Here is a 71,453-nt window from a genome sequence, read left to right as displayed (position 1 = left end):
GGCCGGCCGGGAGGGGCCGAGCGGCTGGTGCCGGCCGGGGCAGCAGCGCTGGGGAGGCCCCAGTTCGTTCGAAGGAAGGCTGGTGCTGGCGGGGGGATAGCGGCGTGGGGGGATAGCGGCGTGCGGGGTTGCTGCGTGAGAAGGAGCGGGCAGCTGATGTTCGTGGCGCTTCCTTGGCGGGTTGGCCTGCGGGGTATCAAAGAGCGCGTTCGCCCTGTTTGGGTCCAGACTGTTGGGGGCGGGTGGGAAGCCTCGAAAAGTTTTATTTCTAAAAGCTGCCCATTTTTACTGTCTGCGCACATAGGCTGTAGGTTTTAAAGTGAGCTCCCGTTTAACCAGAGCGGCTGCCTTGCTGGACATGAGAACTCTCTTCTCGTGACGTGAATAGTATTTCCCCAACATGTTAGTCTTGTGTATGTATTTGTAAGTTTAAAAGGATGTTCCTTTCTACCTTGGAGTGCTTCCAGCTCAACATCTTCTGTGAACAACTATTTGGTAGCCTCCCAGGAAAAAGAATCACAGAAAAGACTTTGTGTTTTGTTTTTACGACATCTCTGTATGTGTTTTAAATGTATCTGATTACAAACACAAGACTTAGTTCTGTGTACTCTCAGTCTGAAATTACTGTGTTCCAAAGTAAAAAACCAAACCTGTCCTGCCTGAAGAAAACTTTAGTAAAAAAAACCAACCTAAATAAAGTGTGCTCCTTTCTGTCTCCCTTCTACCTTAACATAAACCTAAAGAAAACTTTTATCTCATTTGGAGTAGTATTTTAATGTCCATACAGTTTTAGATGCATGCAGCAAGTACAGCTGCCTGTCTAGGCTCTTCAGCTGAAAGAATAGCTTTTTGAAGTATGTGGTATTTCCATGTGCTGGTGCAAGGGAATTTTTTTTTATGTAATCAGCTTCCTTTTTTTTTAATCACGTTACCTGAATATTGGTTTTGTTTTTGTGAAGATGGTAAGCCTATGCTGCGTCAGGGTGACACAGGAGACTGGATTGGCACATTTCTAGGTCATAAAGGTGCTGTTTGGGGTGCCACTTTGAACACGGATGCCACTAAAGCAGCTACAGCAGCAGCAGATTTTACAGCGTGAGTGATTGACTGTCTTTGAAGTCCGTATTTTGATTTTAGTCTCTTTGGTAACGTATAGCTGTAGTAAATGACCAATTCGTTTGGTTTTCTTTAGTAGTTGTCAGCTTATCTATGGCTAGCCAAACTAAAACCTGGACTTAGGTTCTTGAAAGCAGCTACGGTTAATTCTGTCACAGTGAACAACTTATGATTGCTTCCTGATAAATACACTTAATTACTGTACCGCTTTGCTAGAATAACATTTCTCTGCAGCTATAATCTCTGGCACTGTAGTTAGAGCAAAGTTGAAAGAGCAATTTTTGTTTTGCTTCTACAGGTTAGCATCTTTTTATTACAGGAAGACTCTTGTAAAAATTGTAGTGAATTATTTATTTGATTGTTCTTTATTGTTCATTTGTGCTGTTTGCAGCATGTATTGATATTTGGCAAATTGGATCCTGTTAGTAGAGGGCAATCTATTAATAAAGTTGCAGAGAAGAGCTTACTTTATCTTAAAACTGAAATGCTAATTAGTTCTCATTGTCATGAAGAAGATGATAAAGGAAAATGGCAGGATAGTACAAAAAAAGCTTTAGTAAAAACGTATAAAGTATTCTCATTGACTGAGTTATGACTTCTAAGAACGTAGCATTTATGAGACAATGTTATGATGGTGTCAGGAGAGATTGCTTACAAATGAATCTGACTGAGTTGACGTGTCGTGGTGTTACGAAAACATAAATGTTTTCTCTTGCTGTTTAGCAAAGTGTGGGATGCTGTGTCAGGCGATGAACTAATCACACTGGCTCACAAACACATTGTCAAAAGCGTGGATTTTACACAGGTATGGAAAACCTTTGTACCTTATTCACCAGGGAATTAAGCTCTTGAGTCTCTTTTGCTCTTAGTTACTTCTTTGCTTTTTGCATGTGTACCTCAACAGGCAAATAACCTAGCATATCACTTCCAGTTTTTAAGATTGTAGGTGAAATGTAGTAAGTGTGTTAGAGGCTGTCCGAGAGAGAGAAAGAACTGTTGTTTTAAGATTCATGGATGAAGGCTGGTATTTTGATTCAAAATAGAGTTGACCCTTTATAACTTCTGTTTCAGGATAGCAATTATCTGTTAACAGGTGGACAGGATAAACTGTTGCGTATCTACGACTTGAGCAAGCCAGAAGCTGGTGAGTCTGCTTTTAGAACTGATTCTTGGTTTTTTTGGAGTTAAGTAAAAGTTGTGAAGAGCTACTCTCTGTTATGAGTCACAAAAGATAAAATTGAGGCTTGTTTTACAAATGAATTGTCTAGAACCTTTTACTATAGTAAGATAAACTGTATTTTAAGTTTATGCAGTTACAAGTGAATTAATTTATCTATGATGGACTTCAAGGATAGCATGTTTCAATTCAATGCAGACTCGTTAGAAATAGGTAGAATTAATTAAAATTTAGTCATCTGAAAGAAAAGACTCCACATATTTAAGTGTGTTTAAATTCATGTTGATCCTGAACTACTGAGGATTGATATGAAGCTATAGTACCTTGATGTTAAACTAGCGAAGCTTTTAGATTTAGGCAATCAGATACCCAGTTTACATTTATCCTGTTCCTGGAATAAGATCTACAAATAAAGTCATAAGTGCTTGAAGTAATTTTGCAGTTTCTAGTAAAAGGAAATCCACATAGCTTAAGAAAGCTCCCAAAATGCTGCATGACACTATTTCAGTTTCTTACGTGTATTAAAATATCTGGCTTTATTTTAAGAACCTGATGTTGTCAGTGGACATACTTCTGGCATTAAAAAGGCTTTGTGGAGCAGTGATGACAAACAGATTCTTTCAGCTGATGATAAAACTGTCCGGTAAGAAAAAGTAACTTCCAATTTTCTAAGAAGCTCACTTATATGTACTGTCATAATCTATGTAAGAAGATAGTCATGTTTTTTGGTAAAGGCTATAAGTAACACAGGTTATTTGATCCTAGATTGTTACAGCTGCGTGCCTAATACAGTTCTGGCCTGCTGTTAGAGACATAACTTTTGTAATAATTCTAATGGACCCCATAAATGTGTCCTCCCTGATAAGAAGAGGCGGTCTTTGAGAACTGCATAGTAGAATAAATTTGTGCCTAATCCTAGACAAGATTAATTTATAGATGAGGCCTTGTGCATACGCAGTGTGCTGAGGTATTGCTGCGTTGGCTTCTGCAATCCAGCCTCGAAAGGTGCACAAGGTGTGGACTAGCCAGGCACTGGGATAAAGGGCTGGGAGGAGTATCTGGAAACAGAGCACTGGTGATAGACACGGCCCTCTCTCTCAGCCACTCTGACAAATCGAGTAGGCTTTAGCGTTTTAATAAGATGGCTCATCCAGTCACAGTTGGTTTGTTTACTTTATGTCCAGTTGGTAGGAGATGTGCTGAAATCTGGACAAGCCTGTCTTCTGGGAAGATGAATTGAGACAGACCCTTCCTTAAACTCTGCTGTCCAGAAAAGATGGGAGATGGGCCTAACTGCTTCCTCAGCTTTCTGGCTGATATGACCAGTGTCATCTCATGCCTAGCTGTCTCAACATTCTTATATTTGTGGCACAAAGGAGAGAGAAATAGAATGGTCTTTTCTGCTGTGTGGAAGGAAGGAAGGGAGGGTGAAGCCACTGGTGCAGTTTCCCTTTAGTGTCCTTGTCGGCTCTAGTTCTTTTCAGTTTCCTAGTGTTCAAGATAGGCAAGAGCATAGTCTTGTTTATTTTTTCTCTGAATTGTAGAAACAGAAATGTGGCAGTTGGCTAATGAATGAAGATTCTTACTTGTCATAGCAGAACAATTTTGTGTCTTTTCTATTTCTCCTTCACCCCTAAATAGAAAACTATGTTGTCTTAAATGAATCTCTCTTCTTTGTATAAATTGTCATTAGTACCTCTTTGCCTTGTGAAGAGACAGAGTGGAACCTTCAAGCCTTTCTTCTAGAAAGCTCTGTTGCTCCAGAGACTTACAACAAGATTTTTAATCTCTAAGAATCCTCGAGTAGTTAAACAGCCTGTGTACCATTTAATGTTGTTGCGTTAAGTTTCAAAAGTAGCAGTATTTTAAAATAAGCGTGTCTTAAAACTGCCTAGGTGAGAGTGAAGACAAGGATGCCACTGAAAATCTGAAGTACCTGTGGAATCAAACCACCAACTTTGTTAGGTGGCTTTTTTGATTCAAATCTTGCTGTGGATGAGAGGAGAGGATTGTTTGATTTGCTGAAGTAATCTGAGAGTCCTTTTTTTTTTTTTTTCCTCTTTGTTTCTTTTTAAGCCTCTGGGACCGGAGCACCATGACTGAGGTGAAGGCACTAAATGTTGCTATGTCGGTGAGCAGCATGGAGTATGTTCCAGAAGGGCAGATACTTGTGATAACCTATGGGAAGACTATTGCTTTTCACAGTGCAGAAACGTGAGTCCAAACCACAGAATTTTCACAGGTTGAGTTATGGGCTTGGTTGTGGGTAAAAACTGCCTGTACAAGGCCAAAGTCACCAAGTTGTCAGAGCTGGCATTAGCGGACATCTCTGCTTGCCATCTTGTTCGAGGCAGGGTGCCAAACAACTACGCTCTTCTAAAGTAGTGAACCCTAACTGTCTGTAAGATGCTAGGCTGTGAAGGTTTGGTGCCTTTTTCTTATTTCACAGTAATGGTAATTGTGGTTAAATGAGTTTCAGCCAGGGTTCAGTTAGGTGCTTTTCAGAGAACATATTTTTTTATACATCTCTGTGATGTCTTAAAAAGAAAGTTACACACTTGAATGTATTCCAGAAAGTAGTTCTGAATGTGTGAGCTTTTGTTTTGCTTATTCTGAACTCGTTTCTAACTTGGTGAGCATGATTTGCAAGTATTCAAACTTGTTTCAGAAACTGTGGGGAGGGTATTCTGTTTTTCTTAAAAGCAGTTGTGATTCATAGAATCACAGTTTCTTTGCTCTCAGGATCTTTTTTTTTAATGGACTTTTTTTTTTAACAAACTTTTCTCCCTTAGTCTAGAGCAGATTAAATCATTTGAAGCACCTGCTACAATCAATTCTGCATCACTTCACCCTGCGAAAGAATGTTTGGTTGCAGGTGGTGAAGATTTTAAACTCTATAAATATGACTATAATACGGGAGAAGAATTAGGTATGTTTGTCTTCCATAATCAAAAATGAGTTCTGAAATGAGTATTAGATTAATGAAATGATGGCTAAGAATGAAACTGTTGTACTCAAATAAGGTTTTACTATAGCATGCTGTGCAAGAGGATGAAAAGGTATACTGTCAGTTCAGCATTTTTTTTTCTATCTTGGTATAGCTGATGTGATTTTTCTAGAACTAACTACAGCCTCCATTAAACAGCTCTTTGCACTTATTTTAAAAACAAAGTTAGTCAATCTGTATTGCTGCAATAGCAAGCTGTTAACTTGAGTGTCCTGCTATAGCATTCATTAGATATGTCTAATAAGTTGCAGCTACTTGCTTTTAAGAATATGTGATATGTTTGTGTTCTTGTTAATGTTGGCCAAATATATTTCAAAAAAAGCGTACTTCTAGGTTTCTCCATTGATCCTGACCTTGTTTAACACTGGATATATGTAGAGTGATGGAAGGAACAGAGCGCATGTACTCCATGCTTCTGGCTTGCTTTGTAGTTTTGCCTAGAATAATTAAGCACCTGGGTTTTTGCAGTTAATAAAACATTAATATGCTACCTAAATTTAGAGATGGCCAAGATACCAATTAATAGAAGCTTTGTTCTGTGTCAGAAGTTAAATACTGAGGAAGTGCCCCCTGTTGGTATTTTTTTCCTTACTGTGATCAGCTTTTACTAATTAGTTTCAGTTGTTGACTGAAATTGGAAATTAATTGTCTTGATGTGTTCTTCTGCAGAATCTTACAAAGGACACTTCGGTCCAATTCACTGTGTGAGATTTAGCCCTGATGGAGAGTTATATGCAAGTGGCTCTGAGGATGGCACACTAAGGCTGTGGCAGACAACAGTAGGGAAAACCTATGGACTTTGGAAGTGTGTAGTTCCTGGTAAGTGTGTGCTTGGTCCTGGTGAAATTCAGCTGCTTTGTGTGTGCTTTTTAATGTCTGTCATAAGTGGTAAACATCATCTGAATTTCATACAGTAACTGTATTGTCTTCTGAGGGTGTCTCTATCAACTCCAGTCTGTTAGATTAAGGATTTACTGTTGTAGGTGTCATTTAAGCAGTTAACTTCAGATGTGTAAGCTTATGGAATGTGGAGACTTTAGGGATAATTAAGCAGTCTGATCTATTTTTGTTATAGAACAAGAAATAAGAAATGCCACTTTTATAAATCTTAAGGGTATAAGAATCTCTAGAAAAGTGTGAATGATAAGTTTATTTTATATTGTACTTCCATTCTGTAAATTTGGGAGGAGGGGCGGGAAGCAAGGTCTAGAAGACTGCAAGTATCCATTAATGGAATCGCTTACCCAACTCTTTCTCCTCAACACTAAATAAAGTGGAATTTTTTTTTTTTTTCAGTTAAGGTGAATGGGGGGAACTGAAGGTATTGACTGTTTGTTTGGTTTTTTTCCCCCCCCTCCTCTCTACAGAAGAGGAGAATGCAGAAGCAGCAAAAGCAAGGACCACCCTTCCAGGAACTGCAGAGGAGGAAATAGGTAATGCACTGAACTGCCAGCTTCAGCTCAGCTAGGTGTTGGAAGATCAGTCAAGGTGGTAGTAGCATTCCTTAGTATGCAAGAGTTAGTTTTCCCCAGGTACCTTCTGGCATTCGCCACTCTTCTCAAAAGAACTTTGAATGCGTTTTCCTGAAAATGACCATGTGGTAAGTGTCAGACTAGTGACTAGAGCTGTGCAAACTGAACAGATGGTGGTAGAGTAACTGGATCAAGTTAAATGGGAAGACAAACTGAACTGGTCTTTAAGCAATCCCTGCAGCATTTCTTTGGTTTATATATCTGAGGTGAAGTTAATACACTTTTTATTTAATTGCAGAAGATCTTGCCTCTGAAAACTCAGATTCAGTGTACAGCTCCACTCCTGAAGTTAAGGCCTGATTATTGCAACTGTTACGCAGCCTGTGGATACGAGACTAAATCAAGTGAACAGTGGTGAACAGCAGCCTTCCAGAGCGCGCTCTCTATGTAAGGCAGAGATGGGCAGTAATTGATGAGAATGCGGTGGAACTGGCTCGGTGTTGTCTGTAAGAGAACTGAGTATCCAAAAAAAAAAAACCCAAACCAGACAGACAAGTAGTAGAGTTTTGCTATCTTTTTAGCATAACTGCCTACTGTCTTTTCAGAGAAGTGTGCAAGCCAAGATCCAGTCTCCAACTTCAATTAGACTCATTGTAGTGTGTTTTCTTTATTATGGAGAAGCGATACAATGGCTTTTACTTTTCTTTTTATTGTTCTTGAAAGCTGGAAAATTCGGCTTTAGTTGAAAAGAAGGGGTTATGTACTTAAAAGTATTTGGTTCGGGATTTGTTTCATTGTACGCTGCTTCTGAATGTTTAACTGTTTTCAGTTGTCTAAATAAAATGCTTCTCAAAACTTGTATCTTAACTGTTGAGCCTTGGGTTCATGGCATGGAAAAGTGACCACGTTAATTACGTAATCCTTCCTAGTGTCTTGGTTCTGTACTATACAGAGGGAAAGCAATAAGAATGCTTTAGTATTGGTACAGAGGGTAGAAAATTCTTTGATCTGTAAGCTTTGTCTCTTTCACATTCAAACTTTAAAGAATAAAACGTGAGTCTCTCAAATCAAAACCAGTGAAAACTAAAATTAAAACATGCTGCCTGAAATACTTGGTTGTACATGAAAATCTCAGAGGTTGGCTACGAGTCTGTATAAAGCTTGGATTTAGTCCTCTAGACTGGATAAAAAGTTACTCTTTCAAGGTTACAAATCCATATTTTCTTCATTAAAGAAAGTATTGCCGTTCTTCCACTTGTCATTTCCTTTAATGTGATGCTGAAAAGTTTACATAATGCATTCTGTATTGGAATGGAGAAAAGTTACACAGAGGTAACTTATTCATACACCTCTTCATTTTTTTCATATTCATACTTGTCCTTACTGTTCTTTTGGATTTTTTCCCCAAAAGTACAGTAATGCTATCGGAGAGTTGGAGCTTAACATTTGAAAACTTAGCATATATATACATTGAAACATAGGCAATTCTATCTGAACATAAGAAAATACTTTTCCATTGTGAAGGTCAGTGAAACCGTGGAATGGGTTGCCTGGAAAGGTGGTGAAGTCTCCCTTGAAGATGCTCAAAACCCACCCTGCTGTACCTGAGCCTGCTTGAGCAGGTGGTTGGGCTCAAGTGGTTGGGAGGTCCCTTCCAGCTTCTGCTGTTGGGGTGAGGGAAGTAAGAAGGAATACAAAGAGTATTGTGAATTGTGGTTTCTCAGTGCAGTAGTAGTGATAAGGATATGATATTTCACAGACTTTATTCCAAAATTAGTGTTGCAGTTATCTGAATTTTACTCTAAAAGCAACTTTCATCCCTCTGATTTACAGCTAATTGTTTCAGCCTTAAATCGTTAATTCCATTAAGGTTTATGAGGGCTCCAACTGTAGTACATCAGCCTGGAACCTGTTCCATTTTACAAGCTGAAGGGTGTGTTTAAAACAGGAAACTTCTTGCAGGCTGTGGTCTTCATGCTGTATTTCAAGTAGGCTGTGTAGCGTTTCATAGAGACGGCTGGAATGATGTCCTCAAATTTCAGAGCTGTGACCCTTTGCTGCTTTACATGATGCTGTTGTGAGTTTGTGGTTTCTTTGCTAGCACTATTCTCATCTAAATGAGAATATTAATGTTTAGTACTTTTTTCATGTGAGCTTGTGTCATTACAACTCTGGAAAAAAGTGAAAGGCTGTGAATTTGCCAGTGGCTTTGTTACTGGACTTCCATTTTGCAGGTGTTAATAGGAAGCTTTACGAGGTTGGTAAGTTCATGGAGCTCATTGCGCACATGTCACACTAGTTTCCACTTGACGATTCAACTCGAAGAAATTGGAAGCTGCCTGGGCTCGTTATGGTCAAGACAGCAAGTCAGGGGTTATTCACCACTAAAGGAACAGGCTATTTTAGCAACCCCGTCACCAAACGGCAGTGGTTTCGTACCCTGTGTAGGCTGAGGGGCGGCGGTAGGCCTTGGTTGCCTCGTTACCGACAGCTCCGGTGTGGTGGGCTCGGTAGTAGCGCGATGGCGGCGGGAGAACACCGTACCCCGGCGGCTGGGGCAGGCACGCCGAGTCGGCCCGCCGAGCCCGCCCGCCGCCGCCGCTTCCTGCCCGCGCAGGGCGGGATCGGTGAGGCCGAAGTCTGCCCGCCCCGCCTGGGTCCGCCAGCAGGGGCGGAGAGCCGCCGGCAGCGCGGGCCATGGCGGGCCGGAACCCGGGCACCGAGCTGGGTAAGGGGCGGCGGCCCGCGGGAAGGGCCGGGGAGGCGGGCCCGGCCTCGGCTCCTCCGGGGAGAGCTGTTAGCTGCGGCGTGAGGGGCTCCCAGGGCGGCAAGCCGGGGAGCGCTGCTCGGGCAGGGCCGCCTGCCCTGGGAACGGGCGGAGAAGTGCCGGTGAGCGCCGGGCGGGTGAGGCGCCGGGTGGCTCCCGGCTGTGGGGCCGGCCTGCCCCCGCCCGGCCGCGCCTCCCCGCCACCCCCCGGCCCACTCACCCCAGCGTGTGCGAGCCAGGCTGCTGCTAAACCTTGTTTTTCTGAAAAGCCAAAATAGAGGCTTAAGGATTCCTTTAGATCCTTTAACGTACACTCGTGACGTGTTGTTGGGGCTGTGTCTTCACCCGGGAAGCCTGTAGAAGTTTTGTTTTCCCTTTGGTACTGCAGGTTGAACAGAACTCGAGGTTTGCCCATCACGTATGGCCTGGGCTCCGAGCAGGGTGCGGGGGAGGGGGGGTAGGACAGCTGGCCTGCAGGACTCGGCATCCCTAGTCCTGTCACAAAGCTGGGCCCGGTCCCCTCTTGCACACCTTTCTTGTTCTTACTGAATAAACCTCCCTTCCTTTCCCCCCAAAGTTTCAAAACACTTTTTACTAGTTGGATTTGTAAACTCAGGACTTTACTGCTACTTATTCTCCTTGTTACTTGTTCTCTGAAGACTGATAATAATTTTCCAGGTGTTTGCAGGTGGTCTCTGGGCCTGAAAGGTGGCTATGCCTCAGGTAAGGCAGAGAGCAGCCAAGAAAGGGTTTCTTTGCCTTTTCCAGGCTGGAGCTCCTCTTCTGCTGATTGCTGGGTCTGCAGAAGGAGAAATGGCTACAGCGTTTTGGTTTCTCCACCCAGCAAACCCCAATTGCAGTGGCAGAATGAATTAAGGTGATTAGCCTTTCTGCAGTCTGCCTCTAAGGTATAATTTGGTCAATACGAGTAGATGGACAATTAAGTGGAGGAGATACAGGGGTGGTGTCATGGAAAATGGGAAGCAAAGGACAGCTTTGCTGGTGTGGAACAGGGAGATTTCAAAGTTACATGAGCAGAGTTCAGGAGGCCACACTGTACAGTGTCACGTGGCCACTCTCTGTCTTTAACACAAGCATGGACGTTTTTACAGAGCTAATGTGCAGATTTAAATGATTAGCCTGTGGGCAACTGAAAGTTGACTCTGTCATTCTCTGAAATGGCTGAGGTGTTGTAACTCCTAAAAGTGAGCTGTTCGGTTGCTCTCTGAGGTGCTTGTCTGAGGGCTGCTTGCAGGGACAGGTGAGTTTTCAACTGTAGCCATCTGAACAGCATCTTTTTGCTGAAACAAACATGTTAGTAACATAGTGGCAAAACTTCAGCATTTGTTGGGAAAAAACCTAGCATGGAAGTTTGCAAATGTACTCCAGTTACTTTAAACTAGGTGTGTGTTTCTTACTGTAAATTTAATCTTAAAATTAATTGTCGGTATGTGTGGAGAGTCCAGAAACTTGAATGTGAAGTCAGTTCAGTTCCTATCATTCATCCTCCAACAGGACTTATGTGTAAGCAAGGCCATGCTGCCGAGTGGGAAATTATTGGAAGAGATGAGTGACCTCACTAACATTTGGCTGGATCTTGCTGTACAACCGTAGTCGAGGGAAAATGTTTCAATGTGCAGCTGACCAGCACAACATAACTGTTGATCTTTTGCACCCACTAAAACCGTCTTTGAGTATGTTCCAAATATTTTCTATAACTCTTTCTCCCCCTGTAAGTAGCCCTCCCCTGCCCAAGAGGCAAAGTCTACTAATGGTCAAAATTATTAACGGAGGGCACAGAGGGATGGATGTCTTCAGGGCTGCACCATGTGGCCTCTTCCAGCTGCAGCTGATTTACCTGGAAAGGCCACTGTCCTCAGCTTATCTGCAGGTACTTGTTGCTGTCCCTTCCCAGTGATCTTTGTTTAAAACTGTTGTGGCCAAAATGAGCTGGGCTAGATGTGCAGGGCAGGCATAGTAGGGGAACAGTGTGGCCACGACCATGTTTGTATTAAGCGGCAGCGTACCCGCTGTGGTTGTTTCTGACAGCTGCCCTATGCTGGCTGCTTTAAAATGAGAACTGAATCTCCCTAGCATTCGCTCTCCCACTAAGTGCACATCTGAAATATGTTAAGTGCTATATTTAAGTAAGTTGCTGTATCTTAAAGTGCTGTATCTTATCTGGTAGGAGTACTCAGAAAGGACACACTAAACCCTTGCCTTTATCCTTCGTGGTCACTAACACTACACACTGCTCCTGTGACTTAGGCAGTTTGGGTTTTGAAGGTTTTGCCAGCTTGTGCCAGCGGCTTTAACAGTAATTCAAATTATTTGCCCCGTATCTCACAGAGCATTCTGTAGGATTACAGTTTTCTAACAGTGACACCGAGTGGTAAAATATCTTTTACCTTAAAAGCATATTATTTGAGTCCTTTTCTCTTGTGTCTACTATTTATATTCCCGCTACCTAATATTATTTAAGCAGTAAATTTCTGATGCTGCCATTAGAGACCATCTATTTGTTTAGCAATGACAAGCCAAACTCTTTTGAAATCATGGCGTATAATGCTTTCCCATGTGATTTTTTCTTTTGGTGAAATAAATACACTTTTGTAAAAGCTCTTTCTTTCCTTTCTTTCCTTTCTTTCCTTTCTTTCCTTTCTTTCCTTTCTTTCCTTTCTTTCCTTTCTTTCCTTTCTTTCCTTTCTTTCCTTTCTTTCCTTTCTTTCCTTTCTTTCCTTTCTTTCCTTTCTTTCCTTTCTTTCCTTTCTTTCCTTTCTTTCCTTTCTTTCCTTTCTTTCCTTATCACTGTTCCTTGGTGTTTACTTGGAACAAAAACCAGGTACATATAACACAGATGAAAAGACAGTGATTTGTGTTAATGAATCAGAGGGTCACTAGTCTAACCCACTGATACATTCGTGATCAGAGAGTCGTGTAAAGAAGGTGGGTAAGGAATTTTACAGGTTTTGTCATTCCACAGGGACTGTTTGCAGAATCATTCTTGGGTGCTCTTGGGTACAGGGGCTGAAAGGAGTCTTTCCTGCTCTGCTCCCAAGGATGCTGGAGCATAATGGACCAGATGCTTCATGTTTTCCATGTTTCAGAAAAGCATCAGATGCACCTTTTTAATGCCACAATAGTGAAACACGTCAATGAGCATCTATTTTGTAGTGTAAGCTGGTAGCATACTCCTTTGGTTTAAGTGTTGGGATGCAGACGTCTGCCACATAGGTTTTCAGTTCCCTGCAGACGGAATTTTGATGCAACAACTTCAGAATTGTGGAGAAAGACAGACATTCAATAACCTTGGGTGAAGCCAGAAAATGGCAAGTAGAATGTTTAAAACCAAGCAGATAACACAGCTTGTTGGTGTGGAGCCTAAACTTGTGCCTAGATACAAGTCTTTCTTCGGTCCACTCAGTAGGGAGGTTGGAAGGGGGAATGGCTTGAATGAAAACAACAAAATGTAGCAAAGCAACAGGGGAGTTGATTGCCAGTCACATAGTTTTTATCATTTATTGTATTGGTAAAAGGGTAAATTGTGCCTGACCACCTAATTGCCTTCCATTGTAAAATCACTGGATATGTTGACAAGGGGAGAGCAGTGGATGTCATTTACTTCAACTTTAGCAAGGCTTTTGACACTGCCTTTTGCAATATTTTGTATCCAACTTGGGACATTTGCATGGTTGGATAACGAAATGATTAAAAACCTGGTTGGATGGTTGGGCTGAGAAGGTGATGGTCAATAGGTCGTACTCTGCTTTGAGGCTGGTGCCAAGTAGGGTCATGCAGGGGTGTAGCCTGAGACCCGTCCCCTTCAACATTGTTTTCAATGACCTGGAAGAAGTGGGGGACTGCTTGCTCATAGAGTTTGCAGATGAGACTATATTAGCCAGATCATTCAGAGGGACCCAGCTGGCTGGAGAAATGGGCCAGCAGGAGCCCAGTGACATTCAGCAGGGCCGAAGGCAGAGCCCTGCCCCAGGGAGGATGAGACCCGGCAGCCACACAGCCTGGGGCCTGCCTGCCGGGGAGCAGCTCTGCCAAAAGGCCCCCGTGCCTGGTGGGCAGCAAGCCGGGCACGAGCCAGCAGTGCCCCTGCAGCAGAGATGGCCAGCAGCCTGCCGGGCTGTACCAACGGGGACACGGCCAGTAGCTCGTGGGAAGAGAGGGATCATCCCCCCTGCTCAGCAGTTGTTAGACCATGCCTGGAAGACTGTGTTCAGGTTTTTTGTCTCCCAATAGAAGAAAGAGATTGATGAACTGTCACAAGTTCAGCACAGGGCCACCAACGTGGTCAGGGGCTGGAGCACCTGCCCTGTGAGGAGGTGATGAAGGACTTGGGCAGGTTCAGCCTGCAGAGAAAATGGTTTTGGGGGTCCTACCAGCAGCCTGCTCATCCCTACAGGGAGTGTATCAAGAAAGCAGAGCCAGGCTTCTCGTAGCATTGTGTGATGGGATGAAGCGAGACAGCAGGCTTGTCTTGAGACAGAGAAGTTCATACTGGATATAAGGAAAAACTTCTCCATGCAGGACAGTCAGGTGGTGGTTGTCAGTCAGGTTGCCCAGAGAGGCCATGCAGTCTCCATCACTGGACACTCTCAAAACCCAACTGAGTCAAGCCTTCAGCAGCCTGGTCTGACCTCAGAGCTGGCCCTGCTTTGCATGAACAATGTCATGGGCAAATGACCTCCAGAGATCTTCCATCCCAAATTACTCTATGATAATATATATTTTTTTAACCTATGTGTTTCTATGTATATGTGTGTGTATATATATACACACACCCCTATGTATTCTGAGTCGTAAATAATTGGTTAAAGCTGTTTTGCAAAGTATGTTCTTAGATTCTGAAAAAATAAAAAAATCTATCCATGTTGCTCAGCCCTTCTAGTTGAAGGGCCAGAAATATATTAATTATGTTTCAGTTGATATTTTTATAGTTGGTATTTCTGAGCCATTTACATGTGAGAGCTAGCCTGTTGGTAAGTGGCATTTAGATAATGAAGTGTTGCATCCCTTTTCAAGACAGTATAATTCTGTTCTAATATATTAATAGCTGGGTTTAGCCTGTACTGTGGCTCTGTTTCTTCACTGCTCCTTTCTAACACCTTTTGAATCTGCTGGACAGTTTTAATCAAGTTTGAAAGACAGGTAGATGTCTCAGAAATAAGTGAATCACTGGGTGGATTGACCAAATTAGTCCCTCTGTTGAGGGAAAGGCAGGCACAGCTCAGCAATTATATGACTTCCCATTACATCTTTTTTTGGGGGACTTTATGCAAGTAATAATGTCCTGTTTTACTCCATTGTCATAAGGACCATAACAGGACAGCTGGGTTATTGGGTTGAGGAGAGCTATCTGGAGCCAGGGAAGAAGAGAGGGAACAGCAGAGGACTTGGAGCTGTGAGAAACCAGGCTCCTATTGTTCTGCAGCTTGCTTTCTGAGGAAAGGCTTGTCAGCAGTTTTCAAAGTGCTTTGGAGGATACCGTGATCAATTTCATGTGATCCATGGTCAACATTGTGTGATTTCACAAATGTCACAGGATAGTAGAGCTGTTTTCTAGTTCAGGGTTTATGTCTTGATGTCCTGCTTTGAGTATCTGAATGCTGATGATTTGGAGACTGAAATTCTCTCGTATAAGGAGGACCCATTTGAAAATAAAATAGGTCCATAGCAAGAGTCACTATGGAAAAATAACTACAGTTTCTGTCTTGAAGGAACTGAATAACCCCCACACCTCTAAACAGCTTACATGGTAAGACAGCTGTAACAGGACCTGATCCTGAAGCTTTTTCTCTCTCTTCAGTGGCTTTGCTCGGCTATGCATGGCCAGCTGGGGTCAGCCTGTGTCCAGCTGAATACCTCATTTCTCCACTAGAGGTTCAGGACACAGTTTCACTTGCTTCTCCAGAAATAACAGCTTTCATCAGTTCCCTTACCCACTTTATCATGTGTTCACGATACGAGCAGGAGCACACATGCTGTTTCTGGCATAGAGGAGGAAATAACCAGTTGGGGGGGGCAGCTTCCTTTGGGGACAGTGCTGCCTTAAAATGCTTGTGAAACTACAGCCTCAGGCATTCTTGAGCTTTCTGTTTCACCATCTGAAGGGATGCCATCTACACATTTTTTTTTTAAAGCTTCTGAAAAGCTTAGTCTGTTTTATGAGGAATGTGTTAGCTATCTTGGATATTTATGTAATTATACTAATGAAGTGGGTTTATTTATTGTTTTCTAAGGAAATGCTTGGTATTTTTGGATTCGTGTTCTTCAAAGAGAGGAGGAGATGAATTTCCTGTTAAGATTTTTGAATATGATTTTTTCAAATGTCTTCAGAGGAAAAAGTAAACTTGAAGAGTGATTACAGAATATTGGCTAATTAGCTGTAGTGTAACTGCTTTAATTACTTTTATCCCTGAAGCCACATGACTGTGCAGATGACTAGCAGATGACTTATTCAAAAAAAAAAAAAAAGAGACATGTTCACACTGCAAGGTTAATAAGCCTAATTAAATATAGTTTTCCTTCGCCAGATACTAAATCATAAAGCTTGGGGGAGCGGGGGAGGGGGAGAATCCAAAGGCAGTCAGTTCTATTTAAAATAATGGTTTTATTCTGCTTTTTAATGCAAAAAAAAAAAAAAAAAAAAACCAAACCAAAACCAAACAAAACAAACCTGGAATTGTGAGTGATTTTTCTCAATAGAGACACTTAGATTTAAAGATTTGGTGAGACCTCACATGATAAACTTTGGAAGTCTATTTAGAGACAATTATGCTGAGACGTATTTGGTTTTGCTTGCCCACTGCTTTAATTAATGGAGAAGTGGGCTTGAATAAAAGGTTTGTGTTAGATAGAAGTCTCCATCTGCTGCTGCGAATTACCAGAACTTTTGTCCTTCCTTGCTATGCGATTTTTTTATTACACCATTTTATTTCCTGCGTAATGTCTCTCTCACATTAAGTTGTACAGACAGAACGGAGTTCCGATTGTTTTTTTAAAAAAAAATATTTTTTTTTAATGTGTTTGCCTGTACTGTGCTCAGTGGTTTGAAAAAGTACTTGGAGATACAAATTCTGTGGTCTTTCAAGGAAACTTGTGTCTCAAACAGGTTAGATATTACACCTTACTGAGTTTCCATGTGTCAGCTACCTTCATGACTTGTCTCGAGTTATTGAAAACAGAAAGTAAAATGTGTTACACAGTGAAAAGGGCTTAAGCCAATTAATTTCATCATATTTGCAAAGAACATGTGATCAGCTATTGCCGATCACCTGATACATGGTAACTTTCACAGGTGACTTTGGGCAAAGGAAAAGTAGTATTTCAAAGTAATATTTCACTCCCACTGTTCTTCCCCATCTTTTCTCCCGTTGATTACAAATTTACTTTTTTTCTTTTTTCTTTTTTTTTTTTTCTTTTCTCCAAATGGTATTGTACTCAACTGTTTCCTTTAAGCTAATCCAGTGTACAGTGCTCTACTTCCAGAAAAGATTACTTGGACCTTCTGCGAAGCTATGCTCAAAAGTCAGGTCAGGGCAGATACTATTGCTATATGTATGTTTCTACCAAAGTCCAGCACAAGGTGAATAAGACTGAATCCTCTCCAAATAATAAGTAATGAAGAGTTAAGCTGCTCATAAGGGAAATTTCTGTTCTTTGACTTAAGTTTTCATCTGAAACCTGAGTTTTCCATGTCTAACAAACTGGGCACTGTCTTCATATTCTTCCAAGCTCTTCTATAGAAGGCTGTAGTTTTTATAAGTCAATTATTTAGTTGGATTTCTTGCTTGTCTTTCATAATGTAGAAAGAATAGGTTAGAGTAACTGAAAGGATCCTTATTAGAGAATGAGAAGCCGAGTTCCTCATCTAAACTGCTTTCTTTGATTTTATCACATTTTCCAAAAGGGCTGAAAGGTCACCATGTACCCAGTAGGTTCAAAAGTTATCTTGACAAGTTGAATTATGATTAAATGATACATAGAATATTAGAATGGTTTGGGTTGGAAGGGACTTTAAAGATCATTTTTAAAGTCATCATCAACCCCCCTTCCACTAGACCAGGTTACTCAAAGCCCCATCCAACCTGGCTTTGGACACTTCCAGGGAAGAGGCATCCACAACATCTCTGGGCAACCTGTTCCAATGTCTCACTACCCTCATAGTAAAGAATTTCTTCCTAATATCTAATCTAAATCTACCCCCTTTCAGTGTGAAACCATTACCCCTCGTCCTATCACTACCCTTTTTGATCAAGAGTCCCTCCCCACCTTTCCTGCAGGCCCCCTTTAAGGACTGAAAGGCTGCTATAAGATCCCCCTGGAGCCTTCTTTTCTCCAGGCTGAACAACCCCAACTCTCTCAGCCTGTCCTCACAGGGGAGGTGCTCCTGCCCCCTGATCATCTCCGTGGCCCTCCTCTGGACCCGCTCAAGCAGGTCTATGTTTTTCTTATGTTGGGGGCCCCAGAGCTAAACATAATACTCCAGGCGGGGTCTCATGAGAGTGGAGTAGAGGGGAAGAATCACCTTCCTTGACCTGCTGGTCATGCTTCTTTTGATGCAGCCCGTGATAGGGTTGGCTTTCCAGACTGCACATGTACACTGCTGGGTCATGTTGAGCTTCTTGTCAACCAGCACCCCCAAGTCCTTTTCTGCAGGGCTGCTCTCGATCCACTCATCGGCCAGCCTGTCTCTGTGCTTGGGATTGCCCCAGCTCATGTGCAGGACCTTGCTCTTGGCCTTGTTGAACTTCATGAGGTTTGCACGGGCCCACGTCTCCAGCCTGTCAAGGTCCCTCTGGGTGGCCTCCCTTCCCTCCAGTGTGTCAATCGTACCACACAGCTTGGTGTCATTGGCAAACTGGCTGAGGGTGCGCTCAATCCCTCTGTCCATGTCGCTGACCAAGTTGTTAAATAGCACCAGTCCCAATACCACCCCCTGAGGAACACCACTTGTCACTGGTCTCCACTCGGACATTGAGCCATTAACCGTGACTCTTTGAGTGCAACCATTCAGCCAATTCCTGATCCACCGAGTGGTCCTTCAATCAAACCATGTCTCTCCAGTTTAGAGACAAGGATGTTGTGCAGGACAATGTCAAATGCTTTGCACAAGTCCAGGTAGATGACATTAGTTGCTCTTCCCTTATCCACGAGCACTGTAACTCCGTCATAGAAGGCCACCAAATTTGTCAGGCACAACATGCCCTTAGTGAAGCCACATTGGCTGTCACTGATCACCTCCTTATTTTTCATGTGCCTTAGCATAGTTTCCAGGAGAATCTGCTCCATATTCTTGCCAGGCACAGAGGTGAGACCGACTGGCCTGTAATTCCATGGATCTTCCGTTTTTCCCCTTTTAAAATATGGGGGTTATGTTTCCCTTTTGCTGGTCAGTGGGAACGTCACCAGACTGCCACGACTTCTAAAATACGATGGATAGTGGCTTAGCCACTTCATCTGCCAGTTCCCTCAGGACCTGCAGATGCATCTCATTAGGTCTCATGGACTTGTGCACCTTCAGGTTCCTTAGATGGTCTTGAACCTGATCTTCTCCTACAGTGGGCAGTTCTTCATTCTGCCAGCTGCTGCCTTTGCCTTCTGTGGCTTGGGTGGTGTGGCTGGAGCACTTGCCAGTGAAGACTGAGGCAAAAAAGTAATTGAGTAACTTGTCCTTCTCCATTTCCTGGCTAACCAGGTCTCCCATTTCCTTCTAGAGCGAGCCCACATTATCCCTAGTCTTCCTTTTGCCACTGACATATAGAAGCTTTTCTTGTTGCCCTTGATGTCCCTGGCCAGGTTTAATTCTATCAGGGTCTTGGCTTTCCTAACTAGATCCCTGGCTGCTTGGACAATTTCTGTGTATTCCTCCCAGGTTCTCTGTCCTTGCTTTCACACTCTGTAGGCATCCTTTTTGTGTTTGAGTTTGTCCAGGAGCTCCTTGTTCATCCCTGCAGGCCTCCTGGCATTTTTGCCTGACTTCCTCTTTGTTGGGATGCATTGCTTCTGAGCTTGGAGGAGGTGATCCTTGAGTATCAGCAAGCATTCTTGGGCCCCTCTTCCCTCCAGGGCTTTATCCCGTGGTACTCTACCAAGCAGATCCTTGAAGAGGCCAAAGTCTGCTCTCTTGAAGTCCAGGGTAGTGAGCTGTACTGCCCTAAGGATCTCGAACTCCACCATCTCATGGTCACTGCAGCCAAGGCTGCCCTTTAGCTTCACATTCCCCACCAGCCTCTCCTTGTTGGTGAGAACAAGGTCCAGCATAGTACCTCTCCTCCTTGGCTCCTCTATCACTTGGAGAAGGAAGTTATCATTAACACATTCCAGGAACCTCCTGGATTGCTTATGCCCTGCTGTGTTGTCTCTCCAACAGATGTCGGGGTGATTGAAGTCCTCCATGAGGACCAGGGCTTGTGAACGTGAGGCTGCTCTTATCTGTCTATAAAGGGCCTCATCTGCTCAGTTGTTCTGGTTGGGTGGCCTGTAGCAGACCCCGAGTATAACGTCACCTGTCCCTGCCCTCCCTTTAACCCTGACCCATAAGCTCTCAGTGAGCTCCTCATCCAACTGCAGGTGGAGCTCCATGCACTATTTATGTTTTGGGACATGAGAAATTTTAAAGATATTCTGATTTCTTTTTCCTGTATACTTCTGTGAGCAGTTTGTGTTTATTAACATTCAAAATTACACTTTTGGTTTATCATACTAAGCAGAAATTTCAAGATTCAAGAGCCTGAACTCTCAGTTCTGCTTTATCAGTCAGTTACCGTTCATTAAGCAGTGTCCAATTTTTAGTGCTTCTATTTTTAGATTCTCATTATTTTAGTAAACATTGACCATATGCTTCTTTTTGGGTCTGGTCGTTATTCATGGCTACTGAAATTCATTGAAATTGTGAGCCAGGCTGTCTGCAGTGGGCATCTGGAGGAATTCTCATATTGAAGGTGTTTCCGTGAGTCCTCCAGGGTGCTTGGCAAGGTGAGCACTTCTCAGGCAGGCATGCGTCTCGGCAGCTTCCAGGCAGATGTGTTGCCCAGGAATTCCGTGCTTTTGGAAACATGCAGTTAGTCAGGTCCTAGTAGCAAATTCAGTAAAGTTAGTTCTAGACAATAACAACTCAAATGCTTTGTTATGCAGGGGTCTGTCCAGAGGTTTTGCTGACTGTGTGGGGTACAGTTGCTTGTAAACAAAGGTTCGTGCACACAGAAAATGCTGTTGTATCTTGGGTGACAGCAGGCAAGCAAAGGACTGTATAAAGGTTACCATATTCTGGAATCAGGGAGTAAATCAGCAAGCAATGGCAGAAGGCTGTTTTGTGGGGTTTTTTTATATGTAGCATGTATAATAAACTTTGTAGACCAGGACTGGCGACATAGTGTGTCTCATCAGCAGTAAGTTAATTCAGTTGTAATGGCAAACAAAGCATGCTATGTGAAACATCCGGTTCACAGATCATAGCCTAACAGAAGTTAATGCTATTATGATATTTTGGACTGGAGATAAATGCACAAGCCCTTAAAGGGACATAAAAGCACAACATGCTCTTCAGAGGTCTCAAACCAAGTTACAACTTTCTTCTGAAGTCCCACACCGTATATTAAAAGAACAGAGGAATAGATGAGACTTTTTTTTTCTTCTCTTTCTCCCTCCCCAGAACTTGGCTGGATCTCAAAAGTGCATGTGAATCGACCCGCAGTGGTGAGGCATGCAGAACGAATTAAAAAATGGAGAACCGTGAAAGGTAATTGGCAAGTAAGTGGTCTTTTTATGCATTCTGTTCCTGTATTTTTAAAGCAGTCACTCTCCCTCTCCAGGCTGCAATATTGAATTTTTTTCAAGATGCATGTAAACTTAAAAGATGTGCTTGTCCACGTCTTATTTTAATAATTTGTATTTGATGATGATGGGATGGAATAAGGTGATGCATTTATCCAAACAAGTTAAAAACCTTATAACTCATGAGTGGCAAAACCACAAATGAATTTAAGTCATCTTTATTCATGAGTGGCTTAAATTGCATGTTACTATCCCACCACATTTATTGTGTTTCCCAGACAGACTTCTCTGCATGCTGCCTTCTTATTTTTTAATTTTAAAGCTGTAAGATATGATCATGGTCCCTGTCAAGTTTGACCTACCTGGATGATTTTTCTTTACTTAAACATCCCCAACATGTGTGATTTCTTTGCTTAACTAGTCCTTACCTAAAACTCAAAAATCCTGACTGGCTGTGGCACTTGGAGGGAGCAAGGTGGGGGGGGGAGGGGTGGAAAGAAAGAGCCCAGTAATGTTAAGGGGGCTGACTTCTCAGCTCCTGAGATAAGGTAAATGATGGGCTATTCTCCATCTTAGTATAAAATAGGTTCACATAAGCCATTGCTAAAGCCAGTGGTGCAAATGAGCTTTACTTCAAGGCTGACTTGTATTCATTGAACGCACATGTTTACAGTGTCTTAGCAGTTACCCTCAACCTCTGCACTTACTGCCCTCCTGGCAGAATTGACAGGTGCTGGCCTGGTGTGCACTTTGGTTTCTCCAGTTTGTACATGAGAATCATAATGCAAAGCCACGAGGCCAGCCACGTAAGCTAATGTGTTCTGCAAAGCAGAGCAGGTGAGGCATGGCCACGTGCTGGCTTCTGCCGCCCGAGCGGCAGGGCGGAAAATGCTGAGAGGGGAATGGCAAGCAGAGCTGGTTTCAGTGCTTTGGCAGTGTTCAGCCAAGGGCAAGGTCTGAGAAATGCCACCCAGCAGACCTAGAGCTCCCAGAGAGCTCTCAGCCATGGAGTTGTAACTGCTGTCCAAAGGACAAATTGGTTCTTCATTCAGCAGACAGCTGTTCTGCAAGCAAATGCGTGTGATTCCTCCCCTCTGCACGCTAAACAAGTCGTTTCCTTGCAACAGTAACTGGAAACCTGGAAGCGGGAGGAAGGAGACAATGAAGGGTCAGTCTTAACAGTGCAACGTAATACCACAGAGCAAGAATCATCTGATTATCCTTAATTCTTAAAAAAGCTGTTCAAAATAGTTGGCATCCTGAGCCTAGCGTGTCAGGCAGCCATTCTGGGATGGCTGAAGCTGCGTTCACAGTGAGCCCAGATCTTGTGGACGACAGTTTGGGGATAATGTGATGCAGCTGTAAGATCCTACCGGAAGGTGATAGAAAAAGCCTTCCTGCCGGTTACATGAACCTGAAAGTCTGTGCTTTGAATGTTAAGATTAAATAAAATGTGGACATAAATTGAGGAAAGTTAGACACCAGCTCAGCATTTCTCAAGAGTTTCTTATGCATAAAAAGTCACTTGATACCAAGTTTAGCAGTCCAGTGGTGCTGGGTTGGGAAACAGTGTCAGTGAGAAAATCCAGAGGGTATTCCCTAACCTTGGCTATTTTCAGATACAGCAGGTGCAGTAATGTAAAAAGTAAGTCTTCTGATTTGACTGAAGTTACTATATAAGGAACAAAGACATAGAGAGCCACAGGCTTTGATGACAAAGAATCATTGGGAAGAAAGTGTAGTGTCACTCCCTCAACATGGCCGTAGGACAAATGTTTAATTATTACTAAGAGTTCTCCACTCTCCTGTGTAGTAACAGTGGTACTGAGCTACTCAAGCAAGATTTTACTTTAGAGAACGCCAGAAGCATCTCTCCTGTATTTGAACACTGCAGGATAGTCATGTAATGTTTATTTCACAGACACGATTTTGAACCTTTACATGTTTGAATGTAAGTAGCACCACAGATTCAAATTTTGAAGCCCATTTCCCAAAATACAGATTTGAAAAACTCTTTTTTAAAAAATGGAGTTCGTACCAGTTCTTGGAACCCTTTGACTACATCTGTCTTGATGACTTTATGATTCATGACATAAGAGATGAGACAAAAATTCCCTTGAACGAAGGATAAAAAAATCCAAGTAAAAGAAACTTAAAACCGTTTAAAGTGGAAAACCCTTTTGAAGTATTATAGGGTGAAAGTAGAAACTGGTTAGAAACAAGCAGTCAAGCTTAGACTAACAGACACCAGTAACGGTTCATTACTCTGTTCAGTCACCCCAAAGCAGCTTTCAGTGTAACACTTACTGTGATTTCAGGGCTGGCCAGCCTCTTAAGATTTGCACACTCTTAACTCCATGCAGAAACAACAAGCTTTGCTGCTTATAGTGGCAAATCGTGTCACAGAGCAGAGCAGAGCAGTCAGAGAAGGACTTTATGGACTTGAATGGACTTTGACATTGCAAACTCTCCCCTTGTTGAACAAGTGCCCAGTAAGAGATATCAGTTTTCAGTGAAGCCGTCACTGTAAGTGAGAATTTGCTAGAAGGCCTTCAACAAATATTTCAAAATAATGTCTTAAGCTCAATTTTTGTTCGGCAAAAAGGCTCAAAACATTTTTAGTTGTTCTTCTGTTCCATTCTTCGATTAATGTCTTTTAAAATTCTGTAGCATTTACACCTAAAGAGTGCTGTAGCCTTATCACTTAGCTCTTGCTTTTGGTTTTTTGTACCAAATAATTACTGATTTTTTTTATTCCTGATTCTTGCAAAAGGAAGTGGAAACATCTGTAGTCTAGACCCTAAGCTTTAAGAAGTCTGGGTTCTTACCCCTCACTGATTCCATGTTTCACTCTCACAGCAGGCGAAATGTGCAAACTTGCAAGTGTGCAAATTGCTGATGTGTAGACTCATCTGGTCACTGAAAATTGCAGACCTGTGCTCCTCTTGAAGCATGTGTATAATTTCTCGTGCATAGAAGCCTTAAAGATACAGACATACCATATAGAATGGAGCATATTACAACAATGAGGTTCCTCATATAGCTGATGTTTTCGTCTTTGTCTTACAGAATTAAATTTGAAACAAGATGCTTTTTGTGCTTGTCTGATTCTTACAGAGTCCCATTAGGTTTTGCACCAAAAATTGGAATTTGATCTTTTGGTTCTGAGAGCATGGACTTTTGATTCCAAGTCCTTTCTGTACCATTAGATACTGCTCAAAACATAAGCAAGTTTCTGCCAATCCTGTCTGTCATAAACCTTTCTTTGCATATCTTCCATGTTATATCCCACACATATCCTCAGAGTGAGAGCCCAGCTTCTTCTGATTCCTGCATCTTCTAAGTCTGTTTGGCTTAGGAAGCGTAAACTGAAATACTATATTCCTTGCTTCACGCCCTTTGCAGGCTGCTTGGCTGCTGAAAGCTGTCACCTGCATAGACCTTACCACTCTTTCTGGTGATGATACTCCTTCAAATGTTCACAGACTGTGTTTTAAAGCAAAGCATCCCATCAGAGAGGATCTGCTGAAAGCTTTGGACATGCATGATAAAGGTATGATAGTTTTTGTGTATTTTGTAGAGAAAATGTCTACATTTCCTCATTATGCTTTCCGTTGTCAGAAAGGTGTAAAAATGGCCTCTTCTTCCTATAATGGAAGCGGTTACATTAGGCAGCTCTGCAGAACTAATAGTCCTGAGAGAACAAACTAGGTACTATGTGGTCTTATTCAAAGCAACTGTCTTAAGTTCTAGACGCGAAATATCTATTCCTTTGAGTTAATATAAGAATACAAGGAGAGAAATAATCCATTCTCAGTTTGGCAATCAAAGTGAAGCATGGACTCAGGGTGACACTGCAAGTTATGGTACCTAATGAGCATATTTGATGTGGAAGCCAAAGTGTGTAACGTCAGTGTATGTCTTAATAACAGTGCACTAAGGTGAAACTAATTGAGTATTCTGTTAATCTGCTGATGTCCTTAGTAAATTGGAGAAGGGGGAAGTGTTCATGTGACTCCTTTGGATTTCTTCCTTAGCTGCTGTATCTGTATTTATCTACTGAGTCTGCCACTTCACTTGTCAGAAAAGATGCATTCCACAGTCTTAAGCATGTTATTATTCCTTCAGAAAGCATATCTGTTACATGGTTGTTTCAGTAGTTAAGATGGGACGCATTTATGCCGCCCAGTCTACTTTAAGGAATCAGTCCTGTAATGAGTGTATGTGGTTGTGCGTGTATCATGTATACACACACACATATGCACATGCACACACACAGAGTTCCCAGCTAAGTCAACAGAGTTGATGGAGTTGAAGAGAGCCCTTAAGAGCTAATGGTAAAACTTTCAGTGACATTACTCAAGCAGGCTCCATCTGAATTCCCACTGTTACACCCAAGACTGAAGACAATAAAACCAGAGCAAATTATACTGTCAATATAACTATCAATAAACCCTCTTGATGTCTGATTAGCATTTCTGATTTTTTCCAGATGTAATCACTGATGTGTCACTGATGTCTTGTTATGTTAGCCTTATGTTGATGTAACAAAAAGAAAATCCCAGTGACATTTGGGGCATACTTTTACTATTGAAATACTTCAGTTTTACACAGGCCACTGACTAAAGTCATACGATGTAGAACCAAAAGGGAATCAGGCCTCTCATCTTAAGCCATACACATAAAATATCAAAGATAAGTCTTTTTTTAAAACTTAGATTTATGGACTCTTCAGACTGTTGAAGTATTAAATATGAGGTCAATTATCTGAGACTTTGAGAGAATAGCATTTTAACTAGAAATGCAGTAGGACTGCATTAATGTAAAGACTGCTGCTGGGCTCAGTCTGGCTCAAGAAGTAAGGACAGAGCTTGGCAGTGTGGTTTCTCTCACAGTAATTTGCTGACTAAGCATGTCCTAACTATGTGTTGGCAATTAACAGTGAATCTGTCGACAAAAATCTTGGCGTTTTAACTCCTGCTAATGCAAACCTCCTCCCAGGGTCAGGTGGAGGAACATGAGGGAAGAACTACCTTAACCATTTGAGCAATATAACAGACAACCCTAGTGTAGGTGCTTAAGATCCTTGTAAGAATGCAGAAGTGGGAGGTGCGAACAGTGCACGTGTGCTCATAATACGGAGTGCACTCGTGAAGGTGGAAATCTGTTTATGAAGGAGTCAACTGTGGCTTTTGCAGGTATTACTGTTGGAGCGGTTTGTGTATATCCTGCAAGAGTCACCGATGCTGTTAATGCCCTAAAGGCTGCTGGTTGTAACATACCAGTAGCTTCAGGTAAGCTTTATTCAAAAATATCCAATTAAATATTTTGATGCTATGAAATATGTAGAAAAATCCAGAAGTTTGGACTTTGTTTCAAAGAGTAAGGTGAAAAGGTAGCAGGTAGAAGGAAGGGAATGGAAGGGAGGATTTGCTTTTGGTATAACCTTTTGTTTCTTTCAACTTTAAGCTTATCAGGAATGCCAAGTCTGTTTTACTGGAAGCCCTTCAAAGAGGTCCTCTTGATATCTTTGATATATCATTGATATATCATATCAATGTTTTCCTCACCTGAATAGAAGAAACTGAGATTGTGTGCTGGACAAAGCATCAGTGGACACTAAGTCAATGATGATGATGAAGATGATGATAATAATAATAATGCAATATGAGCTTTAGGAGTTCTAATCCAAGGGTTTTTTTTTCCCTACCAGTTGTTTGGCTTTCAAGTACAACCCTACAAGCTGAATTCAATGAAGCTGCGTGCAGAGGCAAGAGTCGTTGCCTGCTGAGCAGCCCGCAGGTTCAGGACTTGTACTTACAAATCTAATAGTGCCAGCTCTTCTCCAGTCACCACGTGTGAGAGACAAGTCCTGAATCTACAATAAGCAAGAAGTAGAATCAAAGAATTATGCAGTTTGGAAGGAAGCTCTGGATGTCATCTGGTCGAAGCTCCTGCTCAAAGCAAGGGCTAACTTTGAAGACAGATAGGTGTTTAATGCTAAGATTCGTGTTTTCTTTTTTTTTTGGTTGTTGTTGTTTCATTGTTGTGTAGGGGAAAAGTACATACTAAATGCATTTATATGTCAGAGGGAAAGAGGATCTATGACAAAGCCATTATTTTTTCCATTTCAAAAGTTATCTTTGGGTTTTGTACTTAAACATCATAAATGTAACTTTAAATAGACCTCACTAGATGTAATTTTTGCTACTTTGTAATTTAGCGTTACACATATTACTAGGATTTAACTTGAAATACTACTTAATTGTGGAGAATGTATGTATTGCTTCATATATGAGTTCATTCCTTGTTTACTCAGTTCTGCTGGAAGCAGTAGATATTGTGCTTCCTTACGTAGGCTGCTTTTGGAAAAAATTAAGGCATGTGAGACCCTTTCACCAGATGCACTTAGTATCTTGCTGGACATTGGTTCTTAATGGAAGAGCTAATTTTCTTATGGATGAAGAGAGGGTAGGATGAGATTTTTTGAATCATGGTAGTGATAAAAAAAGAGTAACTTTCAAACTCTTTGGTGTATTAGAGCTATATGCAACTTTTATGTTTATAAAACATTTTATTCCCTCTACCTGCATCCCTCTTGCTAGTGGCTGCTGGGTTTCCATCTGGACAAACTCCTCTAGAAACCAAACTGTCTGAAATAAAGCTGGCTGTGGAATATGGTGCCAGAGAGATTGACATTGTCATCAGCAGGAGTCTGGTGCTGACCGGCCAGTGGGAAGGTAAGTACCCACCCTTTGGCAAGGAACCTAAATCTCTGTATATGCACGTGCAAGCTCTGTTTTTCTCTCTTTCCCAAGTCTCCACAGCAGTCCTTGAAGATTTTAGTCCCTCCACTAAGAGTAACTGATAAGCTGGGGCACTGGACTAAACAAAATGATTTAACTAATTTGTGACAAATGGTTGCATTTTTTGAAAAGAATGCTGTTACAAGTCCTGTCTAGCTGGGCATGCAGAAGGACTTTGTGTTTTGAAAATTCAGGTCTATTCATTCTATGCCATTAGAGGATTTGGTGTACATGATTAAAAAAATAGCAAGTGAAATGGAAGTGAATGCCTAATTATTTAAACAATTTTCTTAAAAGCCCCAAGGGGTTGCTAATGTAGATGATACCTTGTTAAATATACATGTTTCAATTCTTGACAAAAATCTGTATTTTAGTTGGTTTTTTTTCCCTGAAAGTTGAGGGTACAAATTGACTGTTCATATTATTATTGATGTTCTTGTGTCTGTAGACTACTACTAATTAGTAAGAACAATAATGCTGAAGATGATTTTTGCTCTAATTGCCTCCTTAATGTACTGTGAATGGTTTGCCTTAAGTGCTGACAATGCTCCTGTAACTAATCTCCATGTGAAGGTAAACACATCATTGTCTTAGAATGAATTTTCCATTTAATTGTATAATGCAGTGCCATAATAGCCTGTTTGCTTGGAAGACTTCATAAAGGACCCCTGGCACCTGAGTTTGGTTAAGGAAATACAGTCATCATGGTAACAGATCATATTTTCTGATGTTTGTCTTCAATTAGCAGTTAGAACTGAAACAAAAACCCCTCATGTTTCTGCATCTGTATCTTCAGGACTGATACCCTGGTTTCCACTTTTTGTAACATCTTGACCTCTTTTGTAGTATTTACCATCTCCATCCTTTTGCTCTTAAATGTGTGCAGCTTTACAAATGTTTGACTTCTTGAGTATGGGCATTGCTGCAGACATTTGTTTCTTTCACAGTGGCTGTTTTAAGTTCAGGCCTTAGAAATTGCTGGAATATAGACACTGGGTGATTGAGTGGTTTTAAATAAGACAGAATGATGGATCAAGTTCTGTACCAGCTGGCAGCATGACTGTACGCACACCTTCTTATACTGTATCTTTGTTAGGGTCTCCGCTATGGTCCTCAAAGCAGATCCTCACTCCAGCAGCTGCACTCCGCTGCGAACACATGTTGGTCTTGGATACAGATTGAGCTGAGTCAGTGCTCTGTCGCGAAGACTGAGAAAAAGACCACTAGACTGGACTTGAGCAGCACCTTGCAATCGTGTCTGAAAAAGTCTGTCTTGTAGTAATTTCGGACATGGTGGTTACCATGCTTCAGACCTTGTGCTACGGTGCTACAAGACACTATGAAGCACAAGTTGCATAGAGCAGAGATCAGAAAGTTAGTGCATGTAGGCAACTGCAAACGCAGCTGGAGCTTATATTGCCCAGGATTACGGGAAGGAGAACTCAGAGGACTGATACAGGGCTAGATTCAGAGAGAAAGTTTGTATTGGTGACTGAAATGAACTGGACATACATGGCTACATTTTTCTATGTGGGAAATGAATTGCATTTCATCCCAATCGCAAATTACAGCGGAGAAGTACACAGACATAGTAATGAAGGATGTACTACAAAGCTGTCAGTTTATTAAATAAGTAAATTAGGGATGGTTTTTGATTTGGTGTGTATATTCTTTTATCCAGAGCTGAAGTCATGATGAGGTTGGAAGCCATCCTGGTTTTGGCAAGCTTGGTTAGTTTACTTTTTTTTTTTTTTTTTTTTTTTTTTGCTAAGGACAGAATTGAAATTATTTCCCAATGTTTTCTGAAAGTTTATTCACGAACGTGAATCTGTGTATGGCACATGTTTACAGGGTCTTGAAAAAAGCCCCCGCGGGAACAGAATTTACTTGCCATCCAGATAATGATGCTACAGGGTGACAAATTATATTTAACTTGCCCATAAAAAAAATTACTTCACTACGTGATCTGAATATTTTGGTTAAAATCTAGTGTTCTGACTTCCTGTTTAGCTTTCAATAGATGCATGTTACCTGTGTGAACATGCAGGTTTCCAACTCTATCTAATGATTAGATATGATACACAGCAGTGTGTCAGTACATTTAAGGAAGCTAGCAGAAAGGTTGAAGAAGTCTTTTTTAGGATAGATCCCTATACTACATAAAATGGAAAAGTCTAGTGCAGTAACTGTGCTTGTGGTCAAGGTGCTTCATCAACTAGAGCTGCCTTGCAGTTATGACAGAACCTCTGCTTATGCTTATAACACTAATATATTTTTGTTGCTATTTTCTCAAGCTGCCTGTCTTCACAACTTCAGGAGTTATTGACAAAAATATATATGCAATAGAGTGCTTTATCTTACCATTCATATATATTTTTAGCTTTTCTCCTAGCCTGTGCAATAATTGGGGTCACCATGATAGAATAGTGTTGCTTTGTGATTTGTTTCAAAGGCTTGTTTGGCTGTTAAATGTTTTAGTGTATGTCCAATTATGTCAGGTTATTTTAAAGCAGTTATTAAATATTGTTGGAGCTCTTTATGATACTCAGAATATATTTTCTAGATTTTTATGAAGTAATTGTTAAGATGTTTTTAATAGTGCTGGACATGAAAGCAGCTGTTGGACAGCTAAATTGTGTTGGAAAAGAAACATTAAATGAGATTTAAGTTTATGAACTTATATACTTTTTATAACCTATTAGCTTTTCAAGCAACACCACTTTACATTAGTTTACTCAACTGTTGTCTTTTATCACTTGACAAAGGATAGATTAAGCTTAAAAATTACATTTTAGATACTGTCTTTAGGCACAGAATGTGGAGCCCGTATGTATAGTGATGAAGTTGACAAATAAATTGTTGAAAGAAATAGGATTTCTTTTTTTTTTTCCTGTTATCAATGAATATGTGGAGTTACTGTACCTTCTGAAGCTGTCTAGAGTGCTGTAATGTTATTTCTAGTTGCACAGCTTTTAGCAAACACCTGGACATAATACACCATCAGCGGCTTCAGAGGTATTGTTAACTCATCATTTGCTCTATGTCAGTTGAGTTTTCCTACAAGAAAAGGGAAAAAACCCAAGTATACTCAAAGAGGTTTGAACGTGGCTGCATCCATGAAATACATTAGATATAACCTTATTATGAAAACTGCCTTTCAATTCTGTTAATAATTATTCAACTGTAAGTTTAGAGGCTTGTTCAGGGATTGAGGCCCCCTTTTGCGCTACATACTTTATAAACAACGCAGAGAAAATACATTTCCCACTGCAGAGACTTGGAAAAGGCTCCACAGGTTGTCAGAAATAGTTGGATTTACCATTTTCTAGATGTGCAAGCTGACTTGGGATCCCAAAGTCTTGTTGTACGATTTCTGTCTTATATTGTCAGCAGCAGCAGCTCAGACTCCTGAAGCCAGGCTCTCTTTTCAGTTTTATGTGAATCACTGGAGCCTGGAGTTGCCCATATGTGGCTGAGAGCAGAATTGAAAGAGCCGTGTTGTGCTGATAGCCTTGCGCTTGTCATTTTGTTAACAAACCTGCCATTAACATGCAAGACAGAAGGGGCTCCAGCTCATTTTCCAGTTTCCCATCATGATTACCTTGATCTTTTGGTCTTACAGAAATCGAAACATCTTCCCTCCTCGTCTCAGTTTCTACCTGTAACATCAGTCAATGTGACTGACTAGATAAAAACAGCAAACAAGCTGAATCGAAAAGAAAAGAAAAGAAGTGGTTTTATCACCACATTTTTGGAAAAAAGCTGTTTCGCAAAAATTTAAGATGTGATTTTTTTCCCTTAATATTTTCATTTCCTGCATAGGAGATATGGATTTTCCCCTTTATTTTATGATTTTAGGACAAATATATTAGACCAAAGCAAAAGACCGTCTAGATGATCTAGGGCAGATTATAGCTAGTAGTAGTTGTCAGGGGTGTTTGCTTGAGAAATGTGTAGGGGGAGGAACATATTCTTTGATGTATTTAATAGCTGCTAAAAATCAATGCAATGTACTGAATAGTTACAATTTTGGGAAAACTAAAAAAAAAAAAAAACCACCTTCCAACACTTATCTTTTGTAACAGTGAAATTAAAAACACAGCTATAGAAGTATTTTTTTTTCCTATAAAATCTGAATTTTCCTCCCTTCTGTAAATGCACCTAGTGAAAGCAGATCTTAGGTTCATGAAAGCAGTAAGATATATTAAGTAAGTGGGTGCAAAGTAGAAGAGTTCTTAGGTCACCTCCATTTTAACAGCTAAGTCAGTGGAGCTACTACAGACTACATGAGTGAGCATCTGGCTCCAAATATATTCTATATAGGTTGGCTTGCTTTTGGGTTGGTTGTTGGTTTTTTGTTTTGTTTTGTTTTGTTTTTTTCCCCACCGACTTAAGACTTATACTTATTTTATAATGGATAGAGTTGGGTGCTGTGTCCAAGATGCTACACAGTACTTGCCATTTGCTTTCAGAGCTCTTGATTTTCTTTTCATTGTTTTTAGCAGTCAGAAAGAGAGTCTCTTCCAACCTCTTCATGGCGGTCTTAGCTCACGGTTCAAAATGTGCCTGAAAGATTTTTGGTGATAGAGAAGCTCTGTCTGCTGAGTTAGTTACTGGTGTTCTGCACAGGTTGCAGATATTCCCAGAATGCTCTGCTCCTCCTACTGACCGGCTTGATGGAACTGAGTAGTTAAGTGATGGACTTTTTGGCAGCACAGACTCTGTCCCAGAAGCAGCCCAGGACTCCTTGAAACACTGAGTGCATTTTCAAGTGTGATTAACTCCACCCATACTTTAGATATTTGCCATGAAGTTTCAGCATAATCAAGTTATTTGTACCTTGATTAAATCTGACTGAGTACTGAAACTTCGTTTTTATTTTTGAAGGGAGTAGGAGTTTTTGCACTTGTTCTGTATCAAAGCGGTTCCTGCTTGCACTGGGACGGGGGTGCTCTGGTTAATTTTCTCTGTCCCAGAGGTAGTTGCATTTCTATTTGTGCTTTTACTGTAGGGTTGAGAATGTCCTATGAATGCCAGCTATTGTCTGCAATAATTGGTCTCTGAATAAAGAGCAGTATTTATTACCCACACACCTGCCTCATTAAAGTATGCCCACTTTTCCACCACCTCAGCTAACCTGATAGACACGGATGATTGAAGATCCTCAGTTGTTCCTGTCTGTGGGTTGATGCGTGCTGTCAGACAGTGAGACTGTTCAAATGATCTTGGCACTAATTGGATATAAAAGTACCTTCCAACAGCAGGGAGGGTGCTGTAGCTGTGATACTAACTCCAGTGAACAACAGCTATGAGGATATAATTTCTTTTCATGGAATCCAACCTAAATGTAAATTTTGTTGATTTTATTTTGACATTTTTGGTGGTGTATCTCAAAAGTAGAGAAAATCTGAGTCTTTTCTTCTTGTTACTGAAACCAGAAGAACATGAAAGCTACTTTCTCTGGCTTTCCAAAAGCTTTGGGAAAGAATCACTCCACAAAAAGAGACTGCCTTTGGAACTAACATGAGCAGTGTTATCAAATGCACAAGAAAATAGCACAGGTTCTTTGTTTTTCCTTTTTGAGTCTCAATTTGATGTAGGTTTCTGGAGCATCATCAATTGATCAATAAAACATGTTAGACTGCATGCTAGTACTGATTAATTCACCCCTTTGGTACACCGTAAGAAACAAGGTGAAGCCTGGTGTCTATAAAGGGACTTGCTAAGTGCATTAGCCAGTTGTCTACTAATGTGTGTAGTATGTCTCAGAGGACCACCCTAGTGATCCCAGCCCCGGCCACCTGGTGTGCTGATGGCATCAATAGGATGCGGCAGCATCACGGGTGGAGGGGAGGTCCAGCCATACAGCAGCTGGGAAACCGTACTGTATGTTTCCAGCTTTTGCTTGAGTTCTGAGGGGAAAAGAAAGCTAGTATTGCTGAAAAAAATTTAGTCTTCATAGCCATATCCTGGACTTTTTTAGCATGGAAGATTTGTTAAAAGCTGTATTTTAGCCTTCCATAAAAAAACTTTTCAACTAGATGTTTGAAGATTAAACACAATTTGTGAAAAGGACTCTCTTGCAGAGGATCTTGTTTGCTTATTTTGTGTCTTTTTTTTTTTTTTTTTTTTTAATTCGATTTCCAAAAATGGTGGCTGTACACTGTAAGAGCTGCTTTTCTAGCCACACTGGAGGAGTCTGGAACATGTCTAAGTGGCTAGCTTCTAACAGCTAATTTCTAGCTCTTTTAGTCTCCCTATGTTTAAAATTTTATGGGACCACTACTGAATTTTACCAAAAAGGGTGGGAGGGTTTCCCTGTGCTCCCCATGTTGTGTTACCTGACCAGGTCTACAAGTTCTAGCCTTTTTGTAGTCAGTTATGTCCAGATTTATTGCAGTCCTTACCAAGTCTGTGGAAATACAAACCTGTTAGAAAGTTAAGCATGCCTGTGGCCATGACACTTCGTAAATCCGAAAGCAGAAGTTTGCGAGGGGGTGGTCTGCTCCGGACAATGTCCATGAGCAGCCAAATGCTGGCCTGTCCTCCCTGTCCCTGCTTCTCCCTGGCTGCAGCTGATGGCCGACTGGTTGAGTGGCAATTCACTGAGAAGTGGTGAGCAGATGGGATGTGCGCTGGTTTGTCTCACGGAGATGCTGACTGCTTGGAGATGAGAGCTAAGGAGACCTGAAGGTCAGAAGACAGACTGATAGCAAGAGGCCCTCCAAAGGCAGTGGGGAGGTAGGGGCAACTCAAGGGCAGGGTTTGCTTTTTGTTTTCCAAGTGGTGTGAAGGTACAGAGATAATGGTTTGCTTTATCTCAGATCTAAAAGGCTTTATAAAAGTGTCAGTGCAAGTGGCAGTGATTGTGTGTATAACACTGGCTCATGATAAACCTCCTTCCTGAACTCCAGCTGGCTTCCTCAGTGAGCGAGGGCATCAGAAGCGAGGGTCCAGCTCTACCCTTGGAGCTGCAGCTCCACAGCGTGCTAGGCAGATGTTGTCCTGCCCGGCCCTCCTGCTGTGGTGCTGCTTTCACCTTTGCCAGGGCTGTTTGAGGTCATGGCACAGGATGGTCTGAGTCCTCAGTAACTTTGGGCAATGCAACTGCTTGAGGTGGTTTGTAAACACAGATCCATGCAGATTTGCTGGTCCGTGAGGTGTGATCCCAGGCCTTGGTCTCTCCTCACCAGGGACGTTAGCAGACTACATTGATTTTTTCAGGAAATTCATATTTCCAAGAAGCTTAAAGTGTGATTCAGATGACTAAATGCAGACATTGAGCTCCATAATCAGACTTCTCGAGATGGTCCCATGGTACTAGGGGGAACAGTAGGAAACTGAAGGGAGACATGGAGCCTTCAGGAGTGGCAGCTGGAAGCCAAGGGGTATACATCATGGCATCTCACATGGCACTAATGTTTCTAATTATACAACTTGGTTACACCTTTGGTGTCTTTTAGGCAGAGCCCTTTGGCAAATGTGGCTGAAGGGGACAGAGAGGGTGATGACATGATACGGGCAGGAAAATATAACTGTCCCTGAATACTGATTCAATGTACTACCATATTTATTGCTGAAAAAGCTGTTTTAAAGTCAATCTTGACTATCAAAGGGTTTTTTATTCCTGATGTATTCGTGAGCGTTTGGCATACTGCGCACATTCTTAGTTTTGAGAGAGCCGACATTAATAGCTATTAAGTCTGAAACTGTGTGGCATTGTTAATTACCTCCAGTTGTGTAATTTATTGAACTTACAAAACTTAAGTTCTTGAGTGCTATGACTAATTATAAGACTGGAAATTAATCCAGAAGTGGAAATTACAGCCATACTTGAAACTGTCTCTCAGGCAACTTTGATCATTTTCACATGCTTTTATCCACAGGTCTCTATGAGGAGATCCGTCAGTGCCGTGAGGCCTGTGGAGAAGCTCATATGAAAACAATCTTGGCAACAGGTGAACTGGGTTCCCTTGCTAATGTCTACAAAGCCAGTATGATAGCTATGATGGCAGGTAAATATATGTGGTTTTCTTTTTAAGCTAAGAATGTTTTTGCTTTATTATTTATGAAGCTTAAAAAATTCTAGTAGTGAAAGTTTAGTTTTGCCAGTAGTAGAAAAAAACTATTATGCAGCAATTACTGAAGTTGCAGGTGTAGTAATGAAGTGTCACTTGTTTTGTATAACCTGCAAAAACTGCATGAAATGTTAAATAACACCTAAAACTGCTAAATGACAAAATTTGTAGGAACAAGTAATATTTGTTGTTAAATGACTGCTCCTTGGTATAGTTAATAAGGACACATACATTTGGGGCAGATACACATATTATCCTGGCATTGATTGTGGTGAGCTACAGGTGTGGTGTAGGTAGACGGCTCGTAAGCTTATTTTAAATGCAGGGGAACTTCCCTGTGAAGATTCAGGCTGATAGCTCTCGTTTCTGGTTTGCAATCACTTCTTCTAACCGTCATTATGAGAGTGTGGTTTGGAAAACCAACTGTACTGCAAATGCAGTGAGGGGAAGGACACTATGTGCTCCAGCCAGCACTGGGATGGGCTAGGTTATAACTGGTTTTAACTGGCACACTCAAAAGCGGTGGCACTCACTACCGGCAATTAATTGGCACTTCAAAAGGTGTTCAGTCCTCCCTGCCTTTGAAAACTCGATTACATATGACCTGACGTTTAGGAGTCTGTCTGTCTTTTATGCTGAACCTTTCAGCTAAGAAACACATTCCCATAAGCAGGATAGAGTTTTTAGGGGCTACGTGTAGGTTGTAGGTATTACTTTTTTGCATAGCTGTAGCCATTGCAGACTGAATGTAATGAAGCACCCATTTGAGCCTGGAATTACAGTGGTATATTCTCTGCAGCTTTGGGTCTGTGCTGGTACAATTTTCCCTAGTTTAACCAGGATTTTAGGGCAGTGGTTTAACCACCTTTAACCGGGAATTGGCTGATAAGGCTATGTTCTTTGAACTCTGTTCTAGACACCTGCTTCTTCCACTGTGCTTGAAAGAGGGCCCTTCAAGTATATTGATAGAGAGAAGTGTAAAGATATACTAAGAACTGCTTGAGTTAGTGTGTCTTCTAAACTTTCCCTCATTTCTGTGTTGATTTATTTTTCTACTGTAAGCTCTTCAGACCTGGAATTTCTCCATATTTTAGAGCAAGAAAAAATCATCCAAGGTTTTGTCAGTATTTAAATAAATATTCAACTTGCTGCTGACCTCATTGTCTCCTTACACAACACTGTGCTTATTTACTTCAAATGAAATGGGAAGCATTTCAGGCTTTTTACATGCTCAGCTACGATGTCAATTAGTATCATTAGATACAGAGGATCAGTATTATGCCAGTAAATATTGCTTTTAATTAGAAGAGCTGTAAGAATTACACATTTCCTGTCATTTAAAGTGATGTACTAATCATTATGATCACTTTTTGTAATGTGGGCTAGTGAAAAATTCAGTTTGTAAAGCACTTTAACATTTTCATTTTTTGGCTGTTGTAGTTTTTTTTAAATACAGCAGATGGCTCTATTGTTAATGATTTTGCTTGCATAGTTATTCATTTTACAAGATACTCACTCATCTGAATATATGCAGTGATTTCCTTATTTCGGTCTCTTGCTTTTTCTTTGTGGGTAGGTGGAAAAATAAGAATTTATTGGTGCCCCAAGAACATGTATTAAGGGCCAGATTTTCAGACTCTGACTTGTCAGAACTGCTGAGAACCTCAAATTCCAGCTGATTTTTTTTTTTTTATTTGTATATTTGTAGCATTTTGGGGAGAAAGTAATGTGACACAATAGTTTTAAATTCTAGCTTTAGTATCCATGTATTTTTTTCAACTGATGCCATGATTTAAAAGAAAGAAAAAAAAAAGCAGATGATCTTGTGGATATGACAGACCCTGGTGAATTTTATCTGAAGATAAAAAAAAGCAACAACTCTGATAAACTTGACCCTAGTTATTAGCTTTATATGGGGAAATTAGTTACACAATATAGTGGTTTCAACTGCAAAACTGTCTTTATAAGTTTTTGCTGCTTCTGGCCAGTTGCTCCTGTCCTTTACACCAAAATTTGCTGCTCCTTCAGCTATGCTGTTAGAAGTGCTCATCATTCTGCATTGTATGCTGAGTTTTCAAAGTAATACAGTTGAAAATTACTCCAGAAAAGGCTTAACTAGTTTGCTGTGTGTTTTTTTGTGATGGTTGGCAATGTTTGTTTTTTTTTTTTAAATGGCCGCAGCCCCCATAATCTGGTTTACAGCCTTGCCTTGCACACTATTGCATCAGTGCAACTGAGGACATGGTGTGCAGTCCTTAAACTGTTTTCACGTCACTATGCATAATGTAAGCCTATCATGTAGAGAGCACAAAATCCTAGACTTACAGATGTTTATGTTGCCCTTGCTAAGCGTGCATACGTTCACCTGCGTCCTGAAGCACAAAGCCAGAAGATGTGTTGCAATGTGTATATAAAATACATGTGTATCCTGTGTGTCTCATTTGTGAGACTCAGAAGGCTGAGAGAGTAACACAATACTGATTTATCAGTAGCTCCATGGTTAAAAAGCTTGCCTGGGATGTCTGGGACTGGGTCTCTCTGACTGAGGTTCTTCACCCACACAGAGGTCAATTTTACAGGATATTTGCCATTAAGGATCTCAGTCCCTCCCCATAAAACTGCTCTGCTTTGCACACAGCAATTAACTGAACGGGGAATACAGCTCAGATGTCTTCTCTACCAAATAACTTTCCAAAATGTGTGTACAGTCTTCCTTACTCTGGCTTGAGGAATTATTGGTGTACTCTGGGAACCACAGCATGTTGCATTTAGTCTGATTCAGCTAGCAGGTGGGGGTTCAGCCACTGGACGTGAAACCAGCTGCACAGATCAGTGACTTGGAAAGGGATGGTAAAAGGTCGAACAATGTGCCCCTCCGTGTTGGCTGGGATTTTAAAAGAACACTAAGGTCCGTGCTCAGGCTTGGGTGGTGCGACCATGCACTTTTATATTCAAAGCAGATTGAATAGGCCACTTTTGTAGACAATCAATTGTACCCTGAAGTACAGCCCTTGCGGGACTCAGTAGAAGCCCTTCTCTGCGCACCAGTGAATGAGTATGAGCCCAGTGAGACGTGCAGTTCCCAGCAGTTCACTGGAGGTGGAAGCCAGTTGTAGAAACGGTACTTTGCACAACATGCCTGTTTACAAGATGATAATGCTTGTGCCTGGAAGAACTTGGGAAAAAAGTTTTGCTTCACAGTGAGGTATGAGAATAATTTGCCTCTATTTGAAGCAGTGTCTCTTCACTCCACCTGTGTCTGAAATCATATCTCCAAAGTACCAGGACTACTTTTCCTCCCTTCTCTAGCACAGGAGAAAGTCATCAGAATGGGAGCAGAGACTCAGTTCTCTTAAACTCTTTTAACCCTACCTTTATAGACTTGACTGACATGCAATAAGTTCTGGAATATTTAAGAATCTATTTCTGAGTGAAAGAGGCTGACAGCCTTCTAAGGACAGTGACTCACCTGGCAAGAATAATCCTTGCCGTGCTAAGGAGGACATAATGGCAGGTAGGACTGCACATCAGTGGCTCTGTGTTACTACCGAAGGAGCACATTGTTTTCAGAAAGCTGACTGAGAGAAAATCTCGGTATTGAATCAGGAGGGATTTTTTGGTCATTGATTTATAATGTCCACTGCCATGTCTTGGGCTTCTTGAATTCTTCATGGTGATTTGAGTACATGAGCTTCTCAAGGGAAACTAACTGCATCCTTGACTCTACGAGACAGCTTCCAGACAACGAGTAGAGAAAACTATAGTGGTTTTCACTGTCTGGTGTATGTATATTTGTATGAGTCATGTCCGTTTCTGCAGGAGCCACTCAAATCTGTGTCTTCGTAGCTTCTTGGAATAAGCAGTCCTAAGGAACACAAGTGGGAGTGCCTGACTCCCCCATCCCAGTGGCAGTTATTTTATGTTTCTTCGTCGTAGTGTCTTTAAAAAAACAGGTCTCGTACATGGTTCTCTTGTGAGAGGTAGGCCATTCTTTAACTTTTATTTTTTGACATAAACTTCAGAAACTGACAAGGAAGCCAGACAAAGAAGGGAAAGATTGTGAACTTGCAGTGGGAAAGGAATGCTTCAGTAAAGGTGTGGATGACTTAATTGCATATTTCAGGCATACATAAGGTTTTTATTTTGGAAAATCACATTTTAACCGTATTACCCAATTACGTATTCTTTATTGTTCTCTGTAACAATTCATATTAATTAAGATATGCAGACTTGAGGAAAGGTGGAGGAAGTGATGAAGTAAATGTGCTTTACTTTAAAAGTGAAAACTTCACCTGTGTCAGCTGTGCAAGCTGATCTTGATAGTGCAGCTCCTTTTACATCACTCCTTGGGAAGCTAAAGGAAACACAGCAGTGACGTGTGAAAGCTACTTGTTTTCATTATATGTATAGAAAGCAAGTACCTGTGGAAAGATCAAGAAGGAGTGATGTATGTTCTTCTGCAGCTCTCCTAATTGTATGGGTTTAAAACAATTTTTTCATAGGTCATTAAGCAGTTAGTCAAATAAATTGTAAGTTGAGATACTGACTAATGTAAAAATTGAATTTAAAAAGGGAATGAGTTAGTGCTAAAACAAACTAAGTTCTAAAGTTTCTAGCACAAAAACCCCTGCAAAACGTAGCATAGCAGAAGATGGCTGTGGCAATGAGATCTCTGATGCTGGTAGTCTAGATGAAGAAAATTAAAACACATTAAATGTGTGAGCAGAATTTTGTTTAGATGCTTTGATACTGTTCATTCCAAAGTGAACAGAAATAATATAGCCAAACAGTGAAGAAAAGCTTGCCGTTCTCAGAAGAGCCCACTGGCAATTCCTCCAGGTTTCATCCTGCTTTATAGGAGTGGTTCCAGTTACACGCACTTATCATTTTTACAGCAAGGTTTACCAAAGCTTAAAGGCACAAATAGGCTGGCCTTGTGCTCCATCCAGAGAGACACTGGCTGAGGGCTGTAGTATCCAGTCTTTGTTTCTAAAAGCAGAGAACAGTGCCACAAGTTTTTCCCAAAGAAAACTCAGGACACAGCAGTATTGAATGAAGAGGTTTCATCAAAAATCCTCAAGACCGGAACATCTCACTGCACAAAAGCCTAGTCATGACTTAAGAAAAGATATAACAGTTTAATGATTATAAGAAGAGAATGTCCAAGAAATGTGGTTTGGAACGTCGCAAAATAATGCTTGGCTACACAAAGCTTTTACCTCAGCCCTAAACAAGGTTTTTATACTGTAGTTAATATTGGTACAGGTCCATTTTTAGTATGAAGAATGGGAAGACAAACTCTAGGGTACCAATAGCTGTTGTTGTTTTGAGCACTGTCTTGCAAAGATTTGTTTTGAGCAGGGTTAGGTGGCGTGGCTGTAAACATGCTATCAGCTGTCTAAATGCAAAGGATGACTTTCCTACTGCCGGATGTGGACTGCCATGATCCAAAACTTCTATCAAGCAAATGTTTCATGAAAAATGAAAGAGAAGAAAGGAAACCAAACTAGCAAAATTTGACTGGAAAGCTAGGCATGCTTTGAGCAAATGCGACTAACGTAGGAAACAAGACTACTGAGTAAGTAATAATACTTGGCACTTCGATCGCACTTCATGTTCATAACACATACTGGTATTAGCGGAATGAATCTTACAATCACCCTGTGAAGTATAAGGCGAAGATAATAACAGACAAATCAAAAGTCAAGCTGAGATCAGTTGTGAGTTCCTGGTGTTAAATCCCACGCTCATCCCAAAAGTCGAGGGTCCCCTCAATAGCATGTGAGTTGTATTACGTATTGATTTATTTATGTGTCTACAACTTCATCTGTAATTTTATACTAAGTCCAGAACATTTCCAAATGAAAGGCAAACCAATGGAGGAGGCTTGGTAACCCATATAAAACAAGATTTCAATTTGTGTCTCGTTTTACGTGTCTGAAATACAGCCAACTGCAGTGAGTTCACAGTGTATCCGTAAATACAGGGACACTTTACCCTGTAAAAAGTCTAGCAGAAATTAGGGGCAATGCATGACTATCATCTTCTAGAAGCAGACCAGGTCAAAACTGGCAGCTTCTTTCTGCAGATATGAACTATCTCTGAGTGCTTTAGAGGTTGACAGATGGTGTTAAGTTCTGCTCTGGTGGGCCAGTATAGAGCTGGGGACAAACTAGTAAGTCCTTACTCTTCTGAACATGTGGGAAAAGGATTTACTGCCTGACTTGTGACTGGCTTTCTCGGTCACAGTCTGGTGGCCATCTCCTCTCTCCCTCCAACCAAGCAGGAGTTACAGTGAGTCCAAGGTGTGATGGGGAGTGCTTGCTGTTCCAGCTTGGCTGAGCTACATTCACTGGCTGGGAAAGGTGCGTGCTGAAATGCAGCGTATTCTTGCATCTGACTGCTTGTCTTCAGAGAACAAAGTGCAGTGCAGAGAGAGTTCTCCCACCTGTGTTGTCAAATGGTAGAGAATAATCCCAGTTCTCTTTGGCTGTGAACTTCTGGCAGTACAGATTAGATCTATTGTGGGCATGTGCACTTTTAAAAATATCTATCAGTTTACTGACAGCGCATGAAATGATGTTTATGTCAGCTCTCTTCTGCCTGCATGCGTGCAGACAATATCTCATTTGTCCAAAGACCTGCCCGTTCCTTCAGAATTTTTAGATAAATTTGAACTTGCAGAGTTCGTACTACTTCAGCACTTTGCATCATGCAGATGCAATGTTGTAGGTCGTTTTAAGAACACAGGCTTGGTTATTGTCTTGAATATGTAGAAGTGGTTGCAGTTGGCTGCTGTAAGAGGCTCATCCGGACAGTAATTAACACTGAGGAATTATACTGGTAGTTGATAACTTTCCTGTCTGTTTGCTCCAGCAGATGTCCTGCATTCTGCATAGTCTGTGGTTGTTCTACGTGTTCAGAGCTCTGGTTAACATCACTCAAAGTTTAGTGCAAGGAACGAGCGCAAAATATACTGTGAAAAACCCAAGATTTTGAATGATATTATGGACTAAAAAAGTTTTTGAATTGGGAGTTAGATCAAAAGATGTGTGTTTTTGAAATATAATTAGTCTAAAAGAGGTCTGTACAGGAACAAGTAACTTCATTTATTCTGGTACAGAGTGAGGGGAAATAAAAAAGCCAGTAGTATAAAAATACAGATAGCTGCATGTTCAGTAAGGCAGTACAAGGCTGCCTCCTTAAATGATCTAATTGCCTACAAGCTTAACAGTGATACTGCAGCTAATCGCTAGAAGTAATGTAGGTGTAATAGATAAGCTTGGAGTTGAAAAGTTCTAACAATGCAATCACAATATCCTCAGGTTTGAATTACTGATGAGAGTCCATACAAAGAGTAGTAACAGAAAAAAATCTTGGGCTTGAATAAAGCAGACATTGAAGGAATGCAAAATGAGACTTAAAAATAATGTGTGTATAGGGAATCAGAAGTGAAGAAATGGAAGGTGATTGAGAAACACTAGAGCAGGCTCCAATGAAAAGTCTTTTCAGTAGAGTCAAAAGAGCAACAGAACCCTGTATGGGTAAGGAGAGGACAGAGGTAATATGTAAGAGAAACAGATATTGGGGGAAAAAAGGATACAAAGAGTCTGTGAAGGGAAAACAGAGTTAGAACGCGTACAGTGAAACCTCATTTGTTTGCAGTTTGTTAAGCTAGAAACCCAGGCATGCATGCGATGCCACGTTTTGTTATGCATTTATTTATGTGCTTACTGAACTGTGCGCTAGCCTATACAGCCGTATCTGAGGGGAGACAGTTATCTGGGGCCGTTCATATTTGTCATACCAGAATGCCTGGCAACTCAGTTTGCTAATTTCATGAAAGGTCTATCCTATTAATGGTATCTACTGTAATCAGAAAATAGCAAGATACAGCCTCTGCTGAAGTCAGAGAAGAAACACCAATGTAAAACAGATGACATTTGTCAGCTCTGTACCTGTTTGTTTGATTTTGTGTTATCCACAACACCAGTTGACTTTCTCCCTCCGCCATCCGCATTTACAAATAGAAACAGTTCTATTTCCAAGCACTTCTCAGCAGAAGAATACCAAGTCAGGAAGCCAGAAGACAGGTAGGATTGTTTGAGGTAGCAGAATGACTCCTAACTTATCATCACCTTTGACAACTCTGTTAGCTTCTCTGTTTTTCCATATGTGAAATTAACATTGCACATTTTATAGGACCTCTGTGAAATCTAGTAAATTAAGACATAAGCAGAAATATGTTCCTCTCATTAGAAAGCAGAAAATTTCCATGCCTGTGCAGGAAGATGGAATATCCTTGGTCACAATTGAAGTTGGGAAATGGAGCAAGAGAAAGTCTGGAAATTTTCTGGTGGGAGCTGCTAACTCTGATTTAATAGTATAACCAACCCTGTGAGTGACAGTGGAGGTGGAAGCTGGCAGAGCTTGCCATGGTACTCTAAGGTGATGTTATTGTGCACTGCACGACTGACTGGCACTGCCCGTGGCAGCAGGCAGGTCACCTCCCTTCAGCTGTTATCATAGCACTCCACTCAAAATGTTCCTTTAAATGAAAGAGTTTTGTCGTGCCTCCCTTATGCCTGGTTTGCTGTGCCTTTGTGTTCTCCCTGCACTGAGCACAATGGAATGAGCAGTATGTCCCTACAAGAAATCACAGAGGAGTAGGAGCATGGTAACTCCACAGAACTCCCAGGACTTGTCACTAGATCTCAGAGAAGGGTTTGAACCTTGATCTGCAGATTTCTGCTTCTTGACTTGTAAGAAAGTGGCTATTCTTTATGCTTCAACCTTTGAAACTGGTTGTAAAATAGTAGGTTACAATGAGTAGGCATGTACTGACAGTATAACATACGGTTGAGAGGGGTCAACCTTCTATTAACAAGCTATTCTACATGCCTGAATAGTGTTTCTCTTTTGCTCATATTCAAGATCGTTGCTAAACATGTTAATTAAGGAATATCTAAATGGTATACTTTCAATTTATAACAACTGATGCAGAGAAGTGAGAAAGCACCCCTGTTGTGTTAATTTTCCCCATGAATGAAACCTTGTTTCTATGTTAAATAATTTGTTAGAATTTGAGTTAAAACTTCTGAAGTTTCGTATCACCTCAGACTCAGAAATTGTTGCACAGTGAGTAGTTCTAGTCAAACATGCCATCAAAATAACACGTCTTCCTAGCAAAAAACTTTGCGTCTGTGAAGCTCCGGCATTGAAGGTAATGATTTGAGAGAATGCAATTTTAAAACATGGAAATATTATGTAAAATCAATAGATGTACAGGGTACTATTTATTTCTCTGATATTTCAGGGTGTTTTTTTATTCTGTCAGCAGCAGGTGTTGAATTCTACTAAACCAGTGAAAAATAGAAATAAATATTTAATTTACTGTATCTGTCAATTATACAAAATTGGCTTATGAAATATTAAAGTATCTTTTTAAGAGATTGCAAGTAGGAGCACTAGCTGGAAAATGCAATCCCTTAACAGAAACTTAATATAGATGTGGAAATAAACTAAGCATGATTTTAGGGTATATGTCCTGGGATTTTTTTTGTTGATTTTTAAGGCCTAGTGATCATGCCTATCTAATTTGAAGGTATATGCTTATGACAGCAGAAATGTGAAATTAGGCTTCTAAAGATGAAGGAATGTATGATCTTGAACATCAGTAGGTTATTTTGAAACATTATGGACACTCATTTGAATAAACCCATTTAATCATAAGGAACAGGAAGACAGTAGAAAACAAAGAAGCACAACAAGAGATCGACTCAAATGTAAGTGAAATACATATTGAGACGTAAAAGTGGGACAAAAATAGTCACATGAAACAAGAAGTTTGCCATAAGGAGGTTATGGATAGTTTCATTACTGATGCACTGGATGTTAAAACACACTGAGATCAATGTAAAGACAACCACTACTTTTAACAGATTATGTCCTGATGGTGCTGACGCTGTATTTCAAAGCGTTACATCATCAAGTGCAGAGAAACAGGCTGAATACCCAAGCTGACTGCCTGGATGCATGGTGCTACAAACATAGTCCTTACTGAGCTGAACAGGACTGCCTATTCCAATGCAAACACTTATGCTTGTATTTAACATTTTCTCTTCCTTATGAATGTAAGTTTTTAACTTAATTGGAAAGGTTGTCTTAATAAACTTTCCGAGTCTTTTCTCAGAGGAAAATATTTCTATCAGAATATGACCATAGGATATAGCAATATTCTTCAGGAATGTGCTCATGTCAATGGTGTTTTGAAAGAGAGCTCCATGGCGTTTTCCAGGTTGTCTCTGTTGCTGCTTGCAGTATTTTTGGTGAGTTGCGCAAGGGACTTGAACTTCCTTGGTAAGTACCTAGCTTACTTGGAGCCTGTCTCCCAGGTGTTCTGTGCTCCTTTGATTCACGTTGCCAAACTGCAAACTGTATTGGGAAGATGTTGAAAAGAACAGAAGATATTCCCTTCTTTGGTACTATACTTTGGAATTTCATCCCTTGGGGAGTGTTCCTGATTTATGTTTTTTTAAATTCCTTTTCTGAGATGGTAGTTTTTAATTTCAGCATCTCTCAGATAAGACAATTTCTAGTTTCTGACTATGCTTACTGCATGGTTACCAGAGACAATAGCTTTCCCAGAGCTGTCTGTAATAGTCCTGCTTTTGAGAGAATTTTTTTCGAAGTCCAGCGTCTTCACGGCAAGTCAACAGAGATCTGACATCTAATTGTCATTTGCACCTTTGGTGTTTCTTCCCCTCTAGCATTTGTGCTATAAAGTGATTTCCCTGCAGTGTACAACTGCAGCCGATTTCTCAAGTTGAATTCTCCTGAAATCTAAGATGTAGAAAAGATTTGTCCTTGATGATGCCAGGACACCTTCTTAGGCAAAAAGTCTTCCTTCCGTCACCTTTGCAGTTACACTGCCAATCCAATGTCCAACTTACCAGCCTATCCCAAACATTGCAGAGGTGAAGTCTTGTAGTTTATCAGGGATATTTGCTAATTTATCGCTTAATGGACAAAAAAGGAAACAGATGACAATGTTCCATATTCTGTGCAGCACATGAAAATTAAATTATGCAATACAAAATTATGAATCGTGTATCTTCAAAAGCCTCCTTCCCGCTGGTCCCGGAAAATGGACATGTAGAGAGCTCAAAGGAAACACAAAGCCTTACACATAAATGGAGCTTCGAAACGAGCACAAGCCCCAGGATGAGAAAGCAGCTTGGTGGGGTGTGATGGCATGGGGTGCCGTGTTTCTCAGGACTTCTAGTCCCCAGTAAGAGGAGGGGTAGCATTTTCAGGTGGTGCTCTGATAACACCATAGACACGCTGTTGATAGCTAACGGGTTACATTTGTGTTGTAATCAGGCACTGTGTTTGCTGTTACTCTGGATGTAAGCAAATTTAGCTTCACAGCACTTTGCTTGGTTGCCAGTTGCAGCACGGTTGCAGCTTCGAGGCAGGCTCCTCCGGGAACTTCAGCTGGATGGACCCTGTGCTATTGTAACGATGCCATTTCCAGCAATTTCCAGTGCCTGGGTTAGAATTACAGCTCACTTAGCTTTGAACTAACTGTCCCTGGAGCGTACTACAGAAATGCTGGTTTGTTGCTTAGAAGTAAAATAAAAAAATCCTGGTAAAATAAACAGAGCTACTCTGTGCTTTTGAACAATTTCTTGGCAAGTTCATTTGCAGGGATTTGCTTGTATTAGGAAGTAAGAATAGAAAGCAGGTGAGAAACCTAGGAAGAAAGTAATGTATTTTTCTGCTGAAATGTTCAGGAGGTTAAGTAAAAAAAAAAAAGTGTTAGTGAGGGGTAAAGAGAAGCATTTAGATTTGAAGGGTTCCTGTGCCTTTTTTACTGTCTTAAGAACTCGGTTTTGGAGTGAAACACAGGAACATGCAGAGCACTCTGCAATCTATGAAAATGCTGCAGATGAGAACAAATAATTATTAATTAGTAACACTGCTGCATTTTATTGCTCAGAAATAATTCAGAGAATGGTTCTGCCAGTTGAGGTTATTGTCTGATGTCTGGTTCGTGAGAGACAGAAGCAGGAGAGGATCTGAGATTGAGTGGAATTTTTAAATGGCGGAAGGCAAAGAGAAGTTAAGAACAGAATCTGTTCAAATTGGAAGGAGGCAACTAGGATGGCATTTGAGGTATCAGTGATGCATTCTGTATTATTCATGGCTGTGACTCCGGTATGGCTTGTAGTTTTTCTACGTTTTCATTTGCTAAATTAGGTGGGACATCGCATAAAGAGTAAAGTAGTCAGTGAAACGTAGAAAGGTTTAGATCATCATGATCATACAAAGCTTGCAGACGCCTTTCCGCAAAATGTGAGTTGCTACAGCACTGATTTTTATGTTAATTTACTTGTGAATAATTTAAAAAGACCTGTTTATTTTTTAATAAAAAGGAAAGATATAAATTGTCTGAGTGTTCCTAATGTTACTTACAGCTGCCATTGAGCAGATGTTAGGGATTCTTAGTGGTATGCTAGACCAAAATAAGTTTTATGAATAAACAAACAATTTCTTTTTACTACCAACTCTTTCAGGCTGATTCTTTCCCAGATTCACAATAAATGGCTTTTTAAAGTCTCCTCATAAATAATTACCTTTCTTGTGCCACTTTTTTCTAGGCACTTGGATTTTAATTACAATGATGAACTGTTTTAATAAGTTGTTAAATAATTGTATCTTTTTAGGGCTGAATCCATTTTCCATTTCTCTTTGACTTCATTGGTTCCTGGGATTTTAATCCTTTTAATTCTTGCTAATTCACTTGATGTTGCACTTTCACTCCCCTTTATAAATTCACATTGGAGAAGCAAACATCATGCAGCAGCATCTTTTTCTTCTGAACTCTACGCACATACACCCGCCTTAGCTTGCTGGTTAACAACAGTCTTGCGTTACTAGTAACCATTTTATTTAACTCAGTCATTTTGATCACAGTAAGTTTGAAAAGATAGGTAATTAAATGGAGACAATGTGGTTTTGCTTTGGGCTGGTGTCTGGGGGCCTTAAAGCACCCTACAGAAGATGTCTAGTAGAGTGAATGCTGTGCTTAGTTGCTAGGTAAGGGATATGCAACACTGCTATACTCCAGACCAGTGTTTTCCAATGTAAATACTTATTAGATACCTTTGTGTGTTAGTTGATGTAGAGAAATGCTGAACACATAATTCCTCATAACTTCAGCTGTGATTCAGTATCTGTGAAAAACAGCTTCGAAATGTCTGCATCGCTACCAGGATGGGGGAGAAAAGAGCCAAGGGACAGGTTTTTAAACTTCCTGATTTTTAGTCTCATGGCATGATCAAGATTTACTTAATTAAAAGTGACTGCTATTAAAAAGAAAAAAACCCCACAAGTTGTGTTTAGGCTTCCATAGTTTTCTTTCAGATTATGTATGAAGCACAAAACATGGTAGTATGTCTCATGATTCCACTCCTGACACTGAATAATTGGAGTCACTACAGAAAGTATTAATACCAGTTTAGATATTGTTAGAAGTCATACTTAAAAGTGTGGATCTTGGAAGGCTTTACTTTTTTGTGTGTTGGAGTTTGTTTGTGAGCATCAAATATCTCTTTGGAGTGCAGCCTTGGGTAGCTTTGTTTGCTGTTATGCTCTGTATGACCTAAACAGAGTATGCTTAGGACCAAGCTCAAATGGAGAGACAGTACTGTAACTTTTTGCTACTTATGTCAGAAGCTTAGGGTTACAGGAAAGGTAGTCATGCTTCCTGGTGTGATGGTGACACCATCACTACCACTGGAGTTTGGCAAGTGACAGCTTGGTAAAACCCAGGTAATATTTTGCTTGACCACTTCTATTTCTGAATGTGTATGTGTGGATGAAGAAGCCATCAATACCAAAGTGAGGCTCTGAAATATTGCCATGCAAAGCTACAAACTTCAGATAGACTTTTTTTTTTTTTTTTCTATAAGAAAGACATAAGATGTACTGTCTCAATGAATAGTGACATTTAATAACTTGGCACTAAATACCTATGAGGATATATATACATCTAGCACAAAGAGAGTTTCATATCAGTTTCTTTCATTCACAGGATTTCAGTAAAAAAAGTGGAATGCCAAAGTACAAAATGATAATGCAGATTAGTGTAAGTTTTTAAAAATATAAAACCTGTATATAAAATGTACATTTGGAGATTGAAATATCATCTTATTTTTGCCAGTGGACTAATGAAATGTGCATTTCTGTGTCAGTGTCAATTATTTTTAACCAAAACCCAGGCAGTTTTTTAATCAGATTGTTGGTACTTTTGGTTTGAGATGCTCACCATGCTTGCAATCCGTGACCAGATCAGCACACAGGGTGTTGACAAATGGAGGTGGAGAAACAATGCCCCAGCATATTAAATACCTTTTTATGAGTTGCTGCCTATTTCTGATGGCACTTAAGGGTCTTTTTGATTTCCTTCATTTTATAAAGTAGTGCTCAGTAGATTGTTATGCCAGAAAAGTCTGACTGAATTTATCAGCAACGTGCCTTCATAAAGCATCCCTTTGAAATAAAATTGTTAGTTTTGCCATGTAAGCATCATTAATAATACAGTGGGGGAAAAAAAGATTTCTTAAAAAAACAGAAAAATGTCTTTCCCTGACCCCCAGCAGAGAAGTGCCTCCTGCTTGGAGCGTGGCTGCACAGTCAGGGGTTTTGGTTGTTTTTTTATTGAAGGCGACTGGCAGGCTTTTTGGTATTCAAGCTGCCTGAAGAGCTAGAAACCTTGTAAAACAACCCTACTGACAGTGGCGAAAACATCTGTCAGTACCTGGAAGTTCTCACCCACATTGCAGCCTACTCGTGTGGGCTTTTGCAGTTTTGCCGGATGTCAAATTATCAAGGTGGGGAAAGAAGAAGGAAACCCTCTGAGGGGCAAAAACTTAGGGAAGCAGGAGCTGCGAGTAAGATCGGTGCCTTTTAAAAACAACCATAGCTTGCCATTTTACTATGCTGCCTTCCGTGCAGGTAAGGCCTTCCAGGGTGTTACCCTTTGCATATTTTTGCATCAGGAAAATGTCCAACACCTGCACCCAGGAAGTCCGTGATAGAATCTATGTGTTTGTTAGTTGATTGTATTGAAGACTTTCAAGTATCATAAAAATGAATCTAAAAGAGCCTAACATTTTCCTAGTAATCACATGGTTACTGGAAGTGGAATATTCAGACCTCCCTGCAAGCCCCTAAGTAACTTATTCTGCCTGATTTGTAAAAGGCAGGAGGAAACAAACACATCACTGATGAGTCCGACACCTTATATTTTGTTTTCAGACAAAGCCAAAAGCTTGACATTGGCCACAAAGTGCTCTTGGGAAATGCCTTTGATACTGGAAATCCCCCCAGTACTGAAGCCTCCACTTGTGCCAGCTGCCTTCTTATGTGTAGGGAACAGTGTGGAAGAGGGGCTGATGCTGGCTGTTTGTCCTCTGCATGACAAAGAGGCTGGATGCTGGACAGATTCTGACTGTGGCATTAAGACATGACTTTTAAATCTCAAAAATCAATCCTGCGTTTTTCTGGGTTAGAGTCAGAACAGAATCTTAAACTGCTTTTGCCATGAGGTGTTGAAAAACACTCAAAATGACATTGAAGTGTCATGATTTTGGCTGTATTATGTATGGGTTTTTTAAAAAATCTTTAAAATTCATAGCACCTTCTTGATAAAGTAGACTGATTTTCTACTTGCTTTGTTCAGTGTAGAGTATTTCCAAATGGATTTTAAACAGCTCTTTCTTCAGTTTGAGTAATTTTGTTACAAGCTAATAGACAATACGTAAGCATACCTGAGTTTTAATGTTAACATATTTGTTTCGAAGTTGCTATCAACATTACAAAAGCACAAAGCTAAATGTGGTTGCTAAAACATGGTATGCAATGTGCCATGTAGTGCTGTGATTCTAAGCAGTCATGCATATTTATTATTTTCTTCCAAATTGCAGTGCTATTACTGGTAGATATATCAGGGTTTTAGCCTCAGTCTGTAATATGTCATGTACTGGACAACATTTTGAGAGACTGTGATGTATTGATCCAAAACCAAGAATGCCAAGAGGGAAAAAGCCTGACCTAGATCAGTGCTGTTTTAATTATATTACAGTTTAGCATAGTTTATCGTTGTTTAGATTAGCTTAAGTGTGAACAAGTAAATGATGTAATGCAATTCAGTGTTTATAAAGGAAGCTTAATGGTTGAGATTTTCAAATAAGGTCTAGTTTCTCCCACAGCATTTTGCTTTTTCACCCAGCCCAGCAGGAGCATGTGGCTCGGTGCTGAGAACCTGAGTGCCTGCATCTAATCTGAAAGGAGAGGCCAACCTTTATGTTGCTCCATAAAGAAGCAACAACCTATTTTAGCAGCAACCTGTGTGTTACTGGTAAAGTGATGAAAATGACTGTCGTGGTTCCTTCTCAAACACCCAGCATGCCTTTAGCTGCTGTATGTGGGACACTAGCACTCTGCCAAAGCAGGGAAAGTCACTATTGCCCTCTTAGCCCCTGGCCACATTCATATCCCTGTACAGAGACAATTTATTATTTTATAACCTTTAGCTTTTTATATGCAAATAATGACCTTTGGACATTAGGGCAATCTGCAGAATTCAGCCATCACTGTCTTGGCAGCAAAGAGTTGGAATGAGGTACTGAAAGATGTGACTACCTTTTATGTAGGTGGCCACTATGTAATTGTGGAGATGCTGGTGGTGGTGGCAGTGAGGGAGCAGTTCTGCTGCTCTGTGCCTCCATGCGTGCTGCAGAGCTCTTCCACTAGATTTTATGCAGATGCTGTGGCTGCTTTCACCGCTAGCACACTAACCATAATTTTTTCAGTTGTTTGTGGTTCTTCTACTCCCTTCCCCCTTACTCTTCAGGTATTTTGGTAGCTGATGGAATAGCCACATCTTAAAGCTAATGGTAACTGATATGCTTCTCTCTCCATGGACCACTTCTGCTCCTCCTTTGACCCTGTTCACTCTTCTCTCTACTGGGTAAAATGCACCACAGCCGCCTGTGTCTGTTTTGTCATGGGTATCGTGCTGGAGGAGGCCATGGGTTCAGGCATCTGGGGCCAGAGCTGTGCCACCAGCACTGCCTCCTGCCCTGGGTGCGCTGGGGTGCACTCTCAAGCTGAGCCTATGCTAGGGTAGAGAGATTTTCACCGATGTTACCTGTATTTTGTGTCTTGCTCAAAATCAGAAGGGGTGTGGCAAAAAATAGCCCACAGAATAATCTGTAAAGGAAAAGAGCATTGTGAGTGCATAAGCTGAGAGGAAAGGAATATTTTTTCTCAGTGATTATAGTAAGGTTAGGATTAGGTGGTGGGGTGCACTGATTTATTTCTTCTTTCTACCTTTGACTCGTCGTGTGTCATTAGGCAAACTGCCTAGCCAGTTCCAGTAATACCATCTGTAAAATGAAATAAGGTTAGTATAGGTCACACACTGTAAAGCCCTTGAGTGTAATACATGGTACACAGTTTTAAAGAAGAAAAATGAGATCTTGGTAAAGAAACATGAAATTTAACAAGCGGATAACAATACAGGGATTGCTTAAGCTTCCTTGTGGTCCCACTAGTCACTCTTGGGAGGTTATCCTACTGATTCCTCTTTGGAGAGGAAGAGGAATGGTTGTTCCTGCAGCATGCAATTGCCTGAACTGCTCCTGCACCCTGGTATCTCCCAACACTGCTTCTGCTTGGCAATACAGGAGGGGACTGCAAGCATGTTGCCTCCTGTGCTTTGGTGTGGTTTGAAGCCTAAAGCCAAGAGCCACCACTGACAGGGATGCCAGCTTTGGCCTTTGAGCCTGGAGCACGTGTCAATTACTTATCTTCTCTTTCACCATACCAGATGGGGATTGGATTGGAAGGAATGCTCTAAAAATAGCAAGAGCCTGTCCTCTATAGCCGAGCAACAGAAGGTGGTATGGATCTTTCTGTTGAACCTTCTAAAGAAACACATTTTAAATGTTTTAAATGAACACACAAGGAACTAATACTAATTAAGTAATAGTATTCTATGGAGACCTGTGGTAGATGCAATAATAGTGCATTAGCAAGTTATGCATAATTCAGCAATGCTGAATTCTTTCAGACATCATCTACAGGGAATTTTGCATAAGTATGGACTTAATAATTTGTCCCTTCGTGTGCATGCGTGAGTGTTCCTAAGGGCATCATTTGGCCTGCAGAATACCTATTACCGGAGGTGGTATACAAGAGGAAGCATCCATTCTGAGGCTTGAAAACCAAGCTGAGATGATAGGATGGGTCATTAGAAAGGTTGCCTTATTTGTAAACAGACATTAAACATGGAGCCCTACAATGTGATTTTTTTTTCCCCTCTCTGTGCAGGCATTTTTCCAAAAAGAATTGCAAAAAATAGGCAGTTCACAAAAGACCGAGTTCTAAGCTAGCATTTTTCAAAATGTTAGCGTAGACTCAGGCATGCATAGACACCTAACCAAGTGGTCTGGCAGTGTAGCCATGTCTGAGGGAGTTAAAGTTACTTGGTGAGCTACTGCAAAGTGAGTTGTCACAGCTTCGTATTCTCTTCTCCTCCTCAACTGACAAGAATTAGCTACTACATTAGCCTTTTATATCTTGCCCTGCCTCTTATTTTCAGAGGGTTGATAACCTGGTTGCCCCTAGTCAGCCTAATTGTGTGTGAATCTTAAGACCCTTATTTTAGGTACTTATAAAACAGAAAGATGACTTGCTAATGGGACTTCATGCACATTTGATAATGTACTACTTTATCATTGCTACCTTGTCAGCACAAACAGCAGGGGCTTTTGCAGATCCTCTCAGCAGCATGTCTCTCTTTGCCACGAGAAGTCTTGGAAGGGTATGTGTTCGCCCTGTGTCGCCATGTATTGTTATATCTGAGTTGCAGCAACCAAGATATATTTGTGCTTGTTGCAAGTACTTACAAAGTAGCATGGCATAATTGTCCCTCTGCAAGCATCTCTCTCTAAACTATTGTTTAAAACTGCCAGACACATCTTTGTTCTTTATTAAGAGTAAGGCAACAACACAGAGTCTGTAGTTATCAGGAGATAATCATTCCCCAAGGACATTTGAAGCACTTCACAACCAAAAGGTTGTGATTACTCCACGACTGCTATACTGTTTATTATTCCTTATTGCTTAATTATGGAACCAGAGTGTGTTTCCTGGATGCTGTCATCTAAATAAGATTCTCCAGTTCTCATGCTGTTCTTCAATGTTACATGGACCAGGAAGCTTTATAGCATTTCGAGATACTGTAGGGGATAGCACTCAGGAGGGCCAGTCGTGGCAGCTCTTTTGGCCTTCAGGAGACCAGGGCATTCAATCCCTGCCCTGTGAAATGCTTTCTGAGAGGCCTTGAGCAAGTCACTCAGCTTCTGTATACCTCAGATCTACACCTCTCCTCAGGTGCTACCATAAATAAGGCTATCTAGAATAGAAATAATACAATGGACTTCGTCTTGACCTCTGGGCATGGACTCAGGCAACACACTGTGAAGACACCGATTTTCTTTTTAATGTGTGCACATTCAACTGGCTTATTTTGAGTGGTCTTTGGTGGAATGCAGTGGCTGAGGGTCAAGTGTGTATGGTGAGTGAGAGCACAAGAGAAGAGGGAATTTGATATCTTAAGATACTCTACCTGATTTTACAAGATGTGTGACTGCAGCCCAAGTGGTCTGGCTCCCAATGGCACTGAGAGCTCAGTCACTCTCGACAAGAGAGAGCCTCTCAAACAGAGGCTGTGGTTGTGTTCGTATTTCCTAAGGCTTATTGAGATTTCCATCTCTGGTTAAAGTAAGCTGATGCAGTTAGTGCTTCCCAGTCTGTAATGTATCACACACAGGTGGGTTTCTAAGTTGGCAGCAAGCCCACCTGAAACAGGCGTGAAATGCTGCTGTGCTTCAAAAAGTCTTTGATGTTGCCACTTTTTACTGATTCAATGAGTCTTGCATGACTGCCTTGAAAGGCAATGTACTGTTGTGGTTACACATTGGAAAAGAGTAGAAAAGTGTGGCCCTTTCCAGGCTCACTGGGTCCAGAAATCTACCCTGAAGAGCTCATTTTTTAGAGTCTTTGGTTTAATGTTTCATTGAATCACGTAACCTACTCTAAGGAAGGGGAAAGCCATCCAGCATGTATTTTAACATTAGCCTTGATTTTTGAGTGTATACCTTCATAGGAAGATGAGAAGATAAGTGATAAAACTCAGTTTCTAAGTCATCATCTGAATTTCCAGATGAAAATCCTGCTGAACTTCATTCCTTAGACTTGTTTTTGAAAACTTGAACAAGAAATAGACTTAGTGAAACTCCCTTATTATTACAAGGTTGGCATAATGTCTACTTAATGAGATACTTTTTATGGCAGTGGTTGATTTTTAAATCCCTCTTTTCATTCCTGAAACCTAAATGTTAATAGCACCTTCCATTGTGATGCTCTCTGCTAGCATGCATCTTCTGTCTTCTGCAAGAGGCTGCATGCAATCCTGCTAGCAAGCTCTTGTGTCATAAATAGAATTTGTTCAGGAAATAAAAATGTATTGTTTTCATTGTTTGAGGATGCTACTAAATTGGCTGTATGTTTGTCTAATAATCACATCTAAAGCTGATTATTCTGGTAATAGCCTTAAGATATTATTTAAAAATAAATATATAAATGCACTACTTTTGTACTAATACTAGTTTTTAATCTCTTCTTGTTTCTATGAAGTCTGAATGAGATTTTCAAAATTGAATAATAATTTGATCCGTTAATCTTTTGAAGCTAGTAATTTTATTTTCCCCTCTTTGCAGTCTCTGAGGCTCGCAAATGAATAGAGCTTCATTACTGGAGTCTGCATTTAATAACCATTATCCATTATCTTGTAATTAAGACTCCCTGTAACGAATCATGAGGACAATGCAAAAATACATAGTACATTTCTTTAATGAACTGGAAAATGTTCATCTTGTTCTATTTAGTAATGAGTTGCTGAATAGTCGTTAAATCCACTGGAGAATAGAGCTAGATGGATTTTGAAGACTATCTTGAGTTTGTGGTTAATCTATTAGAATTAAAATTTCATCTTCTATTTTTATCAACAGCTGATTAGAAGTCATTCTGTTTGACCAAATTGATTAGAAGACCATATACAAGGGCAGCTGTTGTTTAATGAAAGTTTTTAATGAAACTGTACCATAGAGAATTGTAATTATAAGACTTATAAAAGCTTTGACTTACCTTATACTAGAAAAAAATGAAAAGTATTGCACTGAAGGTCTTCAAGTGCTGCATTTTGAAAGGGAAATTAAAAATATAATTTGGCAATGTTGAAGTTTCACTTCCACTGTTACTTGTTTTAATGTGACCATTAGATGTCCATAGTGTCTCTCTGGAAGGGAGTAGCTCTGCAATATGTAACTCAATTGTCTCTCCTATGTGCTCTGTTCTTTGCAAAGCTCAATCAACTATTAATTGGCTCTTTTGCACGTTGCACTTTCTCTGGAGTTAGAACTTTTTTCACAAATAACTGTTTCTCTTTAGAATGGGAGTTATCATAGGAGGGTGCAATTTAATCACCAATGGGCTGAGAGTACCTAGTCAGGAAGCCTATAGAGAAAACCGTGGTCTTACAAGGCACAGTGTTAGTGGTAACATTTGATTATGTTTAAATCACAGGTTGCAGAAACATGCCTGGCTTTATCTTAACTTCCCACCAGGCTGAGACCTAGCTGCATGCCAATCAGCTGTGTCATCAGGAAGATGGATTTAGGGAGTGTGTCACAGCACACCATCAAAACGTAGTCTAGGCAACACTTTAGTTGGAGCCAGTGGTGAAACTTTCCTTGCTTACTCTAGGGGATGTTGTAGAGGCATCATCATTCAAATAAGAGACAAAATGGACCCTAAGCCAAATTTGAAGTGGAAGCAGATGCGGTTCCAATTGACTGAAGTGGATGATGCACTACTACACGATGTTTGAATTATCCCTCTTCTTCTCCCGATTACTTTTGATAATTAATGATCCCACAGTACACCTTTTCTAAGAAGTAGGTTCCCAGGGATGAAGTGCGCCCTAATGCAACTAAAGAAGTTTTGTCATTGTATTGTGTCAATGCAGGATCATACACTGCAAGGCAAATTTTTTGGTTAGTTTTTTAGCTTTTTTTTTATATTGCGCTGCAGGATTTGTTTTAAGCCAACCCAGAACAGCAAGAATGCACAAGAACACTAGACAAATATTCAGGACACGCAGTGGAGAATATTTTTCACAAGTGAGAAACCAGAAAAAATAAGCCAAGGCACTATCTCCTTCTTTAAAGAACACAGATGTTTTGACCTTGTTACTGCATTATATCAGACCATGGCTTTAAGTATAGAAATTTGCAATGTTACAATTGCAAAATGCATAAGAAGGGAGTTTTTCCCCTGTTTACAGTATTGCACAGCTGGTTTTGTAAATACATGTGGGATTTCTTTCCTTTCACTTTAAACAGCTGCAGGAGGTACAATACTAGACTGTCAAATGTAAGACTGAAGAGATGCAAAGTTAAATTTAAAAACTGATTAAATTGTTTCTATTCAGAAAGATCCTTTTCTAAATACTAAAATGTTGATTTATATACAAAATTTGTTCAGAGGAAGTAATTTCCATTGTTGTGGTTAGTCAGACACATTCCTATTAATGTAGATACACACATATATTGAGTGTCCGTACAGAAATGTATATTGTATTGGACTGTTCTGAAGAGATTGTTGGTCTGATAGCTAGAGCAAAGAATTAAGAGCTGCGATGTTCATTTAGCCGCTGGGATGTCTGACTTGCTCTGAAACCGGGTGGGTATCATTCTCCTGCTCTAGCCTCGACCAAGCAAGGTTAGCACTGACACCACAGGGACATAGGTGTAAAGGAATGCTTCATAATTGCTGTGAAGCATGAGGACATCTTTGGAGGGTGTGAACTACGTATGTTCAGAGTGGCTCTTGTTCTCAAACTACCATAAAGCTTTTTACTTCCTTTCAGGTTCTGACTTTATAAAAACGTCTACAGGAAAGGAGGTAGAAAACGCAACCTTTCCAGTTGGAGTAGTCATGATGCGAGCCATTAGAGAATTCTACTGGCAAACTGGCCACAAGGTAATTCTCACTACCTTTATAAAGATCAACCCAACAGGCTCACTCAGAAGGAAATAAGCCTGTAAGAGTTCCAAAATACAGAATGTACAAATCCACATACATTAGTATCTGTGGCTATATGAGCAATAGGTAATGGGACTTCCCTCTTGTATTTCTCATTTGGTTTGCTAATATTTGTATACTTAAAAAAAAAAAAGAAGGCACTTTTGTTTTTCCTCCCTTGAATAACTGTCACTTCATTCCCTAAAAGCTCATGCAATCTTGATACATCCCCTGCTGCATTTGGGTTTGAGTTTTGGTTCACCATTTAAGGTATTTAAATGGTCATCTCCATTAATAACAGGGCAAATCTCAAGCTGACAGTGACTGGCATACTCCCATAAACCTCAGTGGAACTACACAAATTCATAGCCGTCGAGAGTTCAGTGTACACAACTGTATTTTCTGACTGAGTTCTGGCAACCCAAAGGATAAGTTCTGCTCTTTCGTCCCTTGCCAGAGGGGCTTTCCAAAGGGACAAGAAGGAAGATCCAGTTGGATCATTTTGTCCGGAATGAAGAGAGGGAGGGACAGGAGCCAGAACAACATTATGTCCCGGTACGCAACATTTATCTGTCAGGTCACTCCCAAGTGAAGTCAGTGGAGGCAAGGAGCAGGGGGGAGCGTACGGCAGAGCCAGTGATGAACTATCTGTGCATTCATCCTTGCACTGAGGCAGTGAGAAAGGAGGAGGTTATCCAGGCCTCCTCTCACCTCCTTTATCCATAGGCAGGTGGGGGCTGCTAGTTAGATCTGGTGCTGGTGTTCAGCAGTGGGCTTTGTCCTCACCTGCAGCCTCAGGGAAGGAAACTCTATCTCTAGCTAAAACCTTCTCCTCATTTCTGGGTGACCCTTCTCTCCTCCTCACCCTTCCTTCTGTCCCTTCTGCAGGTGGCCTTTCAAGGTATGATGTTAGGACATGGAACGAGCAGTGGTATAGGGGCTGAGATGGCTTCAGGGGCTGTCAGAGCTTGAGGAGCCTGTGAGAACAGGTTAGACACGTGTCCATCTGCTCTCTGTAGCCATCTAGATGAGGCCAGCGTGGATCCCTGGGCTGTCCTCAGTCTTCCCTTCCGCAGCCTGCGTCGATCTCTGCCACGCAACAACTCAAGCAGCTCCGATAGTCTTGCTTCTGCGGGAGCATCGGCACTGCTGCGAACCTCAGGCAGATCCCTGGGGCTGGGTGGCTCACCTCAGTACTGGTGCTGCTTACACGAGCTGTGTGCCAGAGGTTGGGCTCTGCTGCATTAGCACAGCTTTGTACCTATAATTGGATATAAATGTTGAATTCACCTTTTGCTTTAAAAGGATGCATTCATGGTATAAAATGTGTTATTAAGAAAGAGTGCTTATGTCTGTGTGCATGTGTGTGTCAGCGAATTAGATGTAAACTGACTTTATGTGCTTTTATTGACTGAAGACAATATTATCAGTGACAAGAGATTTCTAAATGGTTTCTTTAACAAACTAATTTTGCTGCTGTAGGGATGCTTTCTAGCACGGCGTTGGCTGGCAAAAACAGGTTAATACAGAAATTAAACTTCTTCGAGGAAAGGAGCAAGTTGCAGAGTAACATTTATTGAATGATAAGCTGTGGTGGTGATATGAAAAGTGTGCAATATAATGGGAAATAATCTTTTCCTGTCATTATTGAAGGACATACATAAATTGGTTTTTCTGTTGGGAAAACCCCCAATCCAGAAAAACTTATTACTTTTAATAATATAAGGTGAAGAGAAAATTCTTGAGGAGATGAACTTATTAAGCAAAATAATGAAATGCTGTGAAACAGCAGGAAAGTGGTAGCTGGACTTTGTACTGCTCTTGAATTAAATACCAATCCTGCTTCCCTTTTTGCGTTTTTATGGCAGTCAGATGTGCCATTTGGAAAGCCGGTAAATGGAGGAGAGGACAGGCTTGTCTTTGTCAGCTTTTTTGCAAAGAAAAGAGCTTTCAGAATTTACTAAAAGGGGAAGGAATTCTGCATGCTGTTTTTAATTCTGTTATTTAACTCTGTTTTACTTGGTTTTGCCACAGATTATCTCAAAGAGCTGTAATATTTCTAGGAAGAAATCTAAATTTGAATTTCATTAGAATTTCTCTTCCTGAGGGAAAACACATTCCCACTATTTTAACTTATTGTCTAGAAGATGCTTTTCCACTTGCTGTGGTATAAATTCCTTTTGGAAATCTAATGTTAACAGATGTATGCATATACTCACGCATCCATCCATCCATCCATCCATCCATCCATCCATCCATCCATCCATCCACAAAAACACTGTCTTACTGGTTTTGATTTATCAAGCTTTTCCTGTTATTGTACTTTATAATCTTACTGGAAATACACTGTTATCACAATGCTTCAGTGCGAGAGAAGGATTTATTCTGTGTTTGTTTGTCCTGAAATCACTATTAAAAAACCCAAACAAGCACATTTAAAAACAGATGCTTTTTGATACCACAATGATGTCCGTAAGGTACAAAGAAATCCTCAATGCAGTGTGGTTTCAGGAGCATATATACGAAGCTGACAGGAAGGAGTACCTGAGTTAAGAGCTGATGGCAGAGGGAAATGTAGAAAGAATCACTGTGTGCTACTGTACAGATTGTTCAGATTTAATTTTATTTTTTTGATGCAGAAACCCTTTTTCCTGATTCTCCTTGTTTTTCAAGAGTTTAGTAAGATGCTACAGACCAACATTCTGGCTAATGCAGGTGACAAAATTTTTGATGAGGGATTTGATAGCTCTGTGTCACAAGCTCTGTCTCAGAATGAGATTTGGCATGTAACCAAAAGACTGGCATTAGGGGTGCATGCGAAGTCACCTCAGTGCTGGCTCTGCACAGCAAGTTGATCATGGAATTCAAGACATGCTTTACCCCAAAGATAGGTTTTTCTTGGTGTGTGTGCCTCTACATACATGTCACCTGACCAAATATGATATGTATCTCTCATCAAGTGACTGAAAGTATATCCAGCATGTGTTGGGAGAGAAGTTTTGCAGTTCCTGTGAAGCATAAAACTTTCAATTTTTGGTAAAGACAGAGCTAATTTATTCCCATTTGGAAAATTTTAATGAAAATTAAATCTCTGATAGGTTTGAATGTACAGCCCAATCATATGTAACTGCGGTGCACAGGCTTTTATGGAGTACAACTATCTGAGTCAGCTGCCTCACATGCTTTATTTCAGCATCTTTAGTATTATATTATTGCGTGGATATTTATTGTTACATATTTGGAATTAGATTGTGACACGGGCAGTAGGTGATATGCAGATATCACAAGTCCTGCCTACATCCCTTAGCCTAATATGTGCTATGGGCAAAGTGCTCCCATTAGACCTCGAACCCAGCTCCTGAGAAGGAGCACTGGGGTCGAAAGTATTACTCCCTCAGGTGCTGTCCCTCGGGATGAAATTGTTATCTTTCGCAGTGATGGCTGAGGCTTGATAGCTGCCAGCACTAGTCCGGAGCTTATACTGTTTGCAGTCAGGTACTTACCGAGTAGAGTTGTTACATACACCACAGGCACTTTGAGACTGCAGGTTGTACAAATGATGATTGCTCTTCTAGGGTAGCTGATGAATGAAAATGTGTATTGCACTTTTTCCTATATAAAGGTTGGATTTAAACCTGCTGGGGGCATTCGGACGGCAAAAGAAGCTATTACTTGGCTTATGCTGGTGAAGGAGGAACTGGGAGTGGAATGGCTAACGCCAGAGCTCTTTCGCCTGGGTGCCAGTAGTTTGCTGGAAGACATTGAGAAACAGGTTAGTTGTTAATGGTTTTCAGCTTGTTGGAGAGAAAAAGTAATCTTTCTAAATGTGCTGTCTTACTGTTTTTGCAGAATATGCTTTTTGGTGCTGTTTAAAAGATATAGAACATACATCTAATTCATTATTAACAACAGGTTAACTTCCAGCCCAGTATTTCTTTAAATTTGGCCTGTCATTACAGACATCTGATATTTCAGCAGCTGGCAAATGCCTGGGCCAGGTTTTGCAATGCAGTGAGCAAAGAGGCTCGGTTTGTACATACACAGAGTCTTTTGCAAAGGCATGTTAGTGCAGTCCCCTGTGCTCCTAGCTGTTGCCAGTTCAGCTGACCCTCAAAATATCTCACAGACCCTTTGTGTCACAGTGCTGCAACTGTTCACAACGTGTTTCCATGCTGTGGAGGAAGTCACATCTCATCCTACATATGGTAGTGCTGATAGAGAAGCTTTTACATATCAATTATTTCCTGGGGAAGAAAAGCAATTTCCTCCTACAAAGCCTCATTTTTCTGATTGCTTTTATTTTTGTACAGGCTGGTCGCTGTGTTTCCTGGCAGTCAAACAGTGAATGACGTGCAGGGGCAATGTGTAGTTCCTGGTGGGAAGAAGGGTTCTGACCTATCTGCCCACGATCTACCTCACTGGCGCAGGGTATCAACCCCGAAGGATACAGCATGGTTGAGAACAGTGTAGTGTCATAGGAACTACTAAACCACTAAGGCTGCTGAACTTCACTACCATGTTCATTAAACTCAGGAGATGAGGTGACACTAGCTTTAACCAAAAAAAGTTTGAGAGTCCTTGTGCTGTTGCTGCTGGTGGGAGAACTTGAGATGTAGGGGATTTGGGGGAGAAAAATTGTCACTCGGTTCCCTTTCCCCACCTTTTTTAGCAACTGTAATACTAACATGTCTTAAGAAATACAGAACAGCTGAGAGATGTCAGGTGAATATTCATGACTGTTGAAAACCCCTGGCTCACTCCTGCAGTGAGAATAATATTGGCTTGCTTCATTGCCAGACTGCCTCTGCCTCACTCTTGACCTAAAATCATGTCCCTGGTTATGACAAAGCAGCATGAGCTTTCTTGTTGCTACTGCCATTGATGCTGAGTCTTACAACACAGCCAGTGATTGTGTCACATGATTTATTCTGATTTCTCAAGGGTGGCATCCTATTTTCTGCCAGGGATTGCACAAATGCCACAGTCATGACCAAAGCTCTGCTACACTGTGCCATCTAAAAACACGTAAGATAAAATGTCCCAACCACTATATTCAACAAAGCAAACAGGTATTTAAAAAAAGCCAAACAAACATAGAAAATGGGGAGAATACCCACCTACCCCAAAGAGAGTACAGTTAAAATAGTAGTTTTGAATGAGCCATATAAAAGTATAAGCATAAGCAATTTTGGATACTTTGAAATAGTACTGAAATCGTCAAAATCCGATTACAGTGAGAGTAAAGCATTGTCCTCTACCTGGCTCTTTTTGAAAACTTAGTGAAATGCGTCAAGAGTCTTTGCTTTTTTATTTTTTTCCAAGCTAAGCATCAGAGCCCTTAGTTCAGATCCTATAAACAAGTGTATAAAGGTATATTACATGATATTTTATGCGCAGACACACACACACACAAACACATATCCATCATCTTCATCTGGCATGCCTTTAATTTGTTACTTCCTTGACACTTTCAGATTTATAGTCATATATAATTCCATCATAAATTTTCTTTTTTCTTGCAGATTTTCTATCATGTGACTGGCTCTTACGCACTTCAGCATGACCTGGCAATGGCTTAGGCACAAAACCAACTCAGGATTACTTTTACAAAAGAGGTCTTTAAGCAAACGGCATTCAGAAGTCTTCTGACAACCAAGTGCATATGATAGAATTAAAGGCCTAATTCTCCCTTCTTCATATTTTATAGTATTTAAAAATATGCTCAAGTCTGATGGTGGTACTTGATCCAAAAGGAGAAAAAAATGGTAATTCTGAAATAGTTAAATAGTTAATACTTACAGATTTGCAAAGTTAATCTTGCAAAGTCTTCCTCAGACCAGCCTGAAAAGCTTATTAATGGCAACGCTAAAATACTAGGAAAAAGATTTAGGTGGCCTGTTAACACTTTGCAGTTGCAGAATATGAAATATCTATGGAATGTTTCAGATTGCTAATTAGGAGCTACAGATTTTGGAATAGCTTTCCATTCACCTCAAACAAAATCTTCTGCCACAGATGTGTTGCACTATTAATTGTTATGTTGATTCCGTTTCAAGCATTGTAATGTGAGAAAATGAAACTTTGCTATTTCTTTTATAAAACGTCTCTGCAGCAGAGAAACCTTTTTTTTCTTTTTGTATTTTTCCCCCCAAACTTGGGCACAGACATCCATATTTAGACCCTTGAATAAAGGTGGCTTGATTTCTAGAACAGCTGAGTATCCACAGTTGCTCCTGAAGTTAATGGGAGCTCTGGGTGATCAGAACAACTGAAAATCAAGCAGCCTCTATATAGGTGCCTAACTATGCATTCAGGGGCCTATTTTTAGGCACTTCACTCTTAAAATTTTAGTCTAACTTGCTTAGAAGCTCCCATTCCTGTCTCCTGTCATTTTAAAACACATTCATGCAAATCTTTCCATTTTAATGTAGGGGGGTTTGATTGTCAGTTCGCAGGTGTCACTGGTGTGCTGGCTGAAGTTCAACTTTGCCATTCTGAAAACAATTCTTTAATTTAAAAGGTGATTTGAATTGTGTCCTATACTGGGTTTACAGCTTTAATGTAAAAAGTACTTTCCTCAGGGCACATTAAGAATAATACTGAAATCATCAACACCTTTTGAATATCAGACTGGAGCTAGTAGATTCATTATTTCAGAACTGTATTCTGCTCACTAACCAGAGTTGTACTAAAAACTTAATTATCTTATCATCGTGACTAGTCTCACTGACTTAAGTAGGTCTCATCAGGGAAGTAAGAGGAGGAGGATTTTGCTGTAAATCAAGCTACAAGGTACATTTATTACAAAGAGATCTGTGCTTCATAAAGATAATAACTCAGTTATTTATCTGGTTATACCACCTGAGTCACTAGTGCTCTACAAAACACCTTGGACAGATAGGAAAGCTGAATAGGGAAAAAAAACTATCAGACAAACAATATATACAGAAAGCAAAATCCTATGTGCAGTTCTCAGTACTAAAAATAGGCCTTAATTTCCCAGGAAGTAGTTCATCCGAGGCTCTCAGCTTTTTTCTGGTTTATGTCTCAACAGAAAATGAAGCTGAGCCATGACTCTATTTTCACCCGTTTGTTTTCCTGGAAAGTGGCCTTTTTTGCCATGGGTTTTCCGTCTGATTTCACTGGAGGTTTCTTGAAGGAAGAATCCAGTGCCTGTTTGCATATTTAGAGGAAAATTCTGCTGCTGAGCTTTCAGAAATACAGAGCCCATTATATGAAGTCAGCTCCCACCAGGTGCTTGCCAGGTTGACCCTCTGCCGTGCCTTCCCAGCAACCGCACACTGGATTTTGCTACTGTTTATCTCTAGTCGTTTAACTGTTAGAGTGTATTTCAATACTTTCATAACAGAAAGATTCACCTCACTTGCAAAGTACACTTTGCTGTTGCTGGCTGTCTTTTGGACATTTAGGGTGAAGATAGAAGCTATTTTTTGGAGGTGCTTTAGTTTCTAGATGAAGGACTCTGTAGTTCCTTAAAATTAATGAAGGTCCAACTTTGCCGCCTAACTATTTAACATGAGTACCTCTGAGAACAACCTTACTGTTTCCACGGGAACCACATGTCAATTAATGAACTTGCCAGGAGGAATTGTTTGTATTTCTGTTGATGGCTCCCCTTCATTTGGATGTGCGCATGGGCTGCTGCTGGTTATTGCGCTTCAGAGGGAACAGGCTCCATTTGTGGAGGGAGAGGTTCAGCTTCCTGAAAAGTCAAAAGGTAGCCGCTTCTCTTGTCCATGAACATTACAAAGACAGTGATGTGAAATACTGTGCAACTCCAAGCCAGTCAGTGTTTTGAGAGAAGCTGGGTTGGAAAGTAATTAATTTTTTTTCTGTTGAATCCTGTCATTTTTTGGGGGAAAAAAAAAAGATAAAAATGTAAAAATAACAGAATCTGTAAACACATTCAAATAAAGAAGATTTGGGTTTTGGGATAGTGTTTTTTGAGGAATACATGTTATAGAGTGACTGGTTGTCCTTGTTAACTTCTCTGTGACTCAAGTGAGTTGTATTTGTACTGTATATGGTTGTGGACTCCCAACGTGACCTGGAGCCTCGTCTCTCACTCCTCCTATAGAAGCTGCTCGTACCAGCCACGTCTTGGTCTGTTGACAGCCCTTGGTGATTTGAGGGGATGAACTGGGGGTCCTGTCAGGAGCAGCAAGGGCCTGGGCTGGAGACGTACAACAAGGTGTGTCCAATGGGCCCATCCAGGAGGCAGCTACCGACAGCGCGGGTCCGAGGTCCGTGCTGGAGGCAGAGGGAGGGCTGGAGACTGGCACTCCTGCAGCACAGCTCAGGCAGGCGCTGAGGGCCATGGGCTGAGCTGAGGTGGGGCTCCTGGGCCCCGGCTGTGGGGCTGGGCAGGGCCAGAAGCACCACGGGGCTTATTCCAGTCCTGAGCCTGTGAGAGATCCAAACACGGGGGATGCGGGGACTAACATGCGTTTTGGGCTCAGGTCGGAGGCTGGCGCAGCAGGACCTACACTCCCACCCGCAGGGAACTGGAAGAGCTCACGGTGTGGTCTCCTAGGCTCGCTGCCCTTCGCCCTGACCAGCACTTCCACTGCCCTCTTTTCCATCTTCCCCATCGCTGGCGGCCATTTGCTGCTATTTGGTTCCCGTCGTCAGGGAGCAGCTGAGATTTATCGAGGCTGCTGCAGCTGGTTGTCACTCGTGCAGACAGCACGTGAGAGGCGATGGGGACCTGAACTCAGTCGGGAGCCAGGGAGGGGGCAGTGCTCGGCTGCTGCATAGACTTGGGGAAAAGTTCAGATATAGTGCTGTGCTTCAGGCCATTAGGAAAGAAACAGGCAATTATGAGCTCCAGTCTAAATATATTTCAGAGTATAACATATGTTTTGTGCAAGTCAGTCTTGTACACTAATTTATTATTTTGATAACACTTATTCGTTTAGGATTTTAAATAGCTTCATTTTGTAGACCACATTACTTTGCAAAGAATAAACTCAAAAAAGTCAAATAGAAACTGCAAATCTAGAAGATTCTGCATCAGCTTGTTTACAAGAAGAGGGAATTGAGAGAGAGGGTAAGCTTTTTTTCTGGTTTGTAGGAAACAAAGATATTAAATAGTAATTATATGTGAAGTGTACATATCAGCTGGGGCAAGTAATACTTTGATATCTTTATTTCATCAGTCGTAGAAGTTCATTCTTTCATTTCCTTTGTGAAGCAGGGAACATACATTATATACCGTAGCACATGCTATTGAGACAGAAAAAACCTGATCTACTTTTAATTTTGTTTTGCTCGGTTGGAACTTTGGCTCCCTGCCTCCCCTGGGGGGGTGAAAAGCCCACAAAACAACAACAGCAAGTGTTATCCAAATCTTGGTGAGCTTTTGCTGAAATTACCAGTCTGACATCTGGATGATACATATAGTGTGCAGTAGGAGTAGAAGGAGGGAAATGCTTTTTAATTAGATGTAACCTGCCCAGGAGAGAAAAGCACAGAATTGTCCATCTGGTCAGTCCTTGTTTAATAGGGCAACAAAGGATAAGAGTATTCTTAATATGCAAAGACACTATAGGTGAAATTACTGATCGACCATTTTTATTAAAATCCCAGAAAGCTGAAACTGTGCTAAATTAATAGGTGGTAAGACTTACAAATAAAGAAGCATCAAGAAAGGCTGCAGTCCTTGCACTCCCTAAAAGCAAGAGTAAGTAAGTCATAGGTGACTATCAGGTCCCAACCAGCTGTATTGTAGAGACCTTTCCTCTGTTCTAGATAATTTAGATCCTTCCCCTTCTGTGAGGACCTACAGTAATTACTTACCAACAGAAAGTGTGACAAAGTTGCTTTAGTATCCTTTAATGAAATGTAACATTGATGCAATGAAGGAGTGCCAACAAGATGCTCTGGCCATTCCTAATGAGTCTAGTGATTTTAAGTGTCTCTGTTTTGAGCACTGGGGACATCTTGTGGATTGCTAATTCTTGGAAATTGCAGAAAATTTGGGCTTCTGGAAACAAAGCTTTCTTGAGGCGTAACAGTTTCAGATCTCGGAGATCACAAGAAGTGTTTGAAAACACTGAATTGTGAAAGCATCAGTTTAGAATTGCTTCCTTAGCTGAGATGAAAACAAAGGGGGTTTTAAAGAATGTTAACAAACTGAGGAAGCTACACTGGAATTGACTATACTTGTTTTTTCAAGACTTGCTTTCTCTATGGGAGAAATAGAGGAAGGAGCTTTGCAGGCTCAGCTGGTGGAGATTAGCATCATCTCTAAAGTAGAGTGTCATACAAAACCAAGCCCCAAAATGGATGATGGTTTGCCCAGAAAAACAAGGGAAAGCTTTATAAACTGATTTTTTCCATTTCAGTAATAGCACGAGCTCTGTTTTTATTCAAAGGCATACATGAGGTCTCAGCTATTTACTAGTCGTATCAAACAAGCGGACAAGCAAACCAGCCAACCAGTTCGCTTCCTACGTCTGGGCCGAGGCCAGTGACAAGACTGGTTTGGTAATCCTGCTGGTTGGGAGTCCCTGATGCTGTTGCACCTGGAAAGCAAGCGGACTGATGGAGGAGCCTCCTAACGCTTACTATCACTATCGTGCCTGCCAGCTGCACGAACGAGCCCCTGCTCTTACTGCCTGAGAGGTTGCCCTGGGGGCGGAAGGTGCTAAAACTGTCTGAAGTGATTACTGGTCCGTTGAGAACATTTTTTTTTTTCCCCCACCCTAATTCTCAGACCTAAGCAACCAGCTTCTGAGGAGAAGCTGGCAAACACATATTCTCCATGTTTTAATTTAATTATACGTAAGTTGATTAAGGATGTTATCTTCATTTCCAGGGGAAATGAAACATTCAGCCAGCATCACATCAGAAGTCTGGCTGAAGGCTGGCACGTCTCAGCATAGGCTGCTTTCTGCTGCCTTCAGCAGAGTCTTGGGCTTTCTTCAAAGTACAGGCACCGGCTGACCCAGAGCATGATTTCTTTCTCTTAAGTTATTTAAAGGCATGAATTGAACCAGACCGAAGACCAACTATCAGGGCTCTGAACAAGAAGTGCTTTGTGTTCTAGTTAGCACAAATCTGTCCAATTCCAAAAAAATGTGTGAATGCCATCACCCCATCTGATAGAGACGGTAACGAGGCCTCTGGGAGGGCAGTGACAGGAAGATGTAGATAAAGGAAAAACAGAGGGGTAAAAAGAGAAGTTGTGAGAGCAAGAGAGATAATCACCAGCACTGTTATTGCTTCACAGAAGTGTAATCTTTTGTGATCTCTTTGGAACAGGAGGTAAATAATAAAACACAAGGGAGGGAAAAAATTAAAATAAGTGTAGTGCATGAGTGCATGTTAAAACAGATGTCAGATTAAAAATAACTGAAAAGGAAATTCTACTGTAGGGGAAAAACTGCTTTTTCCTTCGACATTTTATATTCCACCTTCATTAGGCGGAAAGTGAAAGAGCTGTAAAGGAAAAGGGGAACTTTTGTTGTTTCCCTCTGAACTTTAAGAGAAGCCTAATGCGAGCGCAGGGGGGATACTCTGTGACACGTGGTGCTGGAGCAATTCTCAGGGTGAAGCCCAGAAGCAGCAAGGATGCTAAACAGATGCAGTGTGTGCGCTGAGCCCTGGGACTTGGAGCTTTAAACCTGCAGTGCTGCACATCCAGGTGGTTTCATCCTCTCCATCCTCCCTCCTTTAGTCCCTTCAGGATTGACGAGTCCTTTAATACTGTGCAAAAATAAACCCTGCAATCTGGTAGGATCATATCATCCAATAATGCCCCTCTAACTATAGATTTAGGCACCAGGGACTTCATTCTAGTTTCTTCAGCACTTTTAAACAGGCTGTTTCAGTGTTTGATGACAGCAGAGTGGGGAACATCTACACAAACACATATATTTCCCCACGTGGCAGCCAGACCACACCCATCCTTGAGATGGCAAGTACACACAAAAATATCAGTGCCACTTTGTAAAACAGTGTCGTCCTGGGTCTCTTCTGCTAAACATGCTTCAGAATGG

General features: G+C 40.9%; 2 protein-coding genes across 5 annotated transcripts in view; both read left to right on the top strand.

Annotated features, from left to right (window-relative positions):
* Positions 1 to 7,631, top strand: part of STRAP (serine/threonine kinase receptor associated protein) — a 7,904-nt gene extending 273 nt beyond the window's left edge. The window contains exons 2-10 of one of the 4 annotated variants that reach the window (XM_086466966.1): positions 960 to 1,095; positions 1,840 to 1,921; positions 2,188 to 2,260; positions 2,840 to 2,936; positions 4,370 to 4,507; positions 5,086 to 5,222; positions 5,970 to 6,119; positions 6,668 to 6,729; positions 7,052 to 7,631. In XM_086466966.1, the coding sequence (XP_086323092.1) occupies positions 960 to 1,095; positions 1,840 to 1,921; positions 2,188 to 2,260; positions 2,840 to 2,936; positions 4,370 to 4,507; positions 5,086 to 5,222; positions 5,970 to 6,119; positions 6,668 to 6,729; positions 7,052 to 7,132 (956 nt within the window). In that variant the 3' untranslated portion in view covers positions 7,133 to 7,631. Of the gene's footprint in view, positions 1 to 712; positions 1,096 to 1,839; positions 1,922 to 2,187; positions 2,261 to 2,839; positions 2,937 to 4,369; positions 4,508 to 5,085; positions 5,223 to 5,969; positions 6,120 to 6,667; positions 6,734 to 7,051 lie in introns of those variants that run through there. The other 3 variants (XM_086466957.1, XM_086466976.1, XM_086466981.1) reach the window with 3 other exon arrangements.
* Positions 7,632 to 20,549: 12,918 nt separating this feature from the next.
* Positions 20,550 to 65,009, top strand: DERA (deoxyribose-phosphate aldolase). The gene is made up of 9 exons (XM_009952822.2): positions 20,550 to 20,613; positions 21,205 to 21,302; positions 24,732 to 24,879; positions 26,525 to 26,620; positions 27,932 to 28,066; positions 36,019 to 36,147; positions 59,276 to 59,388; positions 63,053 to 63,202; positions 64,953 to 65,009. The coding sequence occupies exons 1-9, from the start codon at positions 20,550 to 20,552 to the stop codon at positions 65,007 to 65,009; spliced, it is 990 nt and encodes a 329-aa protein (XP_009951124.2).
* The last annotated feature ends 6,444 nt before the right edge of the window (positions 65,010 to 71,453 follow it).

The sequence above is a fragment of the Leptosomus discolor genome, chromosome 1 (genome assembly GCF_034619465.1).
Source record: "Leptosomus discolor isolate bLepDis1 chromosome 1, bLepDis1.hap2, whole genome shotgun sequence".
NCBI classification, from domain to species: Eukaryota; Metazoa; Chordata; class Aves; order Leptosomiformes; family Leptosomidae; genus Leptosomus; species Leptosomus discolor.
This window is presented reverse-complemented; position numbering and strand designations above follow the sequence as displayed.

Coding starts and splice junctions, on each gene's coding strand:
- DERA (XM_009952822.2), top strand. CDS start 20,550: ATGCGTCTCGGCAGCTTCCAGGCAGATGTGTTGCCCAGGAATTCCGTG. Junction 21,303..24,731: donor CCGTGAAAGGTAATTGGCAA/GTAAGTGGTCTT, acceptor CGCCCTTTGCAG/GCTGCTTGGCTGCTGAAAGC. Junction 59,389..63,052: donor ACTGGCAAACTGGCCACAAG/GTAATTCTCACT, acceptor TCCTATATAAAG/GTTGGATTTAAACCTGCTGG.